Source organism: Oratosquilla oratoria, chromosome 37 (genome assembly GCF_046742065.1).
Source record: "Oratosquilla oratoria isolate Oo_2021 chromosome 37, ASM4674206v1, whole genome shotgun sequence".
Taxonomy (NCBI): domain Eukaryota; kingdom Metazoa; phylum Arthropoda; class Malacostraca; order Stomatopoda; family Squillidae; genus Oratosquilla; species Oratosquilla oratoria.
In genome coordinates this window covers 26,351,314-26,403,813 of record NC_134813.1, presented here as the reverse complement: position 1 = coordinate 26,403,813, position 52,500 = coordinate 26,351,314, and the positions used below count along the sequence as shown (strand labels likewise).

The following is a 52,500-nucleotide window of genomic DNA, read 5'->3' as shown; positions in this document are numbered from 1 at the left end:
CCTGGGTTTGTCGAGGCTTTTGGTTGGGGGAAGTGAGGTTAGTATTTAACGATATTACGGTTCCTGTCCCCAAGGTGCATATCAATAATTGGGGTGGAGATGAGGGATTCAATAACACATCTGCATTTTGTTTCAAATTCTATATCAACCTTGACATCTCCCTACAGCTTAACCATTTCTCCACCATTATTTCTCATAGAAAGAAGTGACAACCAGTGACTGCTCACCTTAATAGATATAGACATGGAAACAGCCACAAGGTAACACAACAGGTAACAATCTAAAATTTCTTGGCGTAGAAATCTTTTTAAAAATTTGGAGGATGTTGCAGACTTGAATCCTAAAATATCGACATTTTTTCGGCAAATCACAGTGGTTGTCATTCAAACACAATTAAATATACTTGATATATATATATATTTTTTCTGGTAACCACTAAGGAAAGCGGAAGAAAACAATAATTCCCAAGCGCTTTCGTGTAATTCACATCTTCAGGGGAATACAGAAAAAGTTGTGTTACAAAGAGGTTTAAAAATAACAAGATAATACACTAGGAAAGGAACAGGCACAGTACGAGATGTCACAAAATTAAACACTAGGAAAGGAACTGGCATAGTACAAGATGACACGAAATATTACACTAGGAAAGGAACTGGTAAAGCACAAAAAGTCACATATGAAATAAGAAAAAGTCTTGGTACACAAAGTCATCAATGAAAAAGAAATCTAGAGAACAGCACAATTCACCAAATTAATTTTGGTCACATACAACCTGATTACAAATCTTGTCCAGCAGCTGAAACTAAACCAGGTTTACAATGTCATTCATAATTCTGCTCCCTCATATGTGAGCTGTAATTTTACATTATCGGCTGAGAACCGAACCCGGAACAGTCAAGAGTCTCTTATCGTACCTCATGCAGGTCCTTTCACCAAAAACAGTTTTCACTTCACAGGTGCTCAACTATGGAACTCACTACCTGTGTCCATTAAGAAGACAAATAGCAAGGTTACCTTCAAGAAAAAAGTCAAGGGTTACTATATGTCTCAGCTATGGACAGAGAACAGCCTTGATTTTGTGTACTACTAGCTTAGTGAGGGATACCTGAATCCATGAGTAATACCATCCATATCTGCGTTCACTCATAACTGTTTCTGACCTCCCCTCCCCCCCTTTTTCAGAAGTTTAGTTAAGCATAACAATGATTGATGTTTACAAATTGGTTTCCACCTTTGTTTTGCCAGTCATAATATGGCATATGCCTCAGGTAGGTTCAGAGAACAGTTATGATCTGACCTCTTTCCTCATTCTCCTTGTTGTTTTACTCATTCGAGTACTGGTCCCCTCTACCCTACCTCTGGTGCTTCAGGTTATAATGTACTACTCATAGTATTTGCCCACTCCGTCCTGAGATTCAGGTAAAATGTTAGATTTAATTAATAGGTAACCCTAGCTGCAGTGTAGGATTCACTATAACTACATGTTGTTACAGATGTTGAATATTGTAGTATATCATTAATGGTCCTACTCTGATATAGTACTCACTCATACATGTTGATACAGATGTAGAAAAATGCAATATATTATTAATGGTACTACTCCGATATAGTACTCACTCATACTGTTTTGTTACAGTTTAACATTATTTTGTTGTTCCTTTGCTTAATGCAAGGTTCCTTTTGGATGGTGCTCAAATATTTGGACTCAATGTTCCTATGTGTACAAACATTTCAGTAATATTAGCAAATCTATAACAATGTTTACGTGTCATATGTGTACTGACTGGTATTACTCATGAGTGTCTCTGGTCCCCTCAACCCCCTATGTATGTTTTGTCCGTGTGACTTTGTAGAAAAATTACCTGATGAGGACCACAATGGAAATAAGCGTTCATGCTTTTTGTGTTATCCTCGGCAATTTACATTTATTATTTCGAACTTGTCATTATTTGCACTTCATGTACATTGATTTATTGCCAAATAAAGTCTATCTATCTATCTATCTATCTATCAATGATGAATTTATCTAATTTATAAATGCCATTACTGATATTAAGAGTAGAACCTTCAGAATTTTTTATAATACTACTTTCTATTATGTTTCTATTGACAAATGAATTACAAGAAATGATAATGGAAGCATTAGTCCAATTAATACAATGATTGAAGTCTTTCATGTGAACAAATAGAGCATTGGATTCTTGTGCTGTTTTAACACTATATTTATGTTGTTTAATTCTAGTTGATAGTTCTTTGCCCGTTTGTCCAATGTAATATTTTTCACAATCTCTGCAAGGGATTTTGTATATGCAGCCAACAGAATCAGCGGGAGAATTCTTAATTATTAATTTCTTAAAAGTACATGGGTTATTAAACGCTACTTTAACATTCCATGTTTTAAGTAGATGAGGAACTTGAGAAAGATTGTTACTGTAAGGTAATACTAAAAGATTCTTAATGTCAAAAAGGGGAGGGGGTTGATTCCTATGAAAAGTTTTTTCGCCAAAGAGAGAGCGTTATCTAAAAATGTTCTAGAGTACTTTAATCCTAAACCTATATAAGAGAGCACATTTGTCGGTTTTCATAGAAAACCGACAAATGTGTTTTCTTATATTCATTATTACTCTGAACACCAAGATAAAGTAAAGAAATCTGTATTTTCTTCTATGTTCTTACGTGCCTTGCGGATATGCAGCCCGGAATTCATTGATGAAGAATTTGAGTCTATTGTTAACCTAGGTTTAGGATTAAAGTACCCTAGAACATTTTTAGATAACGCTCTCTCTTTGGCGAAAAAAACTTTTCATAGGAATCAACCCCCTCCCCTTTTTGATGTCCTTGTTGAGAAGAATTCGAACCATTACGCATCTGTCTGCACGAAAGCCACCAACGTGGGACGCTGCCTAAATGCAAGGGGAGAATGCCCAGACTCCTACAAGAGGTCTGTTGTTGGGGCATACGTGTGAAGAGCCTTTTCCCACTGCAATACGTGGAAGGCCGTCCATACCGAACTGGAGCGTGTAAGGCAGATGTTACCTAATAATGGTTTCTCTTGTGATCTCATTGAGGATGTCATAAAGAGGAATATGGAAGGATTCCACACACAAACCCAGACCACTGACGATAAAAAGAAACATATTACACTATTTCATAAAATAGACTATGGAACGGCCTACAGACAGGAAGTAGACACTCTCCGAAGGATTGTCAACGATGGAGTTGTACCAAAAGAACCCTACGAGAGAGTTTTGCTGAGAGTCTCCAGCCGTCCCAATCTGGTAGCCTCCTTAATTATGAAAAACAACACCAACAAATTTAAATGCTCTGAATAGGCATGCAAGCCCCTCGACATGAACTACGTCGGACACACGATGACCACCTTAAGAAGGCGACTGTTAGCACACCGAAATAACGGAGCTATTCACCAGCATTACATCGACACACATGACAAGAAGCCGCGCTTGGAAGACCTCATCAGGGACACCGAAATAATTCACACAGACTCTAACTACGGATGCTTAATAATTGACGAGACAGTTAGTATTACTTTACAGCAGCCTACATTAAACGTCCAGAAGTCATCGGATCATGTCCTCCCATTCAATAGAAAAAACAGACCCGCACACCGTGACATTTGCCCACTGGAAGTTCCAAGACGACAAGACGTGACATTAGCTCCCCGTAGGTCCCGGCGAGAGGGTGCATCTAGACATTTGCTCACCGGAAGTGACAACCCGACAAGACGTGACATAAGCCCATCGTTGGATTAGGGCCCCCTTCCTGGCCCCGCCCACCCGCATATTCCCACCAATCATATTCCACCATTTTTGTTTCTTCTCTGTTGTTTCTACGGCCCACGGGCCTTTATATTCTAATGTTTTTTCACATTTGTAATAAGTTTTACCCTGAAGACGACCATGTGTAATGGTTGAAACAGCTGTCGGTATAAAATGGAAAACCACTCTGAGGACTTTCGTACTTTCCTCCAGAGTTTGAACCATGAAGAGAAAATGATACTTAGAAAGTTAGAGAAATGTTCTTTAAAAATCATTGATGCCACTTGTGCTTTAGCATTCAACAGTAATATATATATATATATATATATATATACAGTATATATATACATACATATATATATATATATATTCATATATATATACACATATATACATATATATACATTTATATATATATACATATATATATATATATACACATATATACATATATATATATATATATATATATATGTATATACAGTATATGTATACATATATATATATATATACATTTATATACATTTATATATATATATATATATATATACATATATATATATATATATATATATATATATATATATATATATATATTGTGACATCATGACAGATTTATGAATGGTAAGAATGGAAAGACACGATTGAGAACAAGAGAGTTTATTCCTGACCGGTTTCGCCTTTGAGGCGAAACCGGTGAGGAATAAAGTCTCTTGTTCTCAATCGTTTCTTTCCATTCCTACCATTCATAAATATATATGTGTATATATATATATATATATATATATATATATATATATATATATATATATATATTTATATATATACACACACACACACACACACACATATATATATATATATATATATATATATATATATATACAAATAGAATAAATAGATAGATAAACTTATAAATAACCAGATAAAACTATATTGATACAACAATGAGAATCGTCGCTTTTGTTATTCGACCTACGTTTACTCTTAAGTCGGCATACACCATTGTTTAATCTGCCAAATGTTAACATATTGTCCTTGAATTTGCCAAGCGTCTTGTAACAGTATCACTAAAACCCAAGACTTTGTACTCTCCTCTGATAACAGAAGTTATGTAATCTCTAGGTTGTCTTTTCTACAGACTATTGCGCCTATTCGTTCCATATCTTATCATGCCCGATCCTTGACATGTTTCTTTATTTACCTACTCCCATACAAACCAATCTCCTTTCACTTGTTTTTTCTGTTAGGTTATTAATCTTTTTTTTTCGTGCATCACCTGTTAGTTTTTATAATTTAGATATTTAGATTGGTGGTATCTATCATGTCGATAAAAATGAGTTTCATTAAATTTTGTAAACTCTCCATAGTTTGTTTATGCTAGGTGAATTTCATATTTGCATTTCTTCCTTTTTAAATACAATGTTGTCACTTTCTACCATTTTTATATGATATTCCTCTACATTATTTTAAATAGTTATTGCGTTTTGCTAACTCATCTGCCTTTCATATCAGCATTTTTCTCTATACTAGATATTTATTTTTTTAGTTTTCTGATCTTAACTCTTATGAACCTATACAGCTGCGCCTAACCTAAGATTTCTTCAACCGTGAGTTTATCTTTATGTGTCTTTGAGAGTGCGTGGGAAATATGCGAATTTTTAGTCAAAAAGTGAGGATATCGTTTGCATTTTTATGGATGTTGAGAGAGTGTTTGCCAGGATTGATGGAGAGTTTTTGTGGTGTGTTTTGTAGATGTGTGATGGAAAGGGAAGGTCTGTGTAAAACACACAAATGCACATACCAACGCCTTTCCCCATCTCCCTCCCTTCTTTTCTTGGCTCCTCCTGGATGACGGGCCATCCCTGCATCTCGCCCACTGCCCAGAAGGGTCAGAAGCAATGAATCAAGACACAGCAAGATCGCTTTGTTTAATCGGCGACCTAGCCCCTCTCCATCCCCTCATGCAGAAAAATAGAAGACGGGGAGAAAGCCCTTCGGGCTGCGTCAGAATATCATTCACACATACTCCCTCACCCCCCATCTTCCACCCTCTCCCTTCCATGCATCACAGCATCATCCATACACAACCATTCTCCACTCATCCCTATCCTCTGTCTTCTCCCGTCCTTCCTCAACAGACATTACCCTCTTTCCCAATGCCCCTTTTACCCCGTCCATCCATCTCATCCTAGGACGCCCCCTCATATTCACTCCTTCCACCTCTGCCTTCCACCCTTCTATAACCGATCTTTCTTCACTCATTCTTCCTATGTGTCCAAACCATCCCAATACCCTTTCATCAACCCTATATCACAACTCCCTTTCCACCCCCGTTCTCCTCCTCACCTCGTTTCTCACTATATCCAGCCTATTAACCCCTACCATACTTCTCAGGCATTTCATCTCAAACGCATTTAAACTCCTCCTCTATTCCTCTCTTATGTTCCATGTTTCTGCCCCGTACAATACTGTTGGCACAACCACTCTTTCACACAATCTCCTCTTAGCATCCATTCCCAAATGTCTATTTCTCATTACGCTTTTAATCCACCAATTTACTTGCTTCTTTCAATCTACATTCTACCTCCACCTCCACTCCTCCCTTTCCCGCCGCATTCGCACCCAAGTATCTAAAACTATCCACCTCCTCCACCCTCTCTCCATTAATACTCACTTCCAGTCTGCAGCCACTTTCTCCCCTAGTACATCTCATCACCTTACTTTTACCCACATTTATCTTCAACTTCCTTCTTTCGCACACCTTCTCAAACTCCGTCACTAACTTCCTCAACCCCTCATTAAATCCTGCCACAAGCGCAGTGTCGTCAGCAAACAACAACTGGCTCATCTCCCATTTTTCTCCATTTTCTTTAACTATCTCCAAACCCCGACCCATTACCTTTGCGTTTACCTCTCGCACCACCCCAGCCATGTATAAATCGAACAGCCAGGGTGACATAACACATCCCTGACGAAGTCCCACCTTTACCTCAAACCATTCACTCTTTCCATTTCTAATCCTAACACAAGCTCTACTGCTCGCTTAAAAACTCTTGACTGCACTTAACAGCTTGCCTCCTATCCAATATATCTGCAATACCTCCCACAGTGCCTTCTTGTCTACCCTAGCAGTAGTAGTGGTAGTGGTAGTAGTAGTAGTGGTACCCTGCTGCTTCCACCACACAGTTCCACTAGGATGGAGGTCGTACTTAAAAAGAAAAAAAAAATAGTAGTAGTAGTAGTAGTAGTAGTAGTAGTAGTAGTAGTAGTAGCAGCAGCAGCAGCAGCAGTAGTAGTAGTAGTAGTAGTAGTAGTAGTAGTAGTAGTAGTAGTAGTAGTAATAACAATAATAATAATAATAATAATAATAATAATAATAATAATAATAATAATAATAATAATAATAATAATAATAATAATAATAATAATAATAATAATAATAATAATAATAATAATGATAACAATAATAATAATAATAATAATAATAATGATAATAATAATAATAATAATGATAATAATAATGGCAATAATAATAATAATGATAATAATAATAATGATAATAATAATAATGATAATAATAATAATAATAATAATAAAAATGATAACAATGATAATAACAAAATAACAATAGTAATAACAATAACAATAATAGCAACAATGATAATAATAATGATAATAATAATAATAACAATAATAATAACAGTAACAACAATAACAATCATAATAATGATAAGAGTAATGATAACAGTAATAATAATAATAATAATAATAATAATAATAATAATAATAATAATAATAATAATAATAATGATAATGTGATAATGATCATAATAATAGTAATAATAATAATAATAATGATAATAATGATAATAATAATAATAATAATAATAATAATAATAATAATAATAATAATAATAATAATAATAATAATAATAATAATGATAATAATAATGATAATAATAATGATATTGATGATAATAGTAATGATAATGATAATAATAATAATAAAAAAATAATAATAATAATAATAATAATAATAATAATAATAATAATAATAATAATAATAATAATAATGATAATAATAATAATAATGATAATAATAATAATAATAATAATAATAATAATAATAATAATAATAATAATAATAATAATAATAATAATAATAATAATAATAATAATAATAATAATAATAATAATAATAATAATAATAATAATAATAATAATAATAATAATAATAATAATAATAATAATAATAATAATAATAACAGCAATAATGATAATGATACTACTACTACTACTTTTTTTGTATTAATACAACCTCCACCCTCGTGGAACTGTGTGGTGGAAGCAATAAGGATCTTTCTCTCACAGACAATTCATTAGCCCCTCTCCCGCCCATGACTGTGGTCGACAACCTTTTTATTTTTTTTTTTTTTAATAGTGCCTAATACAGAAGTTCATTTATCCCACTGTCAACCACTTTCTGCTCAAAATCTAGGTTTTGTATGTGTGCTGATTTGGGCGGTGGGGACCAGGTACCTCTCAGGCATAGGAGGACTGATCTGAGGAGTGAGAATGCCATTCTACATCTCATCCATGAAACAATGCTGCTTTTTGGTTGTTGTTTCTTTGAAAGCCATCACCTCTGCCAGCCAAGCGTAGAATGCCTTTGCTCTAGGACACATCCCACCTGAAGTCGTAAAGGTTATAGGAGTGAATGAACCCTGGTCGTACATCGTGATCTTCTCATAATAATGATATGAGGAGGTGGGGTCGACATATAGTGAATCAGTGGGTTAAACCAGCCTCGGTTTTCTGACCCAGCATCGGATGCGCTGTATCTTTTCTGCGTTGCCGTCGACCCCAGTGGTGTTGCTGAATACAGGGTTGACCCTTCATCCACGAGGTGCTAAGGAGTGAAATAGGTTGTGTTTGCTGTCGGTTTGTATTTTGACCTGCCGATCCCACCCGTAATAGGGATAAAGCCTTTGGTATAAATGTGAGTAACTTCCATTTCTCAGTTGCTTATTTCCTATTTTATAAGAGAAAAGTATCTTGTCATTTTTAGGCTTTACTTGTTATTGTCATTTACAACAACTGGGTATTCTTATCAGTTTTAACTATTATCCACACTTCTCTAGCGATATTTTAAAAATGACTGTGACCAATGAATATCACAATTTGAGGACACTAAATACTCTAATAAATCAATAGACACGAAACATTCCCAAAAATCGTATGTTTTATTTTTGAATCAATTGCAGAAATCTAAAAGGAATAAATCTAACCAAGGTGGAGAAAAAACGCTGTATATATAGCGCTTCTGTTGACAAGACTTTGACCCCACACTCCTAACTCTTAGGCTTTCGTCACCGAAATCTTATGACTGAGGGAGAAGCTAGAGAGGAGCAATGGCACAAATGACTGCAAGAACTCTCTCGTATATCCAACATTTCAACAATGGTAAGTGTTATGAGTTCACCCAAGTCGTACACAATAATAGATACACATGTTCATGTTCTATGAAGTCCGAACTAAATCATATTCCTATATAGGTTGGTCACCGTCAAAATACAGAATTTTCTGTTGAAACTATTATAGATTGGGTCCATAATATTTACTAAAAAGGCAACTGTTTAGCTCTGATGAATAAAGCTAGAACTAGTTCGAGGGGCATGAAAACTGAATTACCCTACCAAAAATTACTCATGGTTTATTTAAATTTGTTGACCTTAATTTGGAATGATGTAGGTACCCCGGAATCCGCGCGCGGCGCCACTGTCGACCATGTAATGTTTACGTCGCCATTTCTTGCGGACCACCAGCTTCTGTTTAGTTAATTTGAATGCTTCCCGCGTTCAGCGGATGCGCAAGATATTAAAATTACCTTGTTGTTTTGCAAGTATATGCCCAATTCTTTAAATAGAAAATGTCTTCAGCGATTCGAACGGAAATTTGGTTATCAAACTCGGCAACATAGTTTTCCGAGTAAAAATATTAAGGTAAGGTATCACTAAATATTATTTAAATATACATAAACGTGTTTATCAACCTATTTTCTCCCGGATATGAGAAGCTTAAGAGCGTTGATCACTTAATGTTTGAGCTTAGGGTCATCACATATAGGCATGTCACCCATGAATCTTATGCGTCCATCACCATTGACGACCAAAACCACACAATGACGGTTTTTGCTCAAATGCATAGTTTATATATAAAAAATAGCACATGGTTGCATTATTTGACATATTTTCTTCAAAATGTGTGATTTCCATGTAAAATGATCGAAGAGAAGTTACGTTTTTATCCTCTGCAAAATTACTAACCGGCAACCAAGGCAGACCAAACCAAAACGCTGGCTTTTGCTCAAATGTATAATTTTAAATAAAAATTAGCATATGGTTGTATTGTCTGACCTATTTTCTTTAAAATGTGTGACTTCCATGTAAAATCATCAAAGAGAAGTTACGTTTTTATCCTCTACAAAATTACCAACCGCCAACTGCCGACCAACGTCGACCAAAGCCAAAACCACGCAATGACGGTTTTTGCCCAAATGCATAATTTATATATAAAAAATAGCATATGATTGCATTATTTGACCTATTTTCTTTAAAATGTGTGATTTCCATGTAAAATCATCAAAGAGAAGTTACGTTTTTGTCATGCAAAAGCCGTCATTGTTTGGGTTTGGTCGGCGTTGGTTGCCGGTTGGTAATTTTACAGAGGATAAAAGCGTAACTTCTCTTTGATCATTTTACATGGAAATCACACATTTTAAAGAAAATAGGTCAAATAATGCAACCATATGCTATTTTTTATATATAAATTATGCATTTGAGCAAAAACCGTTATTGTGTGGTTTTGGCCAGCGTTGGTCGACTTCGGTCGGCGTTTAGCGAGACCCACCATTGACAGCTTCATGACTGCCATGAAAAGGCAAATATGGTATGATGGAGATGTCTCACATTGTTTTTGACATGCTCATGCGATTTGTTAATCCATAAAACCTAAGTATTCCGAATTTTAATTAAATTGGACCAGTGGTTTAGAGTTAATGTGTATTTCTTTACCGAAATCTTTACAAAATACCACCCTTAATTCTAACACTTTGTTATGGTAAAGTCTAGCAAAAAATGCGGGCTAAAAAAATAATTAAAAAAAATCGTATCTCCCTTATTTTTTAAGCTATTTCAAAAATTTAAAAAGCATTTTGTTTCTAATAAAGTTGTCTTTCATACGCAACAATAATTCAAGGGTTATTTGTTTTTTGAAAATTTTGTGGGGGTACCTATATGATGCCAGATCATTCATGTAACTTATCTTAATAGACCTTTTGGCACTCTTTAAATCCGGCTTATCAATTTGAAGACTGAAGAAAACAAAGTTCTATATTGGAACAAAATATAATGAGATGTGAAATTGTTGATCATTTGATGATAGGTTTATTGGTACTGATTAGATTATTTGCAGATAACACTTCCGACCAAGTCCTTTCGGAAATGTGTGAGGAGTGTCAGTTGTAAAATTTAATGTTTAATCTCCTAACCTGGTCCATTTTGAACAATTTGATTTATGTGGTCTTGCAATTTTATTTACATGTCACTTGTTGGTCCTGCAATTTTTCTTGCACCTGATCTTCTGTTGTGGCATCATAAATCTGTCTAACCTCACCTAACCAAATCTAGCCAAGGAATTTGTGAAATTTCATCTTGCTCACTATTGTTTGGTTAGGTTAGGAAATTACTTCCTAACCTAAACTAACCTAACAATAGTGGGCGAGCCAAAAATTCACAAATACCGCAGCCAAACTTAAGCAAAGCAACATCAACTAACTGAGTATAGCCTTGCTAAACCTAGTCTAACTTAACCTACACAACTCAAGCCTAACTTTACTTAACTTCCTAACTTAACCTAATCTATGTTACCCAATGTATCCCAGCCAACCTGACTGAACTGACAACGTGGTAACAGACATTGACCATGGTATAATCACCATACAGAAGGCGTACAAGAAACCTTGTTCTATACTGTATAGCATAACATGAAACCTCTTCACTGAGTACATTTAATGCAGAGGTCCATCTTCCATGATAAAGAAAAAGAAATCTGAAATCATATGAATCTTATTTTCATTTCTACTGCAAATCACTAGTTTTAAATTTTTGCCCCCCCCCCAGTTGCCCTCCTAAGTAGGTGCAAGGGTGGATGAATTTTGGTAGATAGAACACCAATAGTGGTGTTAGTAATTTGTTTTGCTATGTTTAGGAGTGGCAGGGTAGAGGAGCAAATTGCGTTGCTGTAACATCTAGCTTTTAATATAACATACAGGACCCCCTCCTCATCTCTCCACAATCACTGTTATGTGGAGTGCATGTATGTTACATACATTACATTGTGTAGCCAAAGAGAATTTATATCGCCTCATAATCATGGGAGCTAAGGAGAAACCAAAAACAGAGGGAGGGAGGGGTGGTGAGTGGGAGTGGAGTGGATGGGAGTGAAATTATGCCTTTTGACTTTGGCTACCTCCCTTGTAAGAAAAAAAAAAACCCATTGGTATATGTAATCATGGGGTCGACAGGGTGACAATCATGTGGGCCTTCCTGGGTTTACGAATCTTCGGTTGTTTAAGTTGATGAGAATAAGCATAATCCTCATTCAACCAAACCAAACCTAATGTAACCTAACCTAATCTTTATTCCACTGTTGATGTTTAGCATACTGGGGTGACAATTCTTCAGGTGAGATCACATGGGGTGACTATTCTTCATGTGACCCAAGCTGTTTACTGGGAAGGTTACTGCTGTGGCTTGGAGGATCAACCTCCTCAGTACAAGTCGAATTCTCGCAGGCAGCATTAGCTGCCTGACGTGCGATGATGCATCACAATACTCGCATCATAAAATATAAAGTTGACCTGTCATCCAGGAGATGCTAAGATAAGAGGGAGGGTGGAGGGGATGGAGTGTATTTAGGGATGGAATGGGTGGGAATGGTTTTATGCCTTTTTCTTTTTGGCTACCTCCCTAGTAAGGGGGAAAATGCCTTGGTATATGTATGTATGTATGTACAACTGTAATACTTGTTCTCCTTCACTCTGAATGTTAATAACCACGGGAAATATGATCAAGCCAGTTCACAGAATATGGATGTCACTCAGCTACAATTACAAAAGTAAATATAATCAAGATGATGTCGGCATACTCGTGTACCCACCTGCTCCTCGTGATGCCTACATCATCGTATCAAAGGGTTTAAGGTATGCCTTGGCTGACATTCTGAGAAGAGTCTTTGTGACTGATTTCGGAACTGAAACCTGGCAACTTTAACTTAAATTGATGAGATGAGGTGGTGTAGAATAAAAAGATGAGCCATGTGATAGACTTTTGCAGAAATAATACTGCCATGGGTTGTTTCTGGGTTGGCCATAAATCTGCAAGAGAACTGGGGCAGTGGATTAATTGAACCACCAACTCTTCCATCTGCCTGTCCGCTTTGCATGCCTCTCTTCACACCCTCTCATTTGAAACTCGTTTCCCTCTACTACCACCACCACCTCTCTTCATTATGATGGCGCCTATATATGCGTCATGAGGCAGGAAATGTTGTAGGTAACAGATTGAGTTATTACTGCTCTGTAATGATATGAATCCATAAAGTAGTAGAAATGGTTTACATTTTTTTTCTCCTCTTACAGTTGGACTACGATCCCTCAGCACCAGCGTCCCACAGATGGCTGCTGCTGCAAAGACGAAAGAGACTCTAGCCCAGCCAGGGATGAAGAACATCGTGCTGGTGGATGGTGTTCGGACCCCCTTTCTTATGTCCGGGACTTCTTACCAGAAATTAATGCCACATGACCTTGCTCGGCATTCTCTCCAGTATGTAGTAATGATATTTTAACATTAATTTGGAAGTCTGATATATTTGTATTTAAGTTTTTGAACATTCTTATTTGGGATTATAAGATTGGATAGATCTTGGTATCATTGTACTGATGTTAGTTGAATGTGTCACAGCTCTGTGTGGAGCACTTTGTGGGGAAAAGCTTTGAGGAAACCCAAAGATTTTTGTTCTGCTGGAGCAAGTTTAGGGAAGACTTAGTAATAGTATATGGACTGCAGTTTTGGTATGAATGAAAAATGAGTTCACATGCAAGGATAGTAGCTATACATTCCAGTCACCATCAGTAGATATTAAAAGTATTTTGTAAATCTTGTAGGAAATTGGGCAGAATTTATTAGTTCTCAAAATATTTGTAAGATTTACAATGTTTTTAACTGAGGTTTTTATGTTAATTCTCTCCAAGGGGTTTGGTGAAGAAAACGGGAATTGAAAAAGATGCGGTTGACTACATTGTGATGGGCACTGTGATCCAGGAGGTGAAAACTTCCAATGTTGCTCGTGAAGCCGCTTTGGGTGCGGGATTTTCGGACAAGATCCCAGCTCATACAGTAACGATGGCCTGCATTTCCTCCAACCAAGCAATCACTACCTGTGAGTAACTTTCCTTTTTATTTCTTTTTTCTTTTCTTTTTTGGCAGAAACCCAAAATCCTGTCTAGATCGACTGTGGCGACCCCATACCCTCTTAAGCATTTAATTTCATTTAAAATGTAGAATATATGTACGCAATTGTATCGTCTCTATAATTTTTTGCTCAGATGTTAATGATTTAGGTATTTGAGTACAGTATTACTTATGATAATATTTTCATCGGGAATATTGGGACCCTTGCAAATGGCTTGACAACCCAACTTTGGGTCATGGCCCAGGAGTTAAGAACTTTAAAGGGTCTATATAGGGTGCTCCTACAGATCAGAGCCACACGTCATTTTGTCTGTGTTAGAGGAAGTCTGTTCATAGAGAAATAGTGCTACTTTACTTATACTGCAACTGTCCCTCCATTATGCTGTCCCCCCACCCTAATTACTATCCTGTACCACTTCTCTGAATATGTGTTTCCAATTTCGCCAAAGGCTGTGGTAGAGTAAAAAGAATACTGCCACAGTGTTCCCACTTGAGTCATAAAAGACAACTAAAATGGAACGAAGGATGGGACTAGGTATCCTACTCTCTGTAGCCCTGAAGGGGATATTCCTATAAAAAGCAAATACATAAGAAAGGTCTGGGAGGAGTGTTTCAACTAGAACCCTAAGGTTTGGGTGATTTAATGTGCGTGGGTGTGGTACATATGAGAGTTAAAGGGAAGAGATAGGTAGTATGTTTGTGAGAAGAAAGATGGATATGTTGGCACTGAGTGAAACTAAGTTGAAAGAGAGGGACAAGTTTGAGTTTGGGAGTATAGTGGGTAGGGTGTTGGGAGTGAAGAGAGGATGAGGGAGAGAAGGGGTGGTTATATTAGTAAGTAAAGAAATAGGTAAGTGTATGGTGAAGTGGGAGGATATTTCTTCAAGGTTAATGTAGATGAAGGTGAAACTTGGAAGGGAGATGTGGGTCCCTGGTAGTGAAAAGAGTGTAGAGGAAAGAGAGGCTTTTTGGGTAGAATTAAACGAGTGCATAGAGGATTTAAGGAGAAATGCCAATGTAGTAGTATTGGCAGATCTCAATGGTAGAGTAGTAGATGAATGGAGTGGTTGGGAATTGTGGAGTTCCAGGAAAAAAAATCATAGTTGAGAGTTGATGGTGGAGTCATGTCTAGAGAGAGAGTTGATGACAACTAACACAATGTTTAGGGAAAAAAAGCAAGTATAAGTACACATGGGAGAGGGTGGTAGGGCTTTAATGGACTATATGGTGATACCCAGAAGAGTAGGAAGAGTTTTGGATGTACATTTTCTTAGAGGAGAGAGTGGGTGAATGTCACATTATTTTTGGTGGAAGGTAATTCGAGAGTGGAGGATAGGTAGTGACGGATTTTGGAAAGGTATGCAATAGAAAAAAGTTGAAAGTGGGTAAAAGTAAGGTGATGAGATGTACAAGGGTAAGAGATGGCAGTAAATTGGAAGTAAATCTAAAAATGAGAGAGGCTGGAGGAAGTGGATAACTTTAGGTATTTGGGGTCACATGTGGCAGTAAAGGGAGGGATGGAGGTGGAGGTAAATTGTAGATTGAGAGAAGCAAGAAAATGGCTTGAGGGATTGAAAATGTTATGAGAAATAGACAACTGGGAATGGATGCAAAGAGGAGATTGTATGATGGGGTGATTGTGCTGATGGTATTTTATGGGGCAGAGACTTGGAATTTAAGAGAAATTTAAATGTTTGAGATGAAATGTCTGAGTATAGTAGGGTTTACTATGAGTAGGTTGGATAAGTGGGAAATGAGGAGGTGAGGAGGAGAGCAGGAGTGGAAAGGAGATGGCAGATGAAAGTTTATTGGGATGGTTTGGACACACTGAAAGAATGATAGATGAAAAATGAGTAAAAGAAGTGTGGAAGCAGAAGTGGAGGGAGTGAAGTTGAAGGAACGACAGAGGATGAAAGGGATAGATGGATGGGGATAAGGGGAATGTCTGTTGATCAAGGAAGGGAGAAGGCAGGAGAATGATTGTGTATGGATGATACTCTTTATGCAAGGGAGGGATGGGATGGGGTCCAAGGGGTGCTTATGTGTGAATAATGTAATGCAGCCTAAGGCTGTCTTCTCTTTTTCTGCATGAGGGGATGGAGAGAGGAGGTTGGCCTATTAAGTGAAATTGCCATGCTGTAGATGTTCTGTGTCTTGATGCATTGTGTTTGACCTAGGGCAGTTGACGGATGCTGGGATGACCCGCCATCCATGAGGAGCTGAGATGGGAGGGATGGAAAGGGTGGTCGAGGGGAGTGCAATGGGTGGGAATAGATATGTATCTCGGACTTAGCTACCTCCCTTATAAGGGGGAAAAAGCTCTGTATATAGATGAATCTAGATTCTTGTCTGCTCTAATTTATATATATATATATATATATATATATATATATATATATATATAAAATGTGTGTGTGTGTTTTAATTTATTTTAATTAATTTTTAATCTTTTGAGATGTAAGAGTGAGATGTTTATCTTATTTGCTCTTGTAAGATTGATGTGAGACACATTGTTGTATGGTGTTTGTTCTTTTCAGGTGTTGGTCTTATGCATGCAGGCGTTTATGATGCTTGCATTGCTGGAGGCATAGAATTCATGTCTGACGTACCCATCCGTCATTCTCGCAAGATGAGAGCTCTCATGTTGAAGCTTAATAAGGCCAAGACTCCAGGTAATTTCTTGTGTTTTAGTGATGTTCAAAACTGCTCTAACCTTTAAAAGCAAGGAGAGTAGGCATGTCAATTTTTTCCCATTCAATTTGTTGCACTTATGAAATGTAATGAGAGTGAGGGATCTTGCATGGAACTATATACCAATCATCCTCATCTTCCTTTACTCTATAATTGACCTCCACATCAATTCCAGTTTGTACTGTAATGGAATTATTATTATTGTTATTTTATTTTTTTTATTATTTATTTTTTTATTAATTTATTTATTTATTTTTAAGTTTTGAGGTTCACTAGTTGGGCTCTCAAGTGCTTCATAGTTGATGAGGTACTGACCATAACTTTTCTTACTGCAGGTGCTCGACTAAGTCTCCTGTCTCAGATTTCTATGAAGCACCTCATCCCAGAACTTCCTGCTGTTGCCGAGTTTTCAACCAACGAAACCATGGGACACTCTGCTGACCGTCTTGCTGCAGCCTTCCAGGTGTCGCGACAAGAGCAAGATGATTTTGCCAGGAGATCTCATGCTTTTGCCAAAGAGGCTGAGACAAAAGGTATGTTGTGAATTGAGTTTAATTTCATAGTATGAGGGGGGGATTAAGGCAGTTAGTGACAGAGCTTGGAAAAGTATGCGATAGGAGAAAGTTAACCCCTTCCATACGGTGCCGCACACGTAGGCGTCATGAGGAGCAAGTGGATTCGTGACGCTGCCATATCGGCGTCTTGATTATATTTATTGTAGTCGCCCCTGTGTTTTTACATTCTCCCAAATGCGCCCTGAATCCCATTCTCTGTGGTTTTCAAAATTCGCGGGTGAAAGAGAGAACGATCGATATAAGCGGCGACTATATTTTATGATGCGAATATTATTTCGTTACGTCATACGGCTGGCATTGGCTGCTGCCCGCGAGATTTAAGTCCCGTATTGAAGTGGTTAAAGGTAAATATGGGTTAACCCCTTCACTCCGGGCCAAAATCTTGCGGGCAGTATTAGCTGCCAGACATGCGATGTTGTGTCATAATACTCGCATTATAAAAAATGAAGTTACCGCTGTATTGCTTGTTCTCTTTCACCCGTGAATTTTGATAACCATAGAAAATATGATGAAGCCAGTTTACAGAGTATGGGGGTCACGAAGGTACAACTACAATATATATAATCAAGACGCCGACATCGGTATCCTCGCGTACCCACTTGCTCCTCATGACGCCTACGTAGGCGTCATCATATGGAAGGGGTTAAAGTAAGGTGATGAGATGTGCAAGAGGAGAGGATGACGAGTTGGAAGTAGGTCTTAAAGGAGAGAGACTGGAGAAAGTGGACATTTTTAAGTATTTGTGGTTGCATATGGCAGGAAATGGAGGAATGGGGTTGGAGGTAAATTATAGTCCGAGAGAAGCAAGTAAATGTCTTCAGGGGTTGAAAAGTATCATGAGAAATAGGTATCTGGGAATGGAAGCGAAGAAAATTGTGAAGGGGTGATCTTGTCTACAGCACTGCTTGGGATGACTTGGAATTTAAGAGACAGAAAGGAGAACTAATGTATTTAACTAGTTGTATTTTACGGGTTTAAAGAGTGTAATGAGAAATAGACATTTGGGAATGGATGCGAAGAGGAGACTGTATGAAGGAGTGATTGTGCCAACAGCACTGTATGGGGCAGAAACGTGGAACATAAGAGAAGAAGAGAGAAGGAGTTTGAATGTGTTTGAGATGAGGTGTCTGAGAAGTATGGTGGGGGTTACTAGGCTAGATAGAGTGAGAAATGAGGAGGTGAGGAGGAGAACAGGGGTGAAAAAGGATTTGGGAGATAGGGTTGATGAAAGAATATTAGGATGGTTTGGACACATGGAAAGAATGAGTGAAGAAAGACTAGTAAAAGAGGTATGGAAGGCAGATGTGGAGGGAGTGAACATGAGGGGACGTCCTAGGATGAGGTGGATGGATGGGGTGAAGGGGGCTTTGGGGAAGAGGGGAATGTCTGTTGAGGAAGGAAGGGAGAGGACGGAAGACAGAGGTGAGTGGAGAATGGTTGTATATGGATGATGTTGTGACTGCATGAGGAGGAATGGGCGGGGGGGTGAGGTAGTATGTGTGAGTAATTTTTGACGCAGCCCGAAGGGATTTCTCTCCCTGTCCTCTCCTTATATGCAAAGGGGGACGGAGAGGGGGGGTCGCCGATTAAATGAAGCGGCCTTGCTGTGGATGTACTGTGTCTTGCGACACTGCTTCTGACCCAGGGCGGTGGGCAGGGTGCAGGGATGACCCGTCATCCAGGAGGTGCTCAGATGAGAGGAAGGGTGGGAGGGGTGTGGAGTGTATTTAGGGATGAAATGGGTGGGAGTGTTTTTATGCCTTTCCCTTTTTGGCTACCTCCCTTGGAAGGGGGAAAAAGCCTTGGTATATGTATGTATGTATGTATTTTATGGGATGAGAGCTATGCTTGTAGTGACCCGTTTTCGTATCTCTCCACATCCAGTTTGTTCATAAAATCGTGTATAGTTCTGGCATTCACTGTTTCTCTGTTCAGTTTGTTCCAGACATCGATCACTTTATGTAGGAAGCTTTTTTAGGTCTCTTCTGTAACCGTCTTTAGTTTGTTTTTGTGTCCTCTTCTGTGAGATGAAGTGTCTGAGAAGTATGATAGGTATTACAAGGTTGGATAGAGTGAGAAATGAGGAGGTGAGGAGGAAAGCAAGGGTGGAAAGGGAGCTGGCACATGGCTGATAGTATGAACACATGGAAAGAATGAGTGAAGAAAGATGAGCCAAAGAGATGTTGAAAGCAGAGGTGGATGGAGTGGACTTGAGGGGATGACTGAGGATGAGGTGGATAGATGGGGTGAAAGGGGCTTTGAGTAAGAGGGGGATGCCTGTTGAGCAAGAAAGGGAGAAGGTAAGGGATAGGGATGAGTAGAGAATAGTTGTGTATGGATGATATTTTTATGCAGTCTGAAGGGAGTTCTCTCTCTTCTCCTAATTTTTCACACGAGGGGACGAGGAGGGAGGATTGCTTTGTAAACGAAGTTGCAGTGCTTTGGATATGCTGTGTCTTCCTACGTTGCTTCTGACTCAGGTAGTGGCAGGGGACAGGGATGATCCATCATCCATGAAGAACTAAGATATGTAAACAAAGATGGTGGATAGGAGTGGGATTGTCTTTGAGTTGGCTACCTCCCTTATAATGGGAAAGAAGCCCTTGGTATATAGTTACATATGTACATATACCCAAGGCTTTTCCCCCCTACATGGGGGTAGCCAAAAAGAAAAAGGCATAGAAACTACTACCACCCATTCCATATCCTATATATTCCACGTGGTGGTATATAGATAAAAGAATATTTTTAGCTTATTTTCCCATTGCAGCAATATCGTGCTGTATTGCTTATGACCCAAGGATGAGGGGGGTGGAGACCCTTTATCCTCAAGAAGCCAAGATAAAAGGGAAATGGGTGTGGGGTAGGTGCATGCCTTTGCTGGCTACCTCCATTGTAAGGTGGAAGAAACCTTTTAGTAGATACAGTTAACATTGTTTCCAGCCTTCAGGCACACTCCCATCATAATACATGACATACATATCCCAAAGGATTTTTTCCCCCTTATAAGGGAGGTAGCCAAAAAACAAAGGCATAAAAACCAGTCCCATCCATTCCATCCCTATTATATTCCATTCCCCTTCACCCTCTTCCCTCCCTCTTATTTTGGCACCTGGATGACAAGGTCATCCTGCATCTTGCCCACTGCCCTGGGTCAGAAGCAGTGTTGCAAGACACAGCACATCCACAGCAAGGCTGCTTTATTAAATCAGCAACTCCCCCCCAACTCCATCCCCTCATGCAGAAAAAGAGAAGGAGAAATCCCTTCAGGATGCATCAAATTATTTCTCACACATACTCCCTCACCCCCCACCCATTCCTCCTCATACATCACCCATAATAATTAAATCTTGCCCCCATTTTTTGCTCATCCCCGCACTTGCGTCACTCAATCCCACTGCTTTCTGATATTTCATCTTTGGTATAGCAACAAGGTAGGGGCCAGGGATGGTCCTTTATCCACAAGAAGCTACAATAAAAGGGAGACAAATGTATGTGGGATGGGTAGGGGGTGGATGCCGTGGCTGAGTACCTCCCTTACAAGGGGTAAAAAGCCTTTTGGTATAGCTATATTCTGCAGTTCTTTAAAATACAGCTCTTGTTTCACTTACTCTCTTCCCATCTGCTGTCATTCCTGGCTGAACAGGTTAGGGCATCGTTACTTGCAGCGAAGGTCGAGGGGATGGTGGTTCGAATCCTGCCACCAGCGAAGTTGAACCAAGGGCATGGTTCATTAAATTCCATGCTACAAAGCCCTCTGTGAGGGGCACCGTCCTAGCTTTCCGATATGGGGGAGTTTGTGCCGTTAAACCATATCATCATCATCATCATCATACCCTTATGTTAATTCATGTTTGAAGTTTATAGGGGCCAAAGCAGTTCAACTAACACTAGTTTTACTTTATTTTACAGGTCATTTGACTGATCTGGTGCCGGTCAAAGTGCCCGGTGTCAACGAAATCATAGAGAAGGACAATGGTATCAGGGTTTCCACACCAGAGCAGATGGCCAAGCTGAAACCCGCTTTTATCAAACCACATGGAACCATCACAGCTGCGAATGCTTCATTCTTGGTGTGTAGTTTAGTCTTTCAAGAACATTGGTATTTTAATTGCGATTGTGAATGTTGTTTGGCCTCCCCCCGTGTAGGGGGAAAAAGCCTTTGGTATATGTATGTATGTGAATGTTATTGACTGGTGAGACTTTTGTGGACCTACCTGGAGGCCAGTTACCTGCAGGTCACAGGTCTTTGCAAGAGACACCAGGAGCAATGGATTGGACTGAATGTACATTACTTGGCAAGTTTTCATCCATTGCCACTGGTCTCTTGCTGAAGACTTGTGGCCTTTGGGTAACTGGCAACAGCCGTAAACAGTTACCTGGGGGCTACTGGGCTGCAGGTCTCCTGCAAGAAAACTGGGACAGGGAATTGTCTCGGTATCTGGCACAATCCTTGTGCAAAGGAACAGATTGTCTGCCGAGACCTCCCTGCCTCCTGTCTTCTTTCCCCATCAGCTTCCTTGCTTTCATTTGGAGTACTGAGGGGCTCTTTGGGCTGAATAAAATGTCCCTTTTTACCCTGTTTACTTCGTAGGAAGCTCAGTGGCTGAGCGGGTTAGGGCATCTTTTACTTGCAGCGAAGGTCGAAGGGATGGCGGTTCGAATCCTGCCACCGGCGAAGTTGAACCAAGGGCATGGTTCATTAAATTCCATGCTACAAAGTCCTCTGTGAGGGACACCGTCCTAGCCTTCCAATAGGGGGGAGTTTGTGATGTTAAACCGTATCAGACCATATCGCTTTGTAGAATGTAGCAGGAGACTAGGTAGTTTTAGTCTGAAGGTGCTAAGATAAATGTACAGTGGGTGAATGTTGAAGTTGAGTTTAGTATGGGATTCATGAAGTCGCAGAGCATGTACCATGTTCTTACAGATACATCTGTTGACCAGTGAAGAAGACTTCATGACTCCCTCGTCTATTTTCACGGAAATATTCTGTATTTCTAGTTTCGGATATTTTTTGCTGTTTAAGGACAATGAGAAATGCATAAAAGGAATGGTGTAGGTTTGGCAAAGGAAGGGGTAGTGTAGACATGATGTATCTTAAGTGTTTTTGAGAAGAAATGTGACATATGGAAGTGATTATATCACTGCTTTCTGCATCTGGAGGGCAGAGGTGGGGCAGTGTAGGATGTAGTGTTTTCTTTTTCAGAGCAGTAGATATGAAAAAGTAGTGTTTATAGTCTTGGATAAACAAAGGTGGTTTGCATTAAATGCATGTTTATTTTGAGATAGATTATTGTCTACTGTGAAGACCATACATGCACCAAATGCTTTTTCCCCCTCACAGAGGAGGTAGTCTTTGAAGAACAAATATTGTTTATTAGTTTTTGTTCTTCCAGAGCCAGTAGGAAGTGCAAGTGGTTCAGCTATACCAAAATGAATCTTCATTATCTTATTAATGCTTTAGGATATACCATTTTGCAGTCATTGTTCACCTGTAAGAAAGCAATTAATAGACATAATCATGAATATGTAAGAAAGCAATGAGTAGACAATCACGAATATAAAAAAAGGATAAAATGATTATGACAAAAATGGCTTGGAGGCATGTTTGTGGGTAAAATTGAGATATTTTGTTACTCAATCGGCCAGTGAGCTGATTGTGGTGTTGCCACTTGTTGCGGGGTTCAGGAGTGGTGGCAGTTTGAATCTTGCCTAGCAAGTGAATTTCTAGCAAAGACATACAACCTTTGGTTTCCTGCTTCAGTAAGTCCTCCAAAAGATGGCAGTGCCCTGGCCTCCTCTGAGAAGGAGAATTGGTGATGTTAAACCAAATTGCCTTACAGTGAATATGTTTTCCTATGGCTTCTTTTACATAGTCTCTATGGTTAATTTTACAGACTGATGGTGCCTCAGCATGTCTGATTTGCACGGAAGAAAAGGCAAAGGAGATGGGATGGAAACCGAAGGCATATTTGAGGAACTTCACTTACGTGTCACAGGACCCCAAAGACCAGCTTCTTCTTGGACCTACCTATGCAACACCCAAGGTATTTTTATTTTATTTATTTCTTACGTTACCAAAAGAGGTGATGTGCATGCCTATGAAAATTTTTTTTATGGATAATTTTACCTGAAGTGAACCAAGGATGATAGACCTCTTAATGCAACAAAGTTTCTGGTGTAGTTTTGCTTTCACTAATGATAAACGTTTGAAGTGTTCCTACTAGATGTAGGAATAACTTCTCATCAGCTATCATTTATGACATGGATATTTGTTATCAGTAAAGATTTTATTCATGCAATATATTATTGTATGTAGCGCAATCTTTATATATATAGATGTATAGGTGCCAAGATAAGAGGGAGGAAGAGGGTGGAGGGGAGTGGAATGTTTAGGAAATGGAATGGGTGGGAGTGGTTTCTATGCCTTTTTCTTTTTGGCTACCCCCCGTGTAAAGGGGAAAAAGCCTTTTGTATATGTATGTATGTATAAGGGAGGTAGCAAAAAAAAAAAAAAAAAAAGGCATAGAAACCACTCCCACCCATTCCATCCCCTACATACTCCACTCCCCTCTACCCTCTTCCCTCCCTTTTATCTTGGCACCTCCTGGATGACAGTTCATCCCTGTATCTTGTCCACTGCCCTGGGTCAGAAGCTGTGCCACAAGACACAGCACATCCACAGCAAGGCCACTTTATTAAATTGGTGACCCCCCTCTCTGTCCCCTTAGAAACATGTACAGAATACAAGGAATGCCCCTGCAGTTTAATTAGAGTATATGGAAAAATTAGCTCTTATCACTGTGTTTATCTTTCTAAAGTGTGTTTTATATTTATATACCTACACAGGTCCTAGAATCTGCAGGTCTCAAGAACTCCGATGTTGATGTCTGGGAAGTTCACGAAGCATTTGCAGGTCAAATTTTGGCAAATTTGAAGGCCATGGACTCGGACTGGTTTGGTCAGAATTACATGGGACGATCGGAGAAGGTTGGAGCTCCTCCAATGGATAAGTTCAACTTGTGGGGAGGTTCTCTTTCCATTGGTCATCCATTTGGTGCTACAGGTAATTTTAGAATGAGTTTTATTTATATTTTCTCTGAAAATGAATACGTTCTGGGCTTTGTGGGTGTTGGTAGGCTTTTGTCTCTATGGAGAGGCTCTCAACCAAAAAAAACTAGTATGTACTTTTTGCTCCAATAGCCAAACAAAATATTGGTTCTTGAATTAACCCAAAGAGAAATGGAAAAATTGGGCGAAATTTAAAATTTTGTGGTCAAAATATTCTGTATCAAGCTTTATCCAGTAGCTAATTAAACTTATTTCAGTCCTCAACCAAATCTGCTCTGGAACAATGTTCTATAATAGATTGTGGTCGAGAACTGAGGTTCTGCTGTATTTCTAAATGTTCTAGTATTATATGGGTATGCAGAGCTTTAGCTTTATGAAAGGATTGTGGTATCCTACAGTGTCAATCCTATCTATCCACATACATATACCAAAGGCTTTTTCCCCCTTACAAGGGAGGTAGCCAAAAAACAAAGGCATAAAAACCATTTCCACCCATTCCATCCCTAATACATGCCACTCCCCTCCACCCTCTACCCTCTCTCTTATCTTGGCACCTCCTGGATGACTGGTCATCCCTGCATCTTGTCCACTGCCCTGGGTCAGAAGTAGTGTCGCAAGACACAGCAAGGCCACTTCATTAAATCTGTGACCCTCCCTCTTCGTCTCCTCATGCAGAAAAGGAGAAGATGGCGAGAAATCCCTTTGGGCTGTGTCAAATTTTTCTCACACATACTACCTCAGCCCCCATCCCCCCACCCATTCAACATCATCCATATACAACCATTCTCCATTCACCCCTGTCTTCTGTCCTCTCCCATCCTTCCTCGACAGACATTCCCCTCTTCCCCAAAGCCCCTTTCACCCCATCCATATCTCATCCTAGATCGCCTCTTCATGTTCACTCGCTCCACATCTGCCTTCTTTACCTCTTTTACTAGTCTTTCTTCACTTATTCTTTCCATGTGTCCAAATCATCCCAATACTCTTTAATCAACCTTATCTCTCAACTCCCTTACCACCCCTGTTCTCCTCCTCGCCTCCTAAATTCTCACTCTATCCAGCCTAGTAACCCCTATCATACTTCTCAGACACCTCATCTCAAAAACACATTCAAACTCCTATCTTCCTTTCTTATGTTCCATGTTTCTGCCCCATACAGTGCTGTTGGCACAATCACTCCTTCATACAATCTCCTCCTTGCCTCCATTCCCAAATGTCTATTCCTTGTAACACTTTTTAATCCACCAAGGCATTTATTCGCTTTTCTCAATCTACATTCTACCTCCACTCCACCCTTTCCTGACACATTTGCACCCAAGTATCTAAAAGTATCCACTTCTTCCAGTCTCTCACCCTTAATGGTCACTTCCAGTTTGCTGCCACTCTCTCTCCGTGCACATATCATCTTAATTTTACCCACGTTTATCTTCAATTTACTTCATTCTCACACCTTCCCAAACTGTCACAAACTTCCTTAATCCCTCCTCTGATCCTGCCACAAGTGTAGTGTCATCAGCAAATGACTGGCTTCTCTCTCATTTTTCTCCATTTTTTTTTTTAACCATCTCCAATCCCTGATCCATTACCCTTGCATACCTCTCACACAATGTTCCTTCTGATTTTTTGCTGTGAGTGTGCCCAGAAATTTGCTTGTGTTCAAATTTTGCCTTCTCTGAAAAGTATGTGGACACCCATGGTGGCAAAGTCATTTCATTTGCAATGGAAGTGCTAGAGATAGAAGAAGAAAAAACAAAACAATTATTGGCTTGATGGTTGGCAAATTATCATATTTTTAGAGAATTTACAAGTTGATGTTTGAGTGGAACATCTTTACTGAATGGATTTTAATATTCAAAAAACTTGTGTGTGCACATTTTTCTTTATGTGCTCTAGTTGTAAAACAAATGTGCATGCACACTCATGGATAACCAGTGTAGCAAGACAATACATCCACAGCAAGACTGCCTCATTTAATAATTAACCCCCCCTCTCTGTCCCCTCACGCAGAAAAAGAGAAGACAGGAAGAAATTCCTTTGGGGTGTGTCAAAATATAATTCACACGTAACCACTCCCCCTGCCCCCGTCCCTTCTTTGCATCACAGTATCATCTCTGCACAGCCATTCTCCACTCTTATCTCCTGCCTTCCCCCTTCCTTGCTCAACAGACATCCCTTTTGATCAAAGCTCCTTTCACACCATCCATCCATCCCATCCTGTCATCCCCTCAAGTTCACTCATCCACCTCTACCTTCCACATCTTTTTTTTTTACTAATTTTTCTTCACTCATTCTTTCCATGTGGCCACATACCATCCCAGTTCTCTTTTAATAGCACTATCTGCCATCTTTTCCATCCCCACTCACCTTATCTCCTTGTTTCTCACTCTGATCAACCTTGTAAACCCTACCGGATTTCTCAGAAACTTCACCTGAGACATTTAAACTTTTCCTCTCTGCCTCTCTTGAATTCCAAGTCTCTACCCCCATATAACACTGTTGGCACAGTTGGTCCTACAGCGCTGTATAGGGCAACTATGCATATAGCTGACAAATAATCACATTCTTGTAAGCTTCATATATGGGCCCTGTAGAGCAGGATGGAAAGGTTATGACCTGCTCCTTGAAAGGGGTGCTCCTTGGATGAACTGGCAGTATCATTGGGGAAGAAATAAAAGGAGATCTATGTGGGAGTGGAAAGTATGGGTTTCTCCTCTACTTGTGTCAAGTTACCTCACTTTGTGGGTTGTCGTGTACAAATTGGTGTTTGACGGAACAGGTCTATTCACTTTACCCGTTATATGGTTTTCAGGTGTCCGCTTGTTGATGCATACTGCTAACCGGCTCATCAAGGAAGATGGGCAGTATGGAGTGATTACAGCATGTGCTGCTGGTGGGCAGGTAGGTCATCACTGAAGATGTTAAAGTACTTTTTTTTTCTCATTTCCCTTTGAATTGATGATACTGTTGACATTCTGGCTATTAACTGATAATTGTGTGTATTAGTGGTAGATCACAATATATCCAGACTTGCTTCTCTGTATATTATATGAAGAACTCAGGTTTCGTTTAATCCAGGTCATACTCAAAATGTCTGCTGGGGTATGATAATAGTACGAGAAAAATATATCAGTGTATTGAACAAACATAACACAAATTTAGATAATAACCACAGAGAACAACCATGAATGGCACCATGCCATAGCAAAAGATATGTCTACTGACAAATATTAAAGCAATTAATCATGTCCCTTCTAGAAACAAGGGTCTCAATAGGAAGTTATGTAAGAACAGCTGAATTACATGAATCGTCTGTCAGAGACGTAAGGAGTCGATACAAATCAATGGTTGTTGTGGTGGGGGAGAATCGCAAGCGATTTCCTGAGCGAGAATGGTTTGAAGCAGGTAGTCTAGTAGATGTAGTAGGTGGTCTGAATAAGACAGGTCCAGCAGTTAACAGAAGTGGCTTAGGGGGTTCACTGGTTAGGTTAGGTTGTTCTGCCCCTTGGTGGCAAGGTATTTGTATCCAGAATACTGCCAGCGTGGCCACTTGTGTCGTGCACAAAACTTCCAGTGTCATGACGTCGTGCCAATTGGGTCATTTTCGCAAACCACCAATGATGCCTTGACAACTATTAGCGTATCGACACCTTCAAGGATGTAGTTACGAACACTTTTCCTTACACCATCCCCGGGACAAGAATCTGCTAAGAGTAGATGAATACATATTAATATACATGACAAGATATGAGAGAAAAAATGGAAACAAAGAATTGACAAGAAGACTGGTTCAAGAGGTCTCCACCTAGATTATCTTTTCCAGCAATGTGGACAAACCTAATGAAGTCTGTCATTTTTACCTTTAAAAGTAGCTAGATACAAAGGAAGTTTGTGGGCAACTTCCAAAAACAAATTCTATACCATGAAGATAAAAATCAAACTGGAAGAAAACAACTGCAAGACATTCCTGTTCTATGGTGGAATACCTCTTCTCTTAATCAAGAAGTTTCCTACTGGCATAGGTAGACAGGGTGAGGACATTCTCGGTGATACTGCAGTAGAACTGCTCCCAGACCATGAAGAGAAGCATTGGTCCTTAGAGCGAAGGTCACATTAGGATCAGGCAACTGCAAGATGGACTGTGAGGATATGGCAGAAGTGCTCCAAAAGATCTTCAGTCCAAGGGAGATGTTCAAACCTCAACAGGTCAGATAATAGGCCAGTGTAGTTAGAGGTCATTTCTTCTTTTTTTAGGAATGTCCCCTTTTGGGGCTACAGGTAGTAGGACTCCTAATCCCATCCCCTGTCTTGTTTTTTGTCGACTTTTATGACTCAAGTGGAAAGACTTGGTGGTAGCATTCTCTTCCTCCACCACAGGGTCGGCGAAAAAAGGAAAGGAATATTCAGAGAAATGGTCAGGACAGTAACAAGGGGTTGGGGGACAGCATAATGGAGGGATAGTCATAGTATAAAAGTGTCATCATTTCTCTATGAACAGAGTTTTCCTCTATCACAGACAAAATGATGTGTGGCTCTGGTCTGTAGGGGTGCCCCATATAGACCCTAAAGTTCAACTGCATGCTACTTTGCCACAATAACATGCAGCCAATACCCCAGACGGGTAGTCAGAGGCCTGAGGGAAAAACATTTTATAAAAGGAGACCAGACCAAGGAAAGTTTGTACTGGTTAGTGGAGGTGTACTTGTTACGACTTCAAGCTTACTGTGCTGGGGTTGTAAAGAAATTCTGTCCAACATGAAGACTGTATTGGATGGAAGTAACACCAAACCGACACTTGGACAGCTTGATGGTCAGATGGTGATTCTGTAGACATTGAAAGACGCAACAGAAAGCTTCAGGGTTTTCATCCCAGCATGAAGAGTATAGAAAGATATTGTCAAAATAAAAACATACATTTGCTAAGGCAGCTAACGCTAGTCTCGTCAAGTGTAAGTGGCACACGCTGTTACCAGTCTGAAGTGTTCAGCAAAATTCCATCAAACCTAGATGAGTGGGAAAAGCTTTGGCTCTCTGAAAGAAGTACTTGGTGGTAAGCCTCGCAGAGGTCAAGTTCACTGAAGTACTTAGCGTCAGAGAACTTGTGAAGATCTTCCATGCTGCCTCCGCCATCAAGGATGTAGTGACGAACACTTGTCCTTACAAGGTACCTAAGAGAAGATGTACTGAAGGAGTGAAAGTATATTTTTATTATTTAGGAGAAAAGGGGTCAAATGTGAATGCAGTAGTTTTGCTGTTTAGAGATCAGTCTCGAAAGTCGATAAGGTGTGGAGGAAGGCGAGCAGAGGGACATTGGGGAAGAGCCTGCATACATCAAATTTTTGTAGAATGACATGCAAGAGGTTTCTGGCAAAGAGGGCCTTTGTGGATTTGGAAAAGGTGGATGAGTGGATTAATGGGAGGCATTGTGGAGTTGTGGTAGTAGATTATAGAGTAAAGGAAGGAAATAAATGTCTTGGGGGAGGGAGGGAGGGATGTGAAGAGAGTTGTGTAAAGGGATTGTTCCCCAGACACTATATGGAGGTGATCATTTGAAGAAGACAGAAAAAAGTAGGAGTGAATGGAGGGTGGTTGTAAATGGAGGAGGAAATGACAAAGCTCGTGTGGATTTTCTTGTCTGTCTCGTGAATTTATGGTGGAGATATCAGGGAGGGGTTGCCATGTAGTGAAGCAGTGGGGGTAAACCAGGTCAGTCTCTTTGACCATGACCTCTGACACGAGCAGTGTGGCGGGAGACAGGAGGGAGTGGATGGTCATCCCCCATGGTGGTGTTAAGATGGGAAGGACAACAGATGTTTGATTATTGTCGGTTTTAACTTTGCAAATTACATTACAATTTGATAGGTCGGGCTATATGTGAGTTCTCAGCTCACGTGATCTAATACATTGGTGAACAATACGGGAGTGCGTGCGTATTCACACGCATACGGGCGTGTCTGCCGATACGTGTACGTAAGACACGTACGCAGACACGCACATGCCTACCGGCAGACATGTCATACGCACTTAGACGCACTCGCGTACACGACTCGCTGAAGCGTGCGTGTGGGCGAATGTCTGCACGTGCGTGCGTACACGTACGTGTACACACAAACAGGCACGCACGCACAAACGTGTTTGTGTGTTTTTCTTTGCGTGTGTTACATAAACGGAAACAAACACGCACGTTCAAAGAAGCAAACACTAGCACATACAAACGCAAACATGCAGAAGCACACAAACACGGACACACGTGTTTGTGTGCGTGTTTAAGTTTGTTTGGCAGTGTTACGCACACACGCACGCAAACAGACGCACGCGCGCACGCACAAACACGTGTTTGCGTTTGTGTGCGCGTGTTACGTGCAAACGGAAACAAACAGGGACACGTACGCACACACGTAAACAAGCATACAAATGCAAACAAGCATACACACGCACATGCGTGTTTGCATTTGCAGCTGTTACATATACAATTTTGCAAACTGAAACACGCACAAAAACAACTTTGTAGTGGTTTACCACTAGTAGTATCTTTTTCGGGGGATGAATCTGGACACTTGTGCTTATACATCGGGGGTAGCCATCATGTCCCGTGTTGGCTGCCCTTAAGGTCCGAAGTATCTGAAGATCATCAATGAAAGAAACTTTCATTGGCCAGTGTTTAACAGATTCCAAGAAGAAAGAAAACGAAGAACACGGCAACTGCCGATAGACTAAGTAAACTGCGCGTCGTGGGCAGGGAAGGCCAGGATACCTCATTAACAATAGCAAGCAAACTCGGCAGAGGGCCTGGGAGGATGGGGGGTGAATATGTAAGTGTCCAGATTCATCCCCCGAAAAAGATACTTTTAGTGGTAAACCACTACAAAGTTGTGTTTTCGTGTGTTTTCGGTGGAAAGAATCTGGACACTTGTGCTTGCATCTGAAGCGGCTGGCTGGGAGGAGCCTGAATGCTGTGGGGAGTAATGCCGATCCTGCCCAAGTAAAGTAACCTAAGAAGAGATACATACAACGATATATAAAACATAAGTTTGTTATGTTTAAATGATCGTGTAAAAAAGGGGGGTATAGAACAGAGACACTGGTAACCTTTCCCTAGAGGGAGTGAGGTCTCCGGTACGCTGTACCCACTTCCTATGGTATGCGAGCTATTTCCTGTCTCTCCACTTGCCCCCCCCCCCTTTAGGAGAGAGAGGTGGACTGCTGACCTAGACTCTGAGAGGTCGGAGGGGAGGTGCAGGCAGTCTGAGGGGGGTGAGGCGTGTCTGGAACCCGGTACCCATGGCTACGCAGGGAGACGGGCGTACCGTGTGTATCAGGTACCTGGTGCGGAACGAGGTAGTGGAAGCCCATCCACCCAGATTCTGCACCTTATCCACCGAATGGGTACGGAGGAACGCGAGAGAGGCTGCGAGGCCCCTAATAGGGTGTGCTCTTGGTGCCTTACCCGGGTCTGCTAGGTTGATAACCTTGCAAAGCAGGGCGGCTACCGCTCTAGCCTTGAGTGGTTTGAGCGACGTGGAATTGTAGAAAAGGTGCTCCGGACTAACCCGTGGTGTGTCACGTAGGTTGTCTCTGTAGGCTGCCATGGGGCACAGAGGGTGAGGTCTGCCACCCTCTAAGAGAGCGGGAATGGTGATGGGAGCGATTAGGCTCTCCGATGTCTCATTCTTAGCGAGGAAGGCCGGAGAGGGTGACAGTGTAAGAGAGGAACCGTCCTGAGCCAGTTGAGAGAACTGAGGGTGTCTGCTGCTAGCCGAGAGGACCTGAATCCTGTAGCTAGGGCGATGAGAAAAAGTGCTCTCATGAGATAGCCCCACTGTTCAATGGAACAAGACGGGTCTCTAAAAACTGTAGCACTTTGTGGAGCGACCATTTTGGGGTGACCCTACGAGAAGGTGGGCGCTTAACCCTCAGACCCCTGAGGAGCAGTTTTAGTGCCCTGGTGTGCACCCTGATACCCAAGCTGAACTTGAGCGGGTCTGCAAGGGCCGAGTGGTGGGAAGCTACCGTGGAAGGCGCTCGGTTGGTGCTGTTGCCCAGCCAGGCGAGGAAGGCCAAGACCGTGGCCTGTGAAACCAGCTTCACTTTCTCCCTGGTGAGGAAAGACTGAAACCTCCGCCAGCATGACTCATATTGATTGATGGAGGAGGGTCTGTGAGCGGCTATCATGGTGTCAACTACGCTAGGTGGAAAGAGCGAGGAGAGTCCGGCTTTGAGAAACACCAAGCGTGAAGATTTAAGGATGAGCGCAGCTGATCCGCTACGTGCTGCGCGAGGCACGTTGAGCCTAGTAGGAGCGGATTGGGGCACCAGTTGTGGAGAGTTACGTACCACGGCTGAGCCTTCCACAGTGGAGCCACCAGCAGCACCTTTCCTCGGTAGCCCCTGAGCTTGCTGATGGTGTGTACCAGCATCTTCGTCGCCGGGGGAGGGAAGAGGTATATGTAGCCCCACCTGTTCCAGTCCACTGTCAGCGCGTCCGGGCCTCCTGCCTGGGTCCGTACCGCTAGTGACAGGAACTGTGGTAGCTGAGTGTTGGTGGGTGACGCGAAGAGGTCTACCTCTGTCGTCCTGGAGCGACCAGGGAGAGGAACACTGTCGTCTTCTTGAAACGTGACAGTGCGTCGGCCCAGTCGTTGTCCACTCCCTTTACGTGCACTGCGGATAGGTGGATGTTCCCTGTGGTGAGCTAGTGTGAGAATTTTTTCCGCTAGTTCGCGTGACCTCGATGACCCCTGCCTGTTGATATTGTGCACTGTCGGGTAGTTGTCTAGGCACAGTCTGACTGCTTTGTCTGGTAGGCTGGGTTCGTCCTGAAGGAAACGGAGGACCACCCAAAGTTCCCTGGCGTGTATGTTTGCCAATCACAGTCCTGCTTGCCAGGGGCCGCAACACGGGTGGCCCCGATCGGACTGGTACCCCCAGCCCGCGTCCGAGGTGATGGTGAGGGAGTAGAGAGGTGGTAGCCAGGGTACGGCGGAACGCCGTGAGGCGTGGCGTAACCAGCCACGCAGTAGCGTGTGCAGGACGGGAGGGACAAGCTTCTGTTGTCCCTGTGCTTGGTGGGTGAGGCGACCCAGGGGGAACGTGGGAGCGGCGAAGTTGAAAATCCCGAGCAGCGTCTTCCACTGCCGTCTGGAGAGTGTGTGGGAGAAGGCGGCTCAGCGAAGGCTTTTGATAGTCTTCCTGATGTTGTCTTGCGACAACGACAGCGTCGCTGTGTCGCATCCCATTGGATACCGAGCCACTCCAGCTGTTGTGAGGGTACTAGGGAGGATTTGGTCAGGTTTAAGAGGAAGCCCATCTCCCCTAATACTCTTACAGCTACCGATACGCTCGTTAGTGTCCTCTCTCGAGAGGGAGAGTACACTAGCCAGTCGTATAGGTACACGAGGGTCGCCACCCCTTGGTCCGCGAGGACCGAGGTGACGATCTTCGAGAGCTTGGTGAAGATTCTCGGAGCAAGAGAGAGACTGAAGGGGAGCCTGGTGAACTGGTACGTCTCGGTCCCCACTTGGAACGCCAGAAAGCGTCGGAACCTCGTGTGGATCGGTACGTGCCAGTACGCGTCCTGGATAGGGTAGCACGGACCTGAGCTACCGTTACCATTTTGAAGTGTTGAGGCTTCAAAAACTTGTTTAGGGCGCTTAGGTCCATGACTAACCTTGTCTTGTCCGAGTTCTTCTTCGGCACGGTAAACAGGCGGGAAAGGAAGACTTTGCCGTGATCTTTTTCTACCCCACCATGGCTCTGACGTGGTGGAAGACGTCTGCTGAGACCTCGGTATCTGGGGGCGGACGACGTAGAGGAGGCAGCTGTTCCCAGGGCCAGGTTAGGCCGTGTTTGATGGTGCGGGCTGCCCATCCATGGGAGGGCCACGCGTGGTCCCATCCCCGTAGGCAGCCCCTCACTTCTCCCTTGGTTCCGCCTTGGTGAGCTGTGTCGGTGGAGCGCTTGATGTTGGTGGAGGAGGGCTGCTTACGGTGCCGTCTCTGTTGGCCCGGCGCACCCCCTTTACCACGTCTCGGCTGGTTCGCTCCACGCTGTTTGCTGCGTTGCGGAAAGGAGCGAGTGCCGGGGCGGTTGTGCCTCTGTTGGTGGGTAGCTGTGGACGGCCTCGGCCTATACTGAGGAACTGGTACTTGTATGATGGTCGGCATGGCTGCAAGTACTCGGTCCGTGGCCTCCCGGTCGAACAGGTCGAGCGAGAGTGGTTTGGCCCTGATGACACCCTGTCTAGCCTCCGCGGGTACCGACTTCACTGCGGAGCGGCGGGAGTCGGCCCTGGCCTCGGCGAAGGCACGGACTGCGTGGGGTAGGGCTGTTGCCACTAGCGACGCCGTCTGCTCGCCCACTTCACTCAGGAGGTTCAGGGTGTCCCTGTGAACGACACGTGGGAAGAGGTTATTATTATTATGATAAGATGCCATAAGAAATATAACATCAAAATTACACAGTGCACTTACGAAGTCACAGACAGAAACTGAGGAACAAACCTGAGTTGACCGTCGGAGGCGGTGTGCACTTTGCTAGTCAGGGAGCGTAGGGCTTGTGTCAGGGTGGAGGTCAGGGAAACCACTGAGAGAGAGTGGGCCAGTTCTGTCTTGGCCGATTTCTCCTTAGTGGCCAGTTTACTCTCTGGCTCACTGAGTCTGGACGGGAGCGAGAGAGCATCGGAGGTAGTTTGCGTACCTCGCCAAAGTATCCTGGGTAGAGCAGGGTCTACACAAGATGAAGGCGGGAGTATGGGCACAGATGGTAGTGCTGGACGTTTAGGTGGAGCGGACTTAGTAGAGAGAGAGGCCGTCTCGACCAGTGCAGCCGCGTCCATATTTCTCCCCTTTGCCTCAGCGGGGAAGAAGGACGAGTCGGGCATGCGAAGCATCGGTACCTCATGCTCTCTATACACGGGTGACACGTCGGCGGGGAACAGTAGTGGATTCATGAGCATAGCTCTGACAGCATCAAAGCACGTCTTTTGATTAAACTTTGGTTGCTGTGGTGTCTGCTCCGCCTGTGACCAGGGTTTCAGTTTGTAGGATATACGCTGGTCACCTTTGTCGTCCGTAGAGATACTGATGAGGACGTCAGTCCGAATCACAAAACCAGATGGTGAGGTAGGATCCGGGGCAAGCGCTATCAGCTTTCCTCCTTCGTGTTTCGTCGACCACGTAGACGGTAGAGGGGCCCAGTTGTAAGGCACGAAGTTAGTTATAGGCTCATCTTCTTCCTCCCAGTCCGCGTCGTCATTCGAGTGTGACGAGGCGAAGCTCGGTGAGGGAGGTGGAGAGGAGCGGGCCGGACCGGGAGCGAGGGCTGGTGCCGGTCCCGGGGCAGGCGGAGTAGTATGATACCAGGGCTGAGAGGGTAGCGACTGGCGGATCAGGTTCAGTATCTCTTCCCTGAAGCCCGGCACCTCTGAGAGGAGAGAAAGTTTAGGCCTCTTGGTGGTCCTAGGAGAGCGGGATCCGGAGCGTGACCTCCTCCTGTGCCCTTTAGACCGTCTATGTCTATGGTGCCTGTCCTCTCTCGATGGGGAGGGAGCAGACGAGGAGGAAGAAGGGGAGCGAGGTTTCCCGTTGCTCCTACTCTTACTCTTAGAACTGTGTTTCTTACGCGGCGAGGCCGGTGGGGGAAGACACACTAGGTGATGGGGAGCGCGACACTTAACTCGAGGAAAAACGGTCTCGGGTAGGCGAGGGAGAGTGCGCGTGAACGAGGCGTGTCACAGTCCCGGGTAGGCGAGGGGGAGCGTCGCCCAGGCGAGGGGCGTAGCTCCTCCCTTGACTGGTGTGGAGAGCGAGAGCGGCGGGTAGGCCGAGAGCTAGGACGGGAGTGGGAGTGGAGGCCCGAGGTGGAGCTTCTCCTAGAAATGGAGCGGGTACAAGAGCGTGACCGTCTCCTAGGGGTAGAGTGTTGCCTTGCTTGAGATGAGGCGGCACGCTCAGGAGAGGCAGAGGTGCCTCCAGACACCGTACGGGCCCTGACGAGACCCAGCTCCAGGGTCAGGGCTTGATCAGCAACCTCTACCCGCGGGCTGCCCCGCTTTTGTGCTGCCTTCTTCAGGCGCTGCCACACCGCCCGTAGGGACACTAGGGGAGGCGGAGCCGGTCTAGTGTCTTTAGGGTAGAGCCTCAACTGTTGCACCCAACACTCACACTGGGGGCAGGCGGTTGGGTCGTAGCGGAAGTCTACGAAACAGGGCGAGTGCGTGGAGCAGGCGAGGTGGCCGTCTCTAGCCACCTTAGCGGTGCAGCCATCCTGAGAACAGATCAGGTCAGCACACTCTGCCTGAAAAGATAAAATGCACGGAGTTAGAAGTAGTCCACCAAGGGAGGAGTGACTAACAATTCTAAAACGTGACTCGAGAGGTACGGGTTGCCCAAAACTCCGTACATCGACAAAAAACACCCAGAGGGTGGTACCAGCACCAGGATAGCTCAGTGGGCGACTGGTGTTGGTGAGAGCCGTGCCCCGGAACGGGGTAGTTACCCACGCTAGGAGGGTGGCGCGACCCGTCCCTCGCGGGACGGGATGCGACGGCAGTAGCCCGGCACGGGGGTGAGTGTGTGACGTGTCGGGCCAATGTTGTCCACCCTTGCCAAGAGGGGACGGCGGACAGGGTCCGCGTGGGTTCAGGGTGATGCTAAGATCAGGAACCAAGCAGCGTAGCAAAAGCTACTATGGGGTGCGTGGAAGCACGCATCCACGAGTTCGGAGTACCCAGGGAACAACCGATTCCGAGGAGGGGGGGGGGAACTGCTAACCCTAGTGTGGTGAGCACACACCCTCATCACACCAAGGAGGTCCCACGCACGGGCCTCAGGACGGCATGGGACAGCAAAAACCACCCATTGTTAGAAAATGTGGTACGTCGAGACGACGGAACACAAAATCTAACAACAGGATCGATAAAAAACGGAGGTTAATCTTGCGAGAGGAAAAAGAACTGAGTACACATGTGGAACAACCCCGGAAGTTCTAAGTCCCCGCGCACAAAAACCACAGCCGCCACATTTCTCTAACTCACACGGGAGAGATAGAGAATGGAAACGGCCAAAAACTTTTTCGGAACTTACCATGAAGAGGAGTGGGGTCGGACGAGAAGGAAGAGTGCTGCCTTCTAGAGGAGATGTCGACGACACGGTCCGAAAAAGCTTAATGAGGTATCCTGGCCTTCCCTGCCCACGACCCGCGATGCGCATGCGCAGTTTACTTAGTCTATCGGCAGTTGCCGTGTTCTTCGTTTTCTTTCTTCTTGGAATCTGTTAAACACTGGCCAATGAAAGTTTCTTTCATTGATGATCTTCAGATACTTCGGACCTTAAGGGCAGCCAACACGGGACATGATGGCTACCCCCGATGTATAAGCACAAGTGTCCAGATTCTTTCCACCGAAAAAGCGCACACACACACTGAGCGTGCGCTTGTGTGTGTTTGCGTTCGTGTTTTTGCATGTTACACATACTAATGCTAACACGGGCGCACACACACATGTATGTGTCTGTGTTTGCTTGCGTGTTACGCGCACACACAAATGTAAACGCAAACACACGCACGGACAAACAAACACACGCACTTGCGTTTGTTCGCGGGCGTGTGTTTGCATGTGTTACGCACTCAAACAGCCGCACACACACATAAACATGCACACATGGAAACAACGCACGCAAACGTGGATTTACGTGTAACACAAACTGAAACAAACACGCAAACAAACTCAAACACGCAAGTGTTAGTGTTTCCATTTGTGTGCATAACATGGAAACACAGACGCACCTGTTTGTGTGTTACGCGCACACGGAAACAAACACAAACTGAAACAGACGCAAACACAGTGTTGGTGATTGAGTTTTTGTCTAGGCATGTTTGTGTGTATTTGTAAACACGCATATACGGAAACAAACACCCACTCAGAAACGCGCGCATGCACTATTGTGTGTGCGTGTTTGCGTATGTTACGCACAAATGCAGACACGTACACACAAACGCGCGCGGGCACACAATTGAGGTTTTGTGTATGCTTATGTTTGTGTGCAAACACGCACGCACACACGCACAAACAGTCACAGAAAGACTTGTGTGTGCGTGTTTACATTTGTCAGCGTGTTACGCGCACACATAAATGGGAACACACGCAAACAAACGCGTGCGCGCACAATTGTTATTGTGTGTGTGCGTGTTACGAACACACACAAACGCAATGATGCAATCACACACAAACAAACGTATTTGTGTTTGCGCGTTTGTTTCCGTATGCAAACATACACAAACAGACGTACACACAGAAACAAGCAAAGAAACGCACACGTACACATGCACGCAACACAAACGCGCATATAAACACTTGTGTGCAGGTTTGCGTTTGTGTGCGTATGTTACGCACACAAACTCAAACTGACACACTTTGTGCGTGTTCGCGTTTGTATGTACGTGTTACACGCACACAAATACACGAAAAAACGTAAACACACAAACAGTGACACGCAAACACGTGCACACACGCACGCACGCAAACGCACGGCCACACAAACACACACAAATACCCCCACACTGATGCACCTTGCCCACTGGAGGCGGGGTGTCATTTTCTGGTTTCCCTTCGTTAGTGCGTAGTCCTCGGTTCGATCCCCTTACGAATACGGATCAAGCGACGTGTTCTGCCATAGTCAATCGTTGCACGCGTTGACGTCAGCGGGTCACTTGAACTAACGCAACCGCATCCCGTTTTCTATGTTACAGGGTGTTGGCATGGTTGTGGAGCGTCACCCAGAGGGCACTGTCTAAGACCGGGAAGGGGTGACGACACTGGAGAGGAACAGCTCCGCCTGGTCTTGGCACCAAGTGAACACGAAGACGACGACGACGACGACGATCTCCAGTCTTGAAGCTCCTACTCCTCCTCCACCCCCCACCCGAACCCTCCGGCCTCCTTGCATTTATATTGACAACTTGAAGTACTTTTCGTTTTCATGTTTCACCGAGTTTTGATCCGGAGTTTAAAAAGATGTAATGGAAAACAGTGTGTGCCTTGTATAAAAAATTCTCGAGACGATCTTCTCTTGTGTTCATTTGGTAGACAAGCCCATAGGAGCGTCCATGCTTTCCCGTGTACACAGCAAATATCAATGCAATTTAGTTTAAGTGCACATGGTGTCAGCTTTTTTATGCCAGGGACTGTAATGTTGTTTGTACAATATAAGCAACCTCATTATGGCTATTTATATTTCCCAACCAACCCTTCCTCCACCTCTCCCAATCTCTCATCTTCCCGTGGTGGAATGGATGAAATGTTTTTAAACAATTATTAAATGACCTTAATATTCCCCCGTGATGCTTTGGAAGATAATTATTATAATAGCGCCAGATCATTGTTTTATTTTCTATTAGTATTGTTCTTACGGGAGGGACGCATTTGTATCTTTGCAAGAGAAAAGTATTTATGTACAGTATATATATCATTGTTTAATGAAGGTTAAATTGTTCTACAAGTTGTTTTGATTTTACCCTACACCCCCCCAACTCCTTCGCTATTTTTGTGTGCACCAAGCATGTACACAAGATTGGTAATAAAACTTGCAATTTTGATTAATTGCAAGTTGAGGCAGTGTGGACCTGATTAGGGATTTAAGATGTCCTTTGTCTCGGCCTAGCAGCTTTGAGTTGAGATGCTTTATTCTATTAGTCATGGCGGGGTAAATGGCTACAGCTCCGGCCGGCCACAATAGCCTTTGTCCCTCGCACCGTCTTGGAAATTCAGGACAAACTTGTTGCTCTTGTTTGAGAGACGATATTAATCAAAAAACCTTTACCGACTGTTTCCCCTGGCACAAGGATATTGCCAACAACCACTAATACTGCTTAAGGAGACTTGGATTGATAGGTGAATTACACATGTGGTATGTGCATTGGTATGCGTGTGTTTACATATATGCGAAGAGATCTACATCCTAAGGTTGCTTGGGGTCTAATGTACATCCCGCTTAGCTTATCAGGTTAGACTCTAACCGTTAGAGCGTCGTTACTCGCGTCAGAGGTCGAGGTGACGTCGGTTCGAACCAGCCCCCAGCGAGTTGGACCAAGGGCATGGTTCACTAAATTCTACGCTACAAAGTCCTCGGAAAGGGGCATCGTCATGACCTCCTGGTAAGGTCACCCCTGACCTCGGTGTCTTAAGTCCCTTTCCCTCACTCACAATCATCCCCCCCCCAAAAAAAAAATGCACCATCCTCTTCCTGTCTCCGTCCTCGTCCCCTTCCCAGTCTCCACGTCCTCTGGAAACAATTTGCAAAACTAATAAGGCACGTTAGCTTCACGTTGAAATTATCATCAAGAGCTTGTATTCATTTTACATATCACAGAAAGGCAATGGTGCAGATTTGTTTGATCTTTCTAAATCATGAGACAGTTCATCATGATTTCTCTTTAATCGTTATACTAAAGCAATTATGAAATTTGGTTAATTCTCTAAGCCCCCACACAACCCCCCCTCCCCCCACCTCTTGGGGGGGAGGAGGAGGGGGAGGGGGGTAAATTTCCTGTGCAGATTTATCTTTACGTCACTGATTCTAATGACGTAGACGCACCTTTTGACTTAGCGCGTGATGGCAGTGACGCAATGTTGATGTTGGTCTTATGGTCATTAGTTTACCAGCGCTTCTATACGACTGTTATGACGCATCTTGGACAGTTTTAATGAACAAATGTACATGTTCAATCCCGATGAATGTGCGTGTGTGTGTGTGACTCACCATGGTCTTGGATCACGTGTTGGACTCGTGATCGACAGCTATTTCCCTTCCGGAAGAGAGCTCATATATGACCGATATGTGTGTGTGTGTGCGCGCGCGTGCGTGTGTGTGTGCGTGTGTGTGTGCGCGTGCGTGTGTGTGTGTGCGCGTGTGCGTGTGTGTGTGCGCGCGTGTGTGTGCGCGCGTGTGTGCACGCGGGTGTGTGTGTGTGTGTACGCATTCTTAGCCCCTGTCTGCACGCTCACGTGTACGTACATGTTCGTGCTCATATGTACATGCAGGATAAAGTACACTTATGTAGTTGGTACTGCATGTACAATTCCACCACTTGAGCATTTCCATATGAAATGCATAATACACCCATGTTAGTGTGTGTGTGTACACAAAGCAACACTAGTCCATATGTAGATGGATGTTTATGCGTGTGTACATTGTATATGTGTGCGTGTTTGTGTGTGTTTTTTGTATGTGTTTTTGTATTTTTGTGTGTGTGTATGTGCACGCGCGTGTGTGTGCATAGTGTGTGTGTGCACGCGTGTGTGTGTGTGTGTGTGTACGCATTCTTAGCCCCTGTCTGCACGCTCACGTGTACGTACATGTTCGTGCTCATATGTACATGCAGGATAAAGTACACTTATGTAGTTGGTACTGCATGTACAATTCCACCACTTGAGCATTTCCATATGAAATGCATAATACACCCATGTTAGTGTGTGTGTGTACACAAAGCAACACTAGTCCATATGTAGATGGATGTTTATGCGTGTGTACATTGTATATGTGTGCGTGTTTGTGTGTGTTTTTTGTATGTGTTTTTGTATTTTTGTGTGTGTGTATGTGCACGCGCGTGTGTGTGCATAGTGTGTGTGTGTACGCGTGTGTGTGTGTACGCGTGTGTGTGTGCATTAGTAAGGGGAAGCTTATACAGAGTGCCAAACAATGGACTGAATAAGTTTGAATAGAGAATAATGAATAATACATAGCGGCATTGATAAAACGACCAGGGCGCACTCAAGTCTGGATTTAATATGTAACTGCATAACAAGGAGCCCAAAGCTCTGTGCAGTTCAGTGCGCAACCCCTCACATCTTTTTCTATTTATATCTAGTTATTTGCCTTTTCATTATTATTATTATTATTAATTATAATTATTATTATTATATTATACTGTATGGTATGTAAATTGTTATTATTATTGATACTATTGTTATTAATAATAATAGTCTTTATTATCATTATTACTAATACTGTATTTATCAATACTATTGTTTTTACTATGCAGTTTAGTAGGTTATGCATATATATGGGATAGGAGGAAAGCTTCTCGGAGCTGTCAAGAGTTTTTATGAGAGTAGTAGAACTTGTGTCAGGATTAGAAATGGAGAGAGTGAGTGGTTCGAGGTAAAGGTGGGACTTCGTCAAGGATGCGTTATGTCGCCCTGGCTGTTCAACTTATACATGGATGGGGTAGTGCGAGAGGTAAATGCAAAGGTAGTGGGTCAGGGATTGGAGATGGTTAAAGAAAATGGAGAAAAATGGGAGGTGAGCCAGCTGTTGTTTGCGGGCGACACTGCGCTTGTGGCAGGATCGGAGGGATTGAGGAAGTTGGTGACCGTTTGGGAGAGTATGTGATAGAAGAAAGCTAAAGATAAATGTGGGCAAAAGTAAGGTGATGAGATGTACAAGGGGTGAAAGTGGCAGTAGACTGGAAGTGAGCATTAAGGGAGAGCGACTGGAGGAAGTGGATAGTTTTAGATACTTGGGTGCAAATGTGGCAGGAAAAGGTGGAGTGAAGGTGGAGGTAGAATGTAGATTGAGAGAAGCGAGTAAATGCCTTGGTGGATTAAAGAGTGTAATGAGGAATAGACATTTGGGAATGGATACTAAGAGGAGACTGTATGAAGGAGTGATTGTGCCAACAGCACTGTATGGGGCAGAAACATGGAACATAAGAGAGGAAGAGAGAAGGAGTTTGAATGTGTTTGAGATGAGGTGTCTGAGAAGTATGGTGGGGGTTACTAGGCTAGATAGAGCGAGAAATGAGGAGGCGAGGAGGAGAACGGGAGTGGAAAGGGAGTTGGGAGATAGGGTTGATGAAAGAGTATTAGGATGGTTTGGACACATGGAAAGAATGAGTGAAGAAAGACTAAAAGAGGTGTGGAAGGCAGATGTGGAGGGAGTGAACATGAGGGGACGTCCTAGGATGAGGTGGATGGATGGGGTGAAGGGGGCTTTGGGGAAGAGGGGAATGTCTGTTGAGGAAGGACGGGAGAGGACGGAAGATAGGGGTGAATGGAGAATGGTTGTATATGGATGATGTTGTGATACATGAGGTGGAATGGGCGGGGGGATGGGGGGTGAGGTAGTATGTGTTAGCAAAATTTGACGCAACCCGAAGGGATTTCTCCCCGTCTTCTCCTTTTATGCATGGGGGGACGGGGAGGGGGGTCGCCGATTTAATGAAGCGGCCTTGCTGTGGATGTGCTGTGTCTTGCGACACTGCTTCTGACCCAGGGCAGTGGACAAGGTGCAGGGATGATCCGTCATCCGGGAGGTGCTAAGATAAGAGGGAGGGTGGAGGGGTGTGGAGTGTGATAGGGATGGAATGGGTGGGAATGATTTTATGCCTTTTTCTTTTTGGCTACCTCCCTTGTAAGGGGGAAAAAGCCTTGGTATATGTATGTATGTAGTTTAGTACGCGTTCCCTCATATTTAGTTTTTATTTATAACTAGCTAAATTACCCGCGCGTTGTTGCGAGCTCGTGAACAATCCCTAACCTAACCATACCCGACCTAACTTTAACCCTTAACCCTAAAAAAAAAATATATATATATATTTTTGGAAATGAAATATAGCTTTAAACACCCCCCTTCCCAGTTGTGCGCCCCCTACCCGAAAGTTCGGAAACCCTAGTTTGAAAATACATGCATACACACAAATATCATATGTACATATTCTTTTGCGTGCGTGTGTGTTAGTGTGTGTGTGTATGGATTGACAATAAATGGCTACAGCTAAAAGGTATAGAAATGTATCTCATTTATCTTCAGAATATATATGGTCATAGGGATTTATTTGCAAAAACCTAGCAGCTTGTAAACAATCAGTTTCCGCCCGCACTAAAATTAAATGAAAATAACTAATATTTTAACATTTGGTAATTTTATACTATTATTTTACATTTACATGCTTTCTTCTTACAAAAGATATCATGGTTTGTGGCAACAGTAATTTCACAAATATAGATATTTATGGACCCATACAATGGTTTGTTTAATCATATTAATTCTTATGTCACAAAAATAATACGCGACTTAAGGGGAGACTACAGTAGTGGCGTGTTCCCTCACCATAAATCACCTAACTTTAACCTTTAACCCTAACCAAAATAACTTTTTTTGGAAATGAAATATAGTTATCCAAGTACCTGGAGTGATAGGATATCAGAATATATATGGTTATGGGGTCTATCTTCAAAACCCTAGGAGGAGTTCGTAAACAAACAAACAGGCAGACAGAGGCTACTACTTTATTATAGTAGATATCAGTTTATATCTAGTTTTGCCTTTTCATTGTTATTTTTTATCGTTATCATTTCTTTTATACTTATGGTACGTAAATGATCATAATCAGTATATATCATTATTGCTAATATTATTGTATTGCTTTTATCATCATCATTATTATCATTATTATCATTATCATCATCATTATCATTATTATTTTTACTATATTTTTTATTTCTTATTTTTATTACTATTATTATTGCTACTATAATTCACGATGATGGTGATATTAGTAATAATAATAGTAACATTTTACACAGCAGCGAGACGAAAAACGGTACCTTCAAGCAGTGAGGATCTTGAGGTAGGTAGAAACAATCTCGCCAACCGCGTAGTTAAAGAAGGAAACCAACTTGCCGGAAACACGAAGAATTGTAACATAGTACGGCGTTGTAAGATTCAGTTGGACACAGGGGCCCCATCCACGGCGCGATCTGGCCTTCAGGCCGCCGGATCCGATCAGATTGGATCGTGTACGTACACACACGATCCAATCTGGACTAGATCTGGTCTGTGGCCTCAAGGCTAGATCGTACAGTGGATGGGGTCACAAACAGTCGATAGTCATTCTTCAGTCGTCAGCATTACACTGTGCATCACATTCACTAGACTGACATTGAACAAGTTTACATCACTCAGGTAGTATATGTTTCAGGACTCGAACTTGTCCCAAGGTTCAATATTTTTTTTATAGGTTCAAAACCTCGTCTTCACGTTCACACACACACACACACACACACACACACACACACACACACACACACACACACACACACACACACACACACACACAGACACAGACACACACACACGCGCGCGCGCGTGCGCGACTCGATGGCGCGGTTGGTACTTCCCAGCTGCCACTACGGAGGTCCGGGTTCGAATACCGCCCAGGGCTGAAATAATTTTAGTATCGCTGCGCTGCGAGTCGTTACTCCAACTCTTGTGGGCGGGGAGTTGGGTGTGTGTGTGCGTGTAAAGTGACAGCATTACCCATAGATCGGTCATATACGAGCTCTGAGCTCTCTTCCGGGAGGGAAATAGCTGTCGATCACGAGTCGAACACGTGATCCAAAGACCATGGTGAATCACACACACACACACACACACACACACACACACACACACACACACACACACACACACACACACACACACACACACACACACACACACACACACACACACACACACACACACAGCCCAACATAGTACTTATCATTACAGGCAACGCTACACGAATGTACCTATGTAACTTCTTCTGTAACTAGTAGGAACGCTTCCTATTGACATGCCTGCCGACAGGCGATCCTATTCGTCTGCTCACGTCCGCCCCCCCCCCCCGTACGTGGCGAAGGGGTGCACGGAGATGTTTCTGTTCCTGGTGACGATAAAGGATTTTATTCAATTATGGGTCGGGTTTAGTTGTAATGGCTTCGATAATGTGGTGCACTTGATTTGTTTTATTCTGGTTGGTGTTGGATGGTTATCATTATTATTAATAAATCTCCCTCCTCTCCCCTCTCCTTCCCACTCTCCCTCCCTTCCCCATTCTCCCTCTCCCTCCCTTTCCCATTCTCCTCCTCACTCTTCCTCCCTTCCCCATCTCTCCCCTTCCTCATTCTCCTCTTCCTCCCCTCCCCACTCTCCCTCTCTTCCCCATTCTTCCACTCCCTCCATTCCCATTCTCCTCCTCACTCTCCCTCCCTTACCCACTCTCCCCATCTCTCCCTTCCTCCTCCTCTTCCTCCCCTCTCCCCTCTCCTTCCCTTCCTCATTCTCCCTCTCCCTCCCTTCCCCATTCTCCTCCTCACTCTTTCTCCCTTCCCCATTCTCCCCATCTCTCTCTTCCTCATCCTCCTCTCCCCTCCCCTCCCCACTCTCCCTCCCTTCCCCATTCCCCCTCTCCCTCCCTTTCCCATTCTCCTCCTCACTCTTCCTCCCTTCCCCACTCTCCCTCCTTTCCCCATTCTCCTCTCCCTCCCTCCCCTCTCCTTCCCCTCCCCCTCTCCCTCCCTTTCCCACCGTCCCTCCCAGAAAAGTACACTCCCAGGTGTACACTCCTGGGAGAGTACATCTCAGGAAAGTACGCAGCAGTACATTCCCATGATAGTACACCCCGTGAGGGTACACCCCATGAGAGTACACACCATGAGAGTACACCCCGTGAGAGTACACCCCGTGAGAGTACACCCCATGAGAGTACACTCCATGAGAGTACACCCCGTGAGAGTACACCCCAGGAGAGTGCACCCCAAGAAAGTACACCCCGTGAGAGTACACCCCATGAGAGTACACCCGGTGAGAGTACACCCGGTGAGAGTACACCCCGTGAGAGTACACCCCAGGAGAGTACACCCCATGAGAGTACACCCCGTGAGAGTACACCCCGTGAGAGTACACCCCAGGAGAGTACACCCCATGAGAGTACACCCCGTGAGAGTACACCCCAGAAGAGTATACCCCAGGAGAGTACACCCCATGAGAGTACACCCGAGGAGAGTACACCCCGTGAGAGTACACCCCATGAGAGTACACCCGAGGAGAGTACACCCCAGGAGAGTACACCCCATGAGAGTACACCCCGTGAGAGTACACCCCGTGAGAGTACACCCCATGAGAGTACACCCGAAGAGAGTACACCCCATGAGAGTACACCCCGTGAGAGTACACCCCATGAGAATACACCCCATGAGAGTACACCCCAGAAGAGTACACCCCATGAGAGTACACCTCAGGAGGGTACACCCCGTGTGAGTGCACCCCATGAGAGTACACCCCAGGAGAGTACACCTCATGAGAGTACACCCCGTGAGAGTACACCCCAGGAGAGTACACCTCATGAGAGTACACCCCGTGAGAGTACACCCCGTGAGAGTACATCCCGTGAGAGTACACCCCAGGAGAGTACACCCCAGAAGAGTACACACAACTGCACAGTAGCACTGCCCCAGCTAAACTCGGCGGACTAGCCTCTTAACTTGTTTACTGGACTTTTGTCATGTGCTGTACTAGAAAGAAAAACACACAGACGATACTGAGGGAGGGAGGGGAGGGAGGGGAGAAAAATGGGATTCATGAATTGCACACACGCACGCACACACACACACACACACACACACACACACACACACACACACACACACACACACACACACACACACACACACACACACACACAGTTGTGGGTGTCTGGAACAAATTGGACTAAACAATAATGTGTGCAAACACCATACACGAATTTAAGAACAAACTAGATGTTGCGAGACAAAGGCGGGACACTACGAGCCTAGCTCCCCTTCCCGTAGAACACACACACACACACACACATTGTATATATATATATATATATATATATATATATATACATATATATATATATATATATATGTGTGTGTGTGTATACATGAACATATAGTTAGAATGAGTTACAATGGTAAACAGCGAAAGAGAGAGAGAGAGAGAGAGAGAGAGAGAGAGAGAGAGAGAGAGAGAGAGAGAGAGAGAGAGAGAGAGAGAGAGAGAGAGAGAGAGAGAGAGAGAGCCGAGAGAGACAGACAGCAAGCAGTAATGAGCAATTTTCATCCACAAAAATGCCCCAGCTATGATGCACACGACTCCGAATTATTTATGACCTTATTTTGGCTTTTTTATTCTCTGGCGAGGTCGCTTACGAGGGAGCCGACACTGTCTTTCGTATCCTACTTCCAGCGACATCAACAGAGTCCTCTTGCTTGCTATACAATTAGGTGACGCACTATTGCTCTATTTAACTTTAAGCTATTTGCATGTAGATTAAGGTGGATGGGCACTGTGCTGAATGATGCCTCGCCCGATCGAGGTCCCAAGTAACCCAGATCTAGGTCCCCAGGTGAATAAAATTGCCTGGTCTTATGCCAGAAATTAAATATGTACATAAACGTTACCGGATTGAAGATAATAATATGGCCTCCAGTCGATCCGTCATTACCTGACCTCAGAAGCAAATCTAACGGTTCCCCGTTTCCAAAAGATAATCGGTACAATTAACCGGTAATCACGACTGAATCTAGATGGATTTTAACTAATTTCCTCCTATCTGCGCCGTGGTTTTGTTTTCTATTGTTCAGAAGCTTCACTCCAGCGAGTTCTTATCACGGGGACGCCATGGCTGGAACTGCCCTACACAGAAAAACGCGGGAAACGAATGTCGCGTCGTCTGCAATGAATACAAGCGGTGGCCATGTTAGTTTTGCTGTGTTTTTATTTTTTTGTTTTGATAAGATTAGAAAGGCTTGCCTAAGAGGCGCATGGGGGGTGGGGTGGCCTTATGAATGTAAATATGTATAGCCTATAAATGTTGGCTTGGGAGATTGCTTAGGGGTAAGATTGTTTTAGGAATAAAGGTTTGTCTGTTGCAACGCGCGCAACGACAAGACACTAAGCGGAGGGGGATGGGTGGGAGGGAAGGGGGTGTTTAGACGTTAGGGCGTAGAGAAAACAAATCAGATTTAAAATTTCTTTCTCGTTTTGCTTATCGTGCTAGTGTGATTAAAGTGGATTTTCTATGAAGAGCTTTTATCTTGGAAGTAGCTGCTGGCTTACATCCAAACGACTTTTGTGATCTCGGGACGAATCTGAAGAGATTTGGAGAAAAACGGAAAACGAATGTCTCAGTTTGTGTCCATAATTTAGATTTACACATATTAAAGAAGGAAAATTGTTTTCTTGCACTTAGGTTTTATGAAGCATGAAAGGGCATTAAACAAGAATATCAAAATGTATAAGATAATAGACATGACACACCGACTTTTGTACAATTTCCAAACTCATATTATGTCGTTATATGCGAGTGCACGTACGCACGCGCACGCACACACGCACACGCGCGCACACACACACACACACACACACACACACACACACACACACACACACACACACACACACACACACACACACACACACACACACGTACACACACACGTACACACACACGTACACACACACACACACACACACACACACGTACACACACACACACACACACACACACTGCTCGACGGTGCAGTGGTAGCGTTGGCAACCGCTACTTCAGCGGTCCGAGTTCGAATCCCGCCCAAGGCTGAAATAATTTTAGTATCGTTGCGCTGCGAGCCGTTACTCCAACTCTCGTGGGCGGGGAGTTCGGTGTGTGTGTGTGTGTGTGTGTGTGTGTGTGTGTGTGTGTGTGTGTGTGTGTGTGTGTGTGTGTGTGTGTGTGTGTGTGTGTGTGTGTGTGTGTGTGTGTGTATGTGTAAGGTCACAACATTACCCATAGATCGGTCATACATGAGCTCTAATCCGGGAGGATATTAACCGTCGATTACGAGCCCAACGTGATTCAAGACAATGGTGAATTACACACGTATACACACGTACACACACAGACGCGCGCGCGCATGCGCTCATTAGAAGAATACAAACTCGGGCCAAGAGCATAAAGGAATTCAAGTCAAATGTTGATAAGCTGAGATGTAGACACTGGACCCCACGAACATAGCTCCAACACCATGTGCTGTGTGTCTTTGTATTTTGGATTTTTATTTGTTATGAGACCATGAGTCCTGTCACACCTGATTATACCAATATGGCTGTACCACGTTTCAATTTCTGGATGTTGGCCTCCTCGTGTCTCTCGATGCTGATGGCTTAGAATTAAAGTATATTGTGGTTGATAAAAATGTACACACACACACACACACACACACACACACACACACACACACACACACACACACACACACACACACACACACACACACACACACACACACACACATACCTCAGAACGCTTTGGTATGAAGTCCAAACGTTTTATGTACAATTCCGAACGTTAGGGAAATAATTCCTAATACTGAGTGGTCAATGTCTAAACATCGAATGACGAAGTCCACAAGTTGGTCAAACAATTCTAAACGTTGCTAGAACGTTACTCAGAGTTCACAATGTGGACGCACAAGTCCAAATGTTGTCCGTACAAGTCCAAACGTTGTACGACCAAATCTAAACGTTGTTCGACGCCGAAACGATGGTCGACCAAGTCCAAACGTTGTTCGACGACCAGACGTTGTTCGATGGCCAAACGTTTCTCGAAGTCCAAACGTTGTTCGACCAAGTCCAAACGTTGTTCGACCAGGTCCAAACGTTGTTCGAAGTCCAAATAGTGTTCGAAGTCCAAATGGTGTTCGAAGTCTAAACGTTGTTCGACCAAGTCTAAACGTTGTTCGACGTCCAACCGATGGTCGACCAAGGCCAAACGTTGTTCGAAGGCCAAAGATTATATTTAACGAGTCCAAACGTTGTTCGAAGTCCAAACTTTTTTCGAAGTCCAAACGTTGTTCAAAGTCCAAACGTTGTTCAAAGTCCAAATGTTGTTCAAAGTCCAAACGTTGTTCAAAGTCCAAACGTTGTTCAAAGTCCAAACGTTGTTCAAAGTCCAAACGTTGTTCAAAGTCCAAACGTTGTTCAAAGTCCAAACGTTGTTCAAAGTCCAAATGTTGTTCGAAGTTCAAACGTTGGTTCGACCAAGTCCAAACGTTGTTCGACCGAGTCCAATCATATGAAATATCCATTTAGCTCCATCGATGACGCACATTTTCTATAATCCGAAGAGACGAGCCCTTTAAAAAAAAAAAAAAAAAAAAAAAAAGGGAGGATAAAGGAGATTTCATACCCCATTACTGTGTAATTCATTATCCAACAGGCTGTGTCTTTCTTGCAAACTCATTAACGCGAGTAAAAAAAAAAAAAAAAAAAAAAAAAAACGCCACGGACACTTTTCACATAAATATGTTTTGCAAGTTCGACTTTGATCAACACCCGAAGAATCGGAATTGGTACGAACGGCATAGTCTCCACGCTACATTTCATTTTACACAGTCAAAGACAAAAGTCTCCCTTTCCCCTCATCCGACTCTAATTTATACACACGAATCCTACGCTGCCGATGTATCTTTTTTCTCTCGCATATGTAAATAAAACACATGCACAAGGATCTTCTCCCTTATAAGGGAAAGATAGTCGATTCGGCAGAGGGGAACACCGTGATGATATCCTTATCTCCCCCATCATAAGAAAGTGGCAGTAGATTTGGAGCATACGTTTTTTTTTCTCGATTTTTTATTGTACGAATAAATGGGGGTCAATATTACCTTAGCTCCGGTAGAGGGGAACACCGTGACGATATCCTTATCCCCTCGTCATAAGAAAGGGACATTAGAAGTTAAGTCACTCTTTAATTCGAGGTTAATCCCCATTATGCATGCCTCTTGTCCGTAGGGGTGCCATCTAAGTTCCTTTCCACCTTAGTTGAATCTACAGAGGACGACTTGCATTCTTGTTTTTCGTTACACAACACTAGGTGAAGGTCAGACCATTTCAAACTAGGCTAGACCAGGCCAAACTAGGTTAGACCAGGCCAAACCAGGTCAGACTAGGCCAAACCAAGTCAGGCAATGTCAGACCAAGACATATCAGGTCATACCAAGTCAAACCAAGTCAAACCAGGTTA

The 52,500-nt window shown here is 43.2% G+C and overlaps 2 protein-coding genes across 2 annotated transcripts; one reads left to right on the top strand and one right to left on the bottom strand.

Moving 5' to 3' along the window:
- The first annotated feature begins 9,082 nt into the window (after positions 1 to 9,082).
- Mtpbeta (mitochondrial trifunctional protein beta subunit) lies at positions 9,083 to 40,142 on the top strand. Its single transcript, XM_076175326.1, has 10 exons — positions 9,083 to 9,242; positions 13,480 to 13,663; positions 14,092 to 14,279; positions 16,849 to 16,983; positions 17,338 to 17,535; positions 21,490 to 21,650; positions 23,478 to 23,627; positions 24,430 to 24,646; positions 27,461 to 27,549; positions 39,394 to 40,142. The coding sequence occupies exons 1-10, from the start codon at positions 9,191 to 9,193 to the stop codon at positions 39,436 to 39,438; spliced, it is 1,419 nt and encodes a 472-aa protein (XP_076031441.1). The 5' UTR covers positions 9,083 to 9,190; the 3' UTR covers positions 39,439 to 40,142.
- LOC143019455 (uncharacterized) lies at positions 36,155 to 37,994 on the bottom strand. Its single transcript, XM_076175089.1, has 2 exons — positions 37,731 to 37,994; positions 36,155 to 36,942 (listed from the first exon to the last, which is right to left on the bottom strand). The coding sequence occupies exons 1-2, from the start codon at positions 37,854 to 37,856 to the stop codon at positions 36,295 to 36,297; spliced, it is 774 nt and encodes a 257-aa protein (XP_076031204.1). The 5' UTR covers positions 37,857 to 37,994; the 3' UTR covers positions 36,155 to 36,294.
- Positions 40,143 to 52,500: the final 12,358 nt, after the last annotated feature.

Excerpts from the sequence above, each read along its gene's own strand:
- Mtpbeta (XM_076175326.1), top strand. The coding sequence starts at position 9,191 with ATGGCACAAATGACTGCAAGAACTCTCTCGTATATCCAACATTTCAAC. Across the intron at positions 9,243-13,479 it reads TATCCAACATTTCAACAATG|TTGGACTACGATCCCTCAGC; the intron begins GTAAGTGTTATG and ends CTCCTCTTACAG. Across the intron at positions 13,664-14,091 it reads CTTGCTCGGCATTCTCTCCA|GGGTTTGGTGAAGAAAACGG; the intron begins GTATGTAGTAAT and ends ATTCTCTCCAAG.
- LOC143019455 (XM_076175089.1), bottom strand. The coding sequence starts at position 37,856 with ATGCGCATCGCGGGTCGTGGGCAGGGAAGGCCAGGATACCTCATTAAG. Across the intron at positions 36,943-37,730 it reads CGACCCCACTCCTCTTCATG|GCAGAGTGTGCTGACCTGAT; the intron begins GTAAGTTCCGAA and ends TTATCTTTTCAG.